The sequence below is a fragment of the Coenobita brevimanus genome, chromosome 78 (assembly GCF_032717465.1).
Source record: "Coenobita brevimanus isolate Jiangsu-jjx chromosome 78, ASM3271746v2, whole genome shotgun sequence".
In the NCBI taxonomy this organism is placed as follows: Eukaryota; Metazoa; Arthropoda; class Malacostraca; order Decapoda; family Coenobitidae; genus Coenobita; species Coenobita brevimanus.
In genome coordinates this window covers 4,581,835-4,653,923 of record NC_137031.1, presented here as the reverse complement: position 1 = coordinate 4,653,923, position 72,089 = coordinate 4,581,835, and the positions used below count along the sequence as shown (strand labels likewise).

The 72,089-nt window shown below is 43.4% G+C and overlaps 1 protein-coding gene across 1 annotated transcript; it reads right to left on the bottom strand.

Moving 5' to 3' along the window:
- Window positions 1-14,682: 14,682 nt before the first annotated feature.
- LOC145408642 (organic cation transporter protein-like) lies at window positions 14,683-52,041 on the bottom strand. Its single transcript, XM_080279327.1, has 11 exons — window positions 51,908-52,041; window positions 37,054-37,165; window positions 28,702-28,805; window positions 24,644-24,798; window positions 23,608-23,776; window positions 21,830-21,977; window positions 21,583-21,677; window positions 20,824-21,083; window positions 16,514-16,698; window positions 14,883-15,031; window positions 14,683-14,773 (listed from the first exon to the last, which is right to left on the bottom strand). Exons 1-11 carry the CDS (start codon window positions 52,039-52,041, stop codon window positions 14,683-14,685), a joined length of 1,602 nt encoding a protein of 533 aa, XP_080135453.1.
- Window positions 52,042-72,089: the final 20,048 nt, after the last annotated feature.

Genomic DNA, 72,089 nt, shown 5'->3' with positions numbered 1-72,089 from the left:
AGAGAGGAGGATAGGAAATTTACAAAATTCCTCTGGCCTCATGATCCTCAAAATGAGGATAGTCCATTGAAAACTTATTGTTTCCGATCGGTGCTCTTTGGCTCTTGTGCTAGTCCTTTCCTACTTTGCAACACTTTAAAGCATCATTTTGAAAATGCCAAATGTCCAGAAATAGGGCAGGCTTTTTACATGGATAATTTGCAAGGTGTTGCTGAAACAGAGTCGGAAGCTTTGAAGGCTTATGAAGTAGCCAATTCCGAATGTGGAAAGGCAAATTTGCCTTTACAGACCTGGAATACAAATTCACCGCTTTTGAGGAATAAAATACAAGAGGACTATCCAGATTCTGACATTCCCAAAATTCAAAATGTGTTAGGTCTTAACTGGGATACAACAGCTGATGTAATAAGTCTAAAACCAATTAAGTTCTCTGATGTCACTCTCACCAAGAGGTCCTTGTTAAGTCAGGTTTCCAAGCTATTTGACCCATTAGGATTGGTCAGTCCTCTAGTTATTAGGGGCAAATGGTTAGTGCAGGAGGCTTGGCGAGAAAAGTTAGACTGGGACACTGAATTAGGTGAGACATATGTGGAACAATGGAAACATATTAGAAAGGAGTTTGAGACTACATCAAGCATATGTATTCCCAGGGAAATAAACAGTAATGAGAAGTCGCCCTTACACATATTTTGTGATGCTTCTCAAAGGGCCTATGGAGCAGTAGCTTATTGAGCAACAGGAGAGGATAGTAACATTATAATGTCCAAAGCCAGAGTTGCGCCAATTAAAGGAAGAACCCTACCTCAAATAGAATTGGCTTCCATAGAAGTAGGAACTAAATTGGCCAGGTATATAACCACTACTCTTGATACTCAGTTTGAGGATATTTACATATGAACTGACAGTGAGATTTGTCTTTACTGGATAGGAAAGGAACACAGTAAAATTCCTTTTGTCCGTAACAGAGTGAAGACTATTAAGGAGCTGTCTTCCAAATTTAATTTCATGCATGTGTCCTCCAAACAAAATCCAGCTGATCTGCTCTCGAGAGATTCGACTGTAAGGAGACTGATCAAAGATAATTTGTGGTTTAAGGGTCCTAAATGGTTACTCAATAAGGATTGGCCTGAACAGAAACAGTACAGTATTGCTGAAATTAGTGTAGTGAACTTGGATCCTATAGTACCTGAGCCAGAAGTAATTGACATCAGACGATTCTCGTCAATAAGACAACTTCTAAATACTACTGAATTGTTTTTTGAATTTTTGGATAAGGTGGGATTTCAGAAATTAGATCGCCTAGAATACTGGCTGAAAAGAGTACAAAGAAATTCTTACGGGGAAATATACAAACTTTTAGGCCAAGACACTGGGAAAGGGAATAAGCTGATGAAGAATTTAGGCTTGTTCTTAGACGGAAAAGGTCTGATAAGATGTCGAGGCCGATTGGTAAAGGCTGACTTGCCCATCCAAACCAAACATCCCATTTTATTACCCAAGAGTGGATGCTTTGTACAACTTATTATGAAAGAAGCCCATGATTCCATTCTCCATGGAGGTGTACCGCAGACCTTAGCCCAAATTCGGGAAAGGTACTGGACTCCTAAGGGTAGACAGGTTATTAAAAAAATCATCTCAAAGACTGCATCATTTGTTGGAGATATGAGCAGCGACCTTATATCTACCCAGGACCACCAGCCCTACCGAAGGATAGGATGAACTTAAGTCGGCCCTTCCATATAACAGGAGTGGACTACACAGGGGCTATAACTGTTACGGGTGAGGAAACTCCCCATAAGGCTTACATTTGTTTATTTACTTGAGCCTACACAAGGGCAGTCCATCTAGAATTAGCGGACCACCTAAGCTCAGAGACATTCCTCAATGTCTTTCGCAGATTTGCCGATAGAAGGTCTTGTCCCGGCAAGTTAATAAGCGACAACGGAACTAATTTCGTTGGAGCAGCACCTTTACTGTTGAACCTAATGAACGACCCAATAGTTAAGTCGGCAATGGGAATCCGAAATTGTATTTGGCAGTTCACAGCCCCAAGAGCTCCATGGCAAAATGGATTTGCCGAAAGAATGATTGGTACTGTCAAGAACTGCCTAAGGAAAACATTACATAGAACTAAGATTACGAGAGAAGATTTAAGAACAGTAATAACTGAAATTGAAACCAGGATTAATAATAGACCTTTGACTTATCAAGATGACACTAGCGACTCGCTAGAGGCCTTAACACCGGCTCATATGTTATATGGCAGGAAGCTCCATCCGATGCCTTGTGTGGATATCCAGGAAGAAGTTGATGATCCTAACATAGAAAATAATGATTTAGGACAACATCATCGGGAGAGATGTCAACGTCTGAAAAGGGTGTTGGATACTTGGAATAGACATTGGAGTGAGGAGTATCTTTTGAGCCTACGTGAGAGGTTTTATGGAGCTCAAGCTGCCAGCAACAAATCAGTTGTTAACATAGATGTGGTCTTAGTGAAGACCGAATAGCAAAGATCCCAGTGGCCATTAGCTAAAGTGATCTCCACACACCCAGATTCTGAGGGGGTGCTGAGACTCGTAAAATTAAGATGTAGGGGACATACCAGTATAAAAACTATTGATAAACTGGTACCCCTTGAGTTAGCAGCCACTCCGGATCCAGAGGATGGTGAAGATCAAATGGGTCAAGAGGCGCGACCTAGAAGGGCCGCAGCACAGGGTTCTCAAGATCTATGGAGGGAACTCTTGGCTAAGGGTCATATTACATGATACCGTGTATCATTTTCCGCCGGCCCCAAAACTGTGGGAAATATTTTCCCCCAGAGCAGTTGCGCTCTCTGCTTTTATCATAGTTGCCCTTGATTAAAGGCAGAGGAAAACTAGAGACCGTTGTTAATAGTTCAAGTGGTTTTTATAACCCAGAAAGTATGTTCTCTTTAATAATTCTTGTTATTGATAAATTAAACGCTACTGCGTTTAACCCTCGTGGACAACTCTATATTATAAATACATGTAATTATATGGAATTTTCCACTGACCTAAACTGCGTCTGCGCGTTAGATGACGTGGCGAGGATGGAAAGATTTTCGTGTAAAGTCAGATGTGGAATTAAGATATTTACACAGTTAAAGGGAATATTTGGTTTAACTTTAGTTTAATTAAAACTAAGATTAATTTGTTAGATTCGCCCTGTACATATCATGATGTAATCTAACTGTATTTAGTATTGTAATTAATTAATAGTTGGCAACCCACAATTCGATGAGGAGTTGGGGTCTGCCGCATTCACTCACTCTGTTCCTAGACATAGTTAAGCTAGCACGTTGTATATAAGCACCTACAGGACGCTTGATAGCTCAAGCAACTTACACTAAGCAGCCCATAGTCATCGGTTATCGATCACTCCCTCTTCACTAGCTAAGTAACCTTTACGAATTGGCCAATTCAAGGGGGGATTAGCTATGAGATAGAAGAGAAATAGTTATTGTAGGTGAGTTAAGGTTAAGTTGCGTTTCACCTAACTCTGAGACTTGTTTGAATTTACTGAAGGACTACTTTAGGGAAGATTAACGACCTACGAGTTGTTTATTAGGAAATACCAGAAATTTCCTATATAGCGGTGCCGCGACAGGGATACCGACTTGTATACATTAAATATTTTTCACATTTTTGTGCCCAGAGAGGAGGCCCCGATTTGTTTACCATAACCTCTAAATATTTTTCACATGTAATGTTCATTCAGGTCCTTCACATGCAATTCTGTCCAGTAAGATCAATTGTGGTCTATTTAGGGCCATTCAGATAGTGAATGAAGGGGAACTGATGAGGCGAAAAGACTTCACTGTGTTTCGAAGTGCTTTAATTCATCATCTTCCCAGTATATTGAACGATATTTTACCCAGAGGAAAATACGTTTCGTGAGTGAGAAAAAAAAAGAAAAAGAAAAAAGCACTGAGTTGGTTCAGCACACCCAACCATGTGACCAACGGCAGTCATTTCAGTGCTTACGACATTCTGTAGTGCTGGACTTAGGCTAATCATACCTAACAATTATAGGTGTTACATAAATGGTGTTAAGAAGTTAAGGACTTGCGTGCATCTTCCCTCACTCAGTATTCCTAACACGTCTGTCATTCGCACATAAAAGAAGCTTCAACATACAGTAGGCATACATACAGTACTTTACAGTATAACATGCATTTACCTACAGAACTATTCTTCTAGACTACAGTATAAAGACCATATTAATCGCCGCACTTTTTACACCTCATCACATTGCCATACAACAGCGCTTACGGCAGAACATGGCACCATTTTTATACAGCACCAAACATTATACTGTCTAAACTATACTACGGGCTGTCACACCAACAGCACTACAAGAATAGCTCCCAACCACCATCATGAACATTAGGGTACACCTCCGGACAGAAATTCGTGATACAGGATAATCTGCCACCAGAGGTCATGTTAATCACACACGTCTATCCCCCTAACTCCCTCTCCATACCCCCACCAGAACACTGATTTGTTAGGCGGATGGATCGAGATATGAAGCTTCGCTCACTCACGTCTTGCCGCATGTAATGTTACTTTCATTTATCTTACTATTAGGTGCATTATCAAGCGCATAGATCCATCTTCAGTTCCATGAGAAGTGATTATATCGAAATTTTTGCAGAGTTCAACACAATGACCTTAATGTATAGAGTCTGGTTTCCAAATAGTTATCCAACGTGTTCTAAGCGATAGACTAAAATCCAAGTAACAGTTAAAAGTTATATGGCCAGATAAGTCCCTCTCTTGCCTTGTCATGTGGACAGCCACATATACGAGTACACTCACCTACTTTATCCACCTACCCTCTCAACCCATCCAACACAACACACCGACCTCATCCCTGCCACCCACCCAGCCCATCGATCCCTGCTATCCACTCTGCAAACCCACGAATGCCACACACGAAGTTCACCCAACAATGCCACTCAACTCATTTACTCATTCACTTCACCCTGAACCCATCCAGCCACCCAACTCAACCACCCACTTAGATCATCCCGACCACGCAATCGTCTCAGCCACCCTGGCGACCGACAGTGCCCACACATCCCGACAACCTGTCTTGCCCATCGACCCCTACCACCCACTCTCACCACTAACGAATTCCACCCACCCTTGACACCTACGAATTCCACCCACCCAGGTCACCCAACAATGCCATCCATCTCATCCATCCACACAACCCTCCCAACTCTCCCTGAACACTCCCCACCCACCTCACCCTGCCCATCCACCCATCCTGTCCACCCACTCCTCCCACCGACCCACCCACCCATTCACCCTTCTTACCTAACCCCATTCACTCCGCCACCCCATTCACCCATTTGAACCCGACTTATCCATCAAACTCATCGAAACCTAAATTACCGACCCCACCCCGACCACCCACACATCCAGCCAGCTACTCACCCAGCCCACCAAACGCATCCACTCACTAACCCACTTACCCGACAACCCACCCAAAACCACTCCTTATTTATCCATCAATATTAGCCAGACCTTTAAATACCATATACTTTTTTCTTATTTGTCTGTGGATACACAAATAAGAAGACGAAAAGAAACGAACCTGAGATGGCCCTGTCTGTATAATCTCTCCAATGCTTTACACTTACTTGTAGTTACGACGTGGTACCGAGTACTTCGTGAATGCCTGGTAATGAGATGATGCCTACGAAACACTACGCCTAGACCACATAACCTCCCTCTCTCTGACACAAGCCCCTCCACCGCAGCCCACTGCATTCAGGGTTACGTTGGCTTGTCGTCTTACGTAGCCTGCTAGAGATTAGCAGTTACCTTATTTGCAGTGACTTTACGTTCATCGTATTGACTTGTTTTAGTGGTTTCTGCAGTAGCTTATATTAATCTTATTAACTTATTATAGCGTTTTTTGAGTGGCTTTACATTAATCACATTCACTTATTTAATGTTTTTTTGCAGTGCCTCTCTATTTGTCTCATTATTCGATGGATTTTGAAGTGGCTTATGTCATTTACTTCCTGCAATGGTATTACACTCACCTTATTCACTGATTCTGATGGCTTTTGCAGTGACTTTATACTCCTATCGTTCTTCCAGTGGTTTCTGTGGTTGTCTGTGTTGCCGCCTTACATTATGAGACAAAAATTCCTCAGTCACTGCATTATTGGCGCTTTACTTGCAAACTTCAGATTTATGACTCATTAAAAATACTCGCTTTATTAGAGGAGTAATATCAATGCTTATGACTTACGATATTCAGAAACTTGATTAGCCTATTCTGCACATGCGATCGTGTTTTATTTTTCGTCAGGTAGCTGAGTGATACCTGGCTGATGATGATATGCTCTCTCATCTCTTGTATGGCAACAGACGCGAACACTGGTTTTCAGAAGACGCTGGATCGAGTGTGTGTGTGTGTGTGTGTAAATATCTGATTTGGCAGTTACGACACACCTGAAGGAAGAACAAGAAAGGTTATTCATTCGGTTTAATACGTCAATGCAAATGATTTTCAAAGCAGTATAATAGGCTACTACAGCACTCATAAGGATTTATTCACAGAGCAGTCGTCATTCGTCAGCTGTGAGATCAGTGGCACCTGCAGTGCCACCCAAGTAAGCTTATAGGTCATTCACTTTAACCTGGCGGAGGTTTTCGTCCTTTTGCAGTCTTTTCCTCGTGGCTCAGTGGCAGAATAAATCAATACTGCGGCTCTACATTCTTTCCACAGCACTTCTTCATGAATAGCATCATATTCTTATCCTTATCTCCTGCTACAGCTAAGCATTCGAGATGGAAAGACTGATGTTTCACGTCTAGTTATTGTGAACAGAGCATAGACACAGTGACGGATAAAGTGGGGGGGGGGGGAGGAAGGGGAGAGCTGTCCAATGAGTTCGCTTTTTTCATTTTTTCATTTTTTTTTTTTTTAAGGTTGTCATAAAAATCTTTCGTTTTGTTAAATACAGATGCTGGCATATGACCCAATTAAGTGAGCAAATGCATTAACTCAAGAATAAAAATGAAACATTTTCACTCCAGGAGCACAATTTAGCTCTTATGCTCATTATCTAGGCATTTTTCTTCGTAATTTTTTTGCGCAAGATGAGAGTTGTGTAAATTGTCACATAATGAAATATGTTTTGTGTTATAATAAATGGATCTTTCTAGAATATTATAATGTACATTATCTACATGTACTCATCTTTAGACCGAAATAATTAACATTAGTTATCTACAAAACTTTAGACCGAGAAAATTTATCATAATTATCCACACAGTTTCAGACTGAGAATATTAAACATTATCCACACATCTTTAGACTCAGATTTTTTAATGCTAATTTCGTACAAAACTTTAGACTGCGAATATTAAGCTTTCTATATTCTCAGCTTTTAAACCCTTCGTCATCCTGAGGTCTGAAGGGTAACAGGTGATTACTAAATAACAAATAAGGTATCAGGTAACTGTAATTCTTTCAGTATTACTTGGCCCAAAATTTCCTTCTTCTGTAGCTAATTTAACGTAACTCGGTGGCAGGGAAAAAAAAAAAGAAAGCAAAGACAGTGCCACGGGTCTACATCATATCCATGTTACATTTTTATGGCCAGGATCACATTCCAGGGCTCATTTATTTTTTACAAATCAACATTCACTATGGGGATGCAATAATTTTAGGCCAAGCTGGAGAAAGAGTATAACATGCTTTTTATCTTTCTTTCTGTCTACCGTTCTTTTTCTTCCTTTGTTTTTTTTTTTTTTCTTGTTTCTATCTTTCCTTCTTTCCTTATCAACAGCATGCGAATTCTTCCAATATGCTTAATTTTCGTTCTCTTTCTTTTCTTCTTTCCCTCCTCTTTTTATTATATGCAAACAAGAGTGTTTTTCTAATATACTTAAGCATACACTATTTTTTTAAAAATCAGAGGACAGTACACAATAAAACATAAAAAACAATCGATATAAAACGCTGAATATTATGTCAAAATTATCAACAGTTATCTTTTACAAATCAAGTATTTATAAATTATTGTAGGTGGCGCTGGTCTCACATTCAGGGTCATAGATGGAATAGGGGTGTTTGTAGCACCTCTTCCTAAGCGATGTCTTTTGCGTCCTACGTCTTAATATTCTCTGGCCAGGAATTTCTATGTAATATCGTTATAGTTTGGATCAGAAATATACAAGAGAAAACTGAGGTGTAATGGGATAGAATAAATCACCAAGAAAGAGGTATTCCGCAGTCTACAAAACCATTTAATACGAGTATTGTACTATCACCTCTGCGATCTAGACTTTTACATTTTTTTTTTTTTTTATGTGACCGACTCTGGGCATATGCTTCACAGCCTGATTTCAAGGCCCAGTAGTCCTCCTACGTACCGCACACCTCTACATGTCACCACTTCGGCGCTAACACCCATCGTCCATACTGAATACATGCTAGGGCTGTCTCATATAGGACTGATGTATTGGTATTAGCGGGGGTATTTTTAAGACATGTCAGCGGGTCTTCTGGTAGAATAGTCAAAAGGGGTAGAAAACAAGTCACTATTGATCACCAATGTGTGCTGGAACCGTCAGGAACTCAGACTGATGGAGACTCCCATTAGCGGCCTCTTCGGTTGCGTTTATTACATGTCAAGTGGCCAAGTTAAGAGTGGTAGCATGCCAAAATGACAGGACCAGTCTCCAACTAGGCCAACCCAAGCCCAACCTTCGCAGTTTCCCAGAATGCTTCTAAGTTGTATATTAATAAACTACTAGGTAAGCTCTACACGACCAGTTCTCAAGAGTTATACAAACAATAAAGTTCGAGTGGGAGGGAATGTTTATTAACAAGACCAAAATTAGAAATCTTCCCCAGCTACTTGCTTTACAGATTAAACATGAATCAGTTGGCACATTGTTCGAAAAATTTATATCTATATGGTCCTAATATCAAATGCACAAAACTTAGCTCCTCTGTCCCAGTCCAATGTGTTTCTTCATAATCGTCCCTCTGAGCACAAATTTCACTGGTCCAGTCCTCTGCCACTGCCGACCTTGACCTCCACACTGGGACCTTGACTCACTCACTGGTGCTTAGACCTCCACACTTGGACTTTTACTCCCTCAGGTACTTCGACCTCCACACTGGGACCCGCTAGAAGTTAATATGAATAATGGATAACTATTCTCCCCAATGCAAGTAATCCCTTCACATGATCAGGAAGGTCTCATAATAAAGAAACATGAGTTACAACATTCAGCATCTCAAGTAATAACAGAATAACATATGGCACTACAGACACATAGGACTGCTCAAAATAATACTTATTGTAGGGATAACATGGAAGAAAAAGTACTGTAACAAATACAGTAAGCATAACTCTAACTCTAACCATGAATATTATCACTGCATCAACATCATTGTGCCTCACAAAGCAACTATGTGAACATTTACTCACAACAGAGCCCTAAGAAGTACTGAATTGCAAAGTCATTTCAACTCAGTAATAAATAAGGCACAGTCCCTGGGCACCTGATACTTGCCCTACAAAAATCACACATTTATCTGAGGCTCAGACAGAACTCTGTAGCATTTCGTATTCAGTTACACAAAATAATAATATAAAGTACAGTATACAAAAATATGGGAAATACCTCACTATCCAGCTCAAAAATGTAGGGGTGGGGAGCGGGAACAGGACTCGTTTGTCCAAAGGCTAATGGCGTCACCGTTACATTTCATGAGGAAGAACAACACGATTCTACCCGAGTCTGTTTCTCTATTTCGTCACTATTATCACTCGTGAGATATCACTATTCGTGCTTCAACATATCAGACGTCATTAATATCAAATTACTTACAGAATTCCTTGGAGGGGGGGGGGAGGAGGATGACGACAGTACCGACCAACTGCCATCTATCACGGCCGGTGAGCGAGTGAGACGCCATAACTGCGTGAGTGATGCAAAGGGGAGGGGGGGATGACGGCGTACGTAATTTAAGTTTTTAATTATTACAGACTTGAGATAGACTCGGTGTGATGCCTTTCCCCTTACAATCGATTACTCAAAAAAAAAATAACATTCTCTAGTTACAATAATTACTCAGCAACCTCTCTCTCTTTATACCCTTACATCGAAAAATAATGAAAATTATCGTGCTTTACATCACTTTGCGCATGCGTACATTATGCTGGATTATGTGAACAAAGGCACATGTTCCCATCGACTCGAGATATTATATTATAAAGAGACTTAATACTAGTGAATTACAGTAGGAAAAAAAAAAAAGTGACTTGGCAACTAGGTAATTAATCTATGTTCTGGACACGTCCGCATGGTAACAGCCATGCCTCGGCCACTCTCTCTCACTTAACCGAACTTTTGGTCATATAAAATAAACTAGATACAACTCATTATCACTTCCGGGCACTACAGTATTAGGTTTGTTTTACTCTAACTTGGGTCCAAATTTGCGTCCTTTTGCAGCTTATTTCACGTAGCTGAGTGGTAGAAAAAAAAAAAAAATACGGCTCAACATCCTCTACACAGCATTCCTCGTGAGCAGCATCATAATCTAGTGTTAATCCATGGCTGTAGCTCAGCATTGAAGGTGAAGAGATGATAATTTTAGGCCGTTAGAGTAAATAATGAACAGAAAAAATAAAGCCCCCCAAAACACACACACACACACACACACACACACACACACACACACACACACACAGGGTAAATACAGTATGTCAGTAAGTACAACAAGTGTAATAACAAACTTAACACGTATAATACAAGATATAATGTACTATGAGAGGTGCAAATATATTACATATACCGGTAAATACAAACATCAGGCTGGGTCATATACAACGCTGCCTTTCCACTCCACAGGACGTTTTCTCGTGTGTTGGGGGGACGGCTCAGCTTTATCAATGTCTACCCTGCGTTCTCTATTCTTCACCTGACCCCCACTGTACATCCAATCCCTATCAATGTCTACCCTGCGACCTCTGTTCTTCACCTGCCCCCCACTGTACACCCAATCCCTATCAATGTCTACCCTGCGACCTCTATTCTTCACCTGCCCCCACTGTACACCCAATCCCTATCAATGTCTACCCTGCGTCCTCTATTCTTCACCTGTCCCAACTGTACACCCAGTCCCTATCAATGTCTACTCTGTCATCTAGTCTTCACCTGCCTCCACTGACCCACACCAGCAGACTGTGCCGTTCCCGCAACACGCCAGCTACTGTCAGGTGAGTGTCTAGTGGAGCGCTATTTATGGACCTCCCTATATATCACAACGCTTTCATTGATATGCGTGAAATGACGCTTTAAAATATATATATATTATTGCTTAATTTGGCTTGATGGAGGTGAAGGACAGTAGGGATGTTTTTATTCTCAACTCATTTCCATTCTCCAGTTGTTTTTCATGATAATACCGTAATAATAATAATAATAATCATCATCATCATCATCACAACCAATTGCTATTCCCACAAATTTTCCAACAACAATCATCATCATCATCACAACCAATTGCCATTCTCACAAACTTTCCACCACCAACAACAATGATAATAGTAATATTAATAATAATAGTTAAAACACTGTAATAATAATAATAATAATTAATAATAATAGCAACAGGTTGTGGCACTCACCACCCACTCACTCGATGTAATGCTGCTCTCGGGTTACTGCCCTTTCCTTTCTTCCTTCCTTCTTACCGTCCCTCCTCTTCTGTCTTTCTTTCCTCCTTTCTTACATCTTCCTTCTTTCTACGGGTGACTCTACACTGAGTGAGAAGCCAAATGGTTTACTGCACACCAAGAAACCATTTACCACGCTGGGTGGTAACCATATAGCCAAATTATGGCGCCTGGTATTTTAGTGCGTAATGAAGGTGCTCCACCGGATTAAGCCTGTATAGTTTTATATCCAAGGAGTGGTTGGGGTTTATTGGTTATGTAATGCCACTCAGGGATGAGTGAGGCTGGTCACTCTCACCTTATATGTCAGGACCAACATACCTAGTCGCAGGCGCCTACGCTCCTCGTGCGGCAACACAAGATTAGATAATAATAATAATAATAATAATAATAATGAAGAAGAAGAAGAAGAAACATCATCATCATCATCATCATCCGGACCTCCATTCCCACCCTAGGGCAGAGTGAAGAGTAGCAATGTCCAGACAACCCAATTTGCCCATTCCAATGGGCCACGGTTCCATTCATTCATCATCCATGTCCACGGAATCCTGGTTCTATCGAATACTCCAAAAGCATTCACCACGTTCGGTAACTTCACACAAATGTATCCGATAGAGTCAATACGGACGCTGTCACGTTAAAAAGGGGTGCCAAATCCATGATCATGCACTTCTCACAACATTCATCCAACCAGATCGATCTCTTGTCAGTTCCCATGACTCACCGACTTCCAAACTTCTCTTCCTCACACACTCATCCATTATATCTCTCCACCTTCTCCTTGCCCTACCTCGCCTCCTCCTTCCTTCAAATTCGCTGTTTTACCTAGTACAGGTGAAGAATGCTATGAAGCGGCTGAAAAATGGGAATGCAGCTGGAGTTGATGAGGTGTATGCAGAGATGATTAAGTGTAGTGGAGAGAGTGGAATGAAGTGTTGTTGGAGATATGTAAGAAGGCATGGATGACTGAAACTGTGCCAGCAGAGTGGAAAAAGGCTGTGATTGTACCCCCGTACAGAAATAAAGGTGAGCGAAGTGAGTTCAACAATTATCTTCACATTAGTTTATTGAATGTGGTAGGGAAGGTATATGGAAGAAATACTATAGACAAAGTAAGAAAGATATCAGAAATCCTAGTGAGTGATGAACAGGGTGGCTTTAGGAGTGGCAGATGTGTGGATCAAATATTTGCAGTGATACAGATAGCAGAGAAGGCTTGTGATAAGGATCATAATGTGTTTATGACATTCCTGGATCTGGAAAAAGAATATGACAAAGTGGACAGGGAAGGATTGTGGAAAGTTCTGCGCATGTACGGTGTAGATGGTAAGCTGCTAGGTGCCGTCAAGAGTTTTTATGATGATAGCGAAGTATGTGTAAGGGTTAATGGTCATCTAAGAGAATGGTTCATGATTGGTGTGGGCATGCGACAAGGTTGTGTGATGTCCCCATGGTTGTTCAATATATATACTGTATATGGATGGAGCGATGAGAGAAGTAAAAACTCTAGTAATGGTGAGGGGGATGGCATTGGTAAAGAATGGTTATGGATGGAAAATCTCATATCTGTTGTATGCTGATGATCCAGTACTGCTTGTAAATACCGGACAAGAACTTGGTAGGTTAGTGCAGAGTTTTGCTGATGTCTGTGAGCGTTATGCCTTGAGAGTAAATGTAGAAAAGAGTAAAGTGATGGTTACTGGGAGAGAAGATGACTCCCAGTGCGATGTTACAGTGAATGGAGAGAGAGACTGGAATTGGTGAGAGTTCAAATATCTGGGTACAGTGATAGAAAAGAGAGGAAAATGTGCAAAAGAGGTTGAAAGTAGAGTGACACAAGGAAGAAAAGTACTTGGTGCAATGGAGGCCTTGATAAGAAACAGGGGCTTCAGTGTTGCAGCTGCATGAGGCTTACATGAAGTGTTAGTGTTAGTTTTAACATATGGTTGTGAGACTAAAATGTGGCATGAAAATTAAAAGTCAAGAGTGAGAGCAGTGGAGATGGGACTGCTGAGGAATATATATGGAGTACAGCGGGTGGACAGGATACTGAAATAATGTGATTCGTGAAAGATGTGGAGTGAGGAAGTCAGTGGACACCAGAATCGAAGAGAGTGTACTGAGATTGTATGGTCATGTGGAGAGAATGGATAACAGTAGGGTGTTAAAAAGATATATCTGAGCGAATTTGAAGAAGGGAGGAGGCGAGGTAGGCCAAGGAGAAGGTGGAGAGAGATGGTGCATAAGTGTGTGAGGAAGAGAGGTTTGAAAGTCGGTGAGGTTAGGGAACTGACAAGAGATCGAGCTGGCTGGATGAATGTTGTGAGGAGAAGTGCATGATCAGGGATTTGGCACCCCTTTTTAACGTGACAGAGTCCGGATACTACTACTACTACCACTACTACTACTGCTGTTACTACCAATACTCCTACTACTACTGCTGCTGCTACTATTACTAATACTAATACTAATAAATGTTCAGCTACATCACTTAATCCCTTCAGTCCAATTATGCATATATATTTTTTAAGCATCCTGTCTGTCTTCAGACGAATTTCATCAGCTTAAGGAACGATTAAAAAAAAAAAAAAAAAAAAAAACTGATTTAGTCTTTATCCTACCAGTGAAAAAAAAAATACGCCACGGGACTGAAGATGTTAACGGCAGGGAGTTATGAAGAGAGAGAGAGAGAGAGAGACAGACAGAGACAGAGACAGAGACAGACAGACAGACAGACAGACAGAGAGTCAGACAGACAGACAGACAGACAGAGAGTCAGACAGACAGACAGACGGACAGAGAGAGAGAGACAGACAGACAGACAGACAGACAGAGAGTCAGACAGACAGACAGACAGAGACAGACAGACGGACAGAGAGAGAGAGAGAGAGAGAGAGAGAGAGCTGGAGACAGAAGCTCCTCCTGTCCTAAGCCCGCAACTTGGCCAATTCTGATTCCTCGTCCTCCATCGCCTCCTCCCTTTCCTCCTCCGGTTTCTCCGCTCCACAGTTCTCCAGCCTGCAAATGAATAGTAAATAATAAATAAAAATAAATAAATAAACAAGTCAATGAATCAATAAATATGTCACCGTCATCACCATCATCTTTTTTTTTTTTTTTTTTATACTTTATGAGCTCCGAGGGATTATTTTCGAGATCCGCGATGGTGTCTGGCAGTTTCCTATTTAGGGTCTCCGGGAGCGGAAGTGTGGCCAGACCAGCCACCAGGGCACCCAGACCGAAGACCAGAGAGGGGGCAGAGCGGTAGACTGGGCCCTGGGGAGAGAGGGGAGAGATCTGCTGAGCCTTTGTCACTATTCATTGTGGTATCGGAGGCTTCGTAGCACTGTTGACTAAGTAATTTGTCTTGTCTATAATTATCGGTATTTTGCCTTACTTAGCGAGTTTGAGTAGCAACACCATCTTCATAAATATTATAAACCCGGATGTTGTGTAATGTGCAAAATGAATCCCTATAATCAGAAGTGTTACAAAAGAACCTAAAGCCACTTTCAATATGAGCCTTAGGTTCGAGTACTCCGTATTGTGTAACTGGAAGTGTTGCCATACTGGCGCGGAAATCCCAATTTCTAGCACACTGAAACTTCATTTAGCGTATTTTACACATATGTGAAACTGTGGCTAGCGCGTTATCTTGCGCAACTTTTTTAACTAATACCTGCGTTTTAGTTGGCTGAATGCTTAACGAAACAAGACTGCCATACTGCACGCCTTTGGCTTGCTACTTAATTAAAGGAAAAATGCAATAAGTTCGTATCTAAAGCTGATGTTCATTCATTTCATCTCGCGGCATTTTAATAATTTTATTTCCTTCACCTTAATGGCATAATTAATAGATGACTCATCATAGTTTCCAGAACATTTCTTTGTGGCTAATACTGTACTGTTGTGGTGATTTCTTGTCATGACTTTACATTAATGGTTGAGAGATGCCCGATCTGTCCCAGGTTAATGTAGTGAAGTAGTATAATTGACAAATAAAAACTTAGCGCTACAACAGCGTGCGATGCAGGATCTTCGGTGTGAATGAGGATAAAAGACAGGCACTATAAGAAGCTTGGCTCCAGTCACAGACTTTCAATAAAAATACGATACTGTTATATAGTAGAATACGACAGAACATTAAAAGAGAAATGGCTGATAAGAGAGAATGGATTGTAAAAACTGGTAGTAAGGAGAGAACAATAAATTCCTAAAGGGGAAGGCTGCAGATGTAAGAAAGAACACGAAGCAGCTCAGAGATATAACACTGCCGTATAGTTCTTTGGAAGGGGACGTGATGAGCTTGCCATCAACCCATTCTTTAAATGCTAATGGTGGTTATCACTGTATGAAAACGTGTCAGAAAATCCCAAGGTGGTAACCTCGGATAGGATGGGTGCCAAACAGAATCATAGCACTTTGATTTCTATATTATCTAGTTCACAATGCTTTGAGACTTTCCTTTAAGCATTATGGCCATTGCCATGAAATACTTATTATACACGACATGAAACTGTGGAAGTTATACTATATATATATATATATATATATATATACATAGAGAGAGAGAGAGAGAGAGAGAGAGAGAGGGCAGTGGGGAGTCAGGTGTACCAACCCATACAGCATAGTCACAGCTTCTGTGTCAGTGATAGTTGCAAAGGGTATCGAAGCATGGCGTGTCGATAATTATTTTAGTGTGTGAACGTATGTGGGATACTTGTGAACGGGCCAAGATGTGCGTGGAAGTATACCAACCAGCAGCTCTGTGATGAATGGTGAGATCATGGAGCCGATGCGAGAGAGGAAAGTGCAGTAGCCGAGGCCCTGAATGCGCACCTCAGTGGGGTAGAGCTCCACACAGTACAGGTACAGGATCACGTAGGCCGCGCTGATGCACATACGCCCAATCTGTGCCAACACCAGCACCAGTACCTTCATATCTGCCAGGGAATAGATTGGGTGAATAGGAATGTTTTTTATATGTCTCTCTGTCTGTTTATTTATTTACCTGTATGTCTGTTTATCTATTAACCTGTCTGTTTGTCTGTAAAGGGGTACAAAGGATAGCAAACAGCAACAGACCTAATGGTTCTTTTGTAACTGTTTGTTACAGAGAAGACTATGACTAGGAGAGTTAATTCTGTGAGCTAAAGATAAGGATAATAATGCAATAAGGCTCTACCCTCATCCATCAAACCCTCCAGCCAGCCGAAGTCGGTAGAAAAAACTGAGAGGACCCTATGCATTTTTAGAAAAATTGCCACAACAGAAGCTAAAAATCTATACGTCACCAAACTAAAGGGGTTAACACATGCTTGATCCCCTCTCCCCTTGGTCACGCAGCTGGCGGTCTTCTGACAGCAATCATCATCGACATATGCTAACCTATTAATACATAACATTGATTATAATATTGTACAAATATAATATTCATGTTAATATTCCAATGATCCAGTAATATTACATTTTAAACAAGTTGTATACATAACTGAACAAATCCAGTATGGTTAAATTGGTTATTGTATGACATATTGTAAGATGTGTATGTATAACAGACATACGCATGTGATTATGCAATGATAATATTGCTAGGTCATTACATAACATTGTTACATAATATTGTAGTAACACTGTGGTAGTAATACATAATTGTAACATTGTATAAATTGTTACATAATATTGTAGTAACATTGTAGTAATACATAATTGTAACACTGTATGAATTATTACATAATATTGTAGTAACATTGTGGTAGTAATACATAATTGTAACATTGTATGAATTGTTACATAATATTGTAGTAACATTGTGGTAGTAATACATAATTGTACCATTGTATGAATTATTACATAATATTGTAGTAACATTGTGGTAGTAATACATAATTGTAACATTGTATGAATTATTACATAATATTGTAGTAACATTGTGGTAGTAATACATAATTGTAACATTGTATGAATTATTACATAATATTGTAGTAACATTGTGGTAATACATAATTGTAACATTATATGAATTGTTACATAATATTGTGGTAACATTGTGGTAATACATAACTGTAACAAAATATGAATTGTTACATAATATTGTAGTAACATTGTGGTAATGCATAACTGTATCATTGTATGAACTGTTACATATCGTTTGTAGTTACGTAATTGTAGCAAGTGTAACATAATGCAATCTTTTGTCGTTAAATAATTGTAATAACTGCAGTCCTGACATCGAATCCTGTCATGCTGCAGTCGATGATAGTGATGATGTGTCTTGCCACAGGATCGTGGAGAACAATTTTTTTTTTTTTTTTTTTTAACTTATAGGAGTTTATGTGGTATTTTGGCATTTGTAGTAACACTTACACCTATTTTCATTTGTCTGTTATGTGATCTGACTGTATTTTTTCTTTTCTTTCTTTTTTTTATATGTATTGATTTTCTATAGTTTGTTTTTCTTCGTTTGACTAAGCTTTTTCGGTGTTGTCCAAGGTTGCATAATTGCTGGTTATTTTCCTTGCGACCCTTTTTTAAGGTTTAGCTTATATTGCACAGATATTACTGAAAATGATATTATATAGCCCCATATTTTGTTATTTTATATAAAAAATACATACACACTATATACAGTATTAACTATATACACTGACTTGTTATTCACTTGTACCTATCGTGGGCAATATATGTGTCAGCACTGTGTGGAAATCTTTGTCTTCACGATCGTGTGGAAGATGTTCATTCTTACTAATGTCATTAGTGTTGGCCATTTTTTTTTTTTTTTTAACTTAATGTGTGTGTTTCCACTATGTAGCTTTAATTAATAAATGTTTAATACAGTTCTTTTAATCGCTCACTGAGTATCTGTGATAGTATATTTTCATTATTACTTTGTGGATGTATAGTTGTATGTATGAAACACGTGTTTTATGTAGGTGTAAATGGTAATACTCGTTGGTAGTAAATAAATGCTATAATAAATGAATGAATATAAACAGTGTAGAATATTTATTGTTGGTGACTATTTGGTGGTTGAATTATGCAGATAACTGAAGTAAGTATGTGTACGTAAGTTGTAACTATACAGCACGTTTTATATGTCTGTGCAGAAGGTGTCTTCCACTGTGTCTATTACTGTGTATTGTATAAATGAAGTAACTGTGTAACTCACTAATTTTTACCGCGGTGGGAAAGCTGTGAGTGGTGTTGCACGTGGTGATAGTGTTGTCCTTCAAGGGTTGATTGACGTGTTGTGGGGGTGTCAAACACACATTGATAGGCGTGGCGTCGTCTCAGCAAACACGCATAGTGACGTCGACTTCCCACACTGGTAGCTGTGGTGAGTAAATGAGTAGCGACGAGTAACTTGAGTGAAGATGAGTAAGATGAGTTGTGAATATGGGCTTGGTATCTGCTGTTGTCGTTTTGACCTTCTCGCACTCCTGCGTCAGTGGTGGAGGTTGGGCGAGGTAGTGTGTAGGTTGGAGAGAAGGGTGGGGTCAGGACGGGGATGATGTAGTTGTGGGTTGTGTAGAAACTTCGTAGGTGCTTGTTGCTTGGGTCTTGCTTTTCGTTTGCTTGTTTAGTTTTTCTTTCTCAATGTATTCTCGGTCCTTTCCACTTGTGATTTACTCGTTGTGGGATGAAGACTGCCGCTACTTGTAGGTGTGTGTAGAAGATTATAGAGATGACTCATAGACTTGTTACTTGTAGTTGATCGTAGATGGTTGTAGTTCGTTGGCTCGTCGTAGAAACTGGAAGACTGTTTGTATCAATATTTTGTTAAACTACTGGGAAGGCGTCGTGTGACCTCTTCACCTCTGCATCAGCATGATGATCGGGGAAATGGAGGCGGGTTGAAGAGAATACTGTCAGGAGCTGGTTGTGAGTTGTTGGTTGTGAGAGGTATTGTTTGTTTTCCATCTTGATAATGTAGACTCAATTGTACACTCGTAGACTCATAGGCTCATAGACTCATAGACTCTTAGGCTTGTAGACTCATAGACTCGCCGACTCGTGAACTTGTAGACTCGTAGCCTAAACTCATTCTTCTTGCTGTATACTCGCTTGTGGTTACTTGATCATAGAATAGTAGTTTCTTGATAGTGCACAATCAACTGTAGAACTGAAGCTGATATTGGTTACAGTCTTGCCTGCTTTTGTAGAAATTCACTGTAATTTGAAGACGAGGTTCGTATCCCACTGCTGCCACTATATTTTGTGGAAACTTCGTAGCTTCTTGTGGTGTGTTTTGTAGATCAGTTATAAATATATTAGACTCGTGGACGAGTGGTTGCTATACGTGAGTAGTTTTACAAGAAGGTAATCTTCGTTCCCTTTTGTCAAGTAATGACAGGAGAGGTAAAGATGAGTATGGGACTTTTAATTTTTCTTGGAAATATTAACAAAGTCTCTCACACACGAGTGAAGTATAGAGAAGAGTCCCACTAGCTACCTCCCTTTCTCGCTCTCTCTCTCTGCCACACTCTCTCCCCTGTTGCTAGCCTCCTTCTCCCTACTACCTGCCGGTTCTATGGCCAGTCCCTTTCTGAGCTCTGATTCCTACATTCTCGTTTAGCAGGGGTCGTGTCACGTGGGCTATACTGTTGTTGAAATGTTCTAGAAGCCTGTGTGTGTGTATGTGTGTGTATGGTCATGAGGCGCTGTTTGTGGGAAACATTCTGGAGGGGTGCTAATGTCATTTCCTCTTGGCCCCTAGGTTTGACAATGATCTAACCTCTAAACTATATATGTATGTTGCTAGGTATTATGTATTAAGATATTTTAGAGTCCTGACAACAGCAACAGACCTAATAGTTCTTTCGTAACTGTTTGTTACAGAGAAGACTGACTATGACAGCTAATTCGGTGAGCTAAAGTTAAGGATAATAATGCAAGAAGCTCTACCCTCACCCATCAAACCCTCCAGCCAGCCGAAGTCGGCAGGAAAAATTGTGAAGGACCCTATGAATTTTAGAAAAAATGCCACAACAGAAGCTAAAAATCTATATGTCACCAAACTAAAGGGATTAGCCTATACTTGATCCCCTCTCCCCCTTTTCCAACCATACCTGAAGGAATAAATGCCACAGCCACAATGACCACTCCACTGATGAAGTAGAGGATGATGATGGGCCATTTCCTCCCACAGCGGGCCACAATGGGCGCCAAGACCACGTAGGCAGGCACCTCAACCACACCTGAGAGAACCATGTAGAGGAAGGGGTCGGCACTGAAGTTGACTGCATTGAAGGTAATCCCATAGAAGATGAGGGAGATCAGGAAGAACTTGAGGCACAGGATGCAAGTGATGATGCGTAGTTTGTGTGTTCTGTGGAGACAAGGAAGGAGTGTCTTGAATTATAGGTCCTGGAGAAAGACATTTTCACTCTGTGGCACTGATATAACAGGCAGGCTCCACTGCCTGGTTCTACAAATGTCCCTCAAGTTCAAGCCTATTCGTCTGAACGGAAGGTGGTGGATTGCATGAGGAGGCCAGCATCAGGCTGCAGTTCACTGGGTTAACATTTCAGATGAACCTGACGTTACTACTATGATTACTACTACTGCTGCTGCTGGTATTATTATTATTACTACTACTACTACTACTACTACTGCTACTACTGCTGTTGCCACTGCCACTACTGATGCTGCTGCCGCTACTGCTGCTTGGATTATGACACATTACGCAAAATCTTTGCATTCTGAACGGTTAATAGAAGAAACTTTGTCCCTGACTGTACAGCGAGAAATATTCAGAAGTACAAATAATGCACAAGTATTTGCTCATGTTTCATTTGCTTTTCTTGCTTCTCACTCCTGAAACTTACCTGAAGAGGATGAGCAGATGCAGGAGGAAGTGCGTCACCTTCTCCCTGTAGGCTCTCCTCACCTGTTTCTCCACCCCTGATTTTCCCATGTTAGCCTGCCAGGAAAAGAAGTTTAAATTTATTTTACACAGTGTTTTCGAATGGGGATCAAAAGGGAATTTAATGACGTTTAGTTACTTTTACATGCATACATTCTGCTGTGTGTGTGTGTGTGTGTGTGTTTTATTCATATACCCCTGGCAATCACCTCTTGTCTAATAGCATGCATAAGTGAGTGTAGCTCCTCCTGGGGCGGAAGGGCGACATGGTTCCAGCGAGCCGCCTTATTCAGCGTCTTGGTCGCCGCCTCAAATCTCCCTCGCACGATAAGCCAACGGGGAGACTCATCCAGAAACCTGTGCGTGGCAAAGAAGGGTAAATGATAGACCTTTTTTCCCTTTAATTACGTGGAGGAAGGGGGAGACTGAGGCTGTGATGGAGGGATGGAGTGGGGAGATGCATGAGAGAGGAGTGGTGTGAGTTGGAGGGAAGTCACCCAAACGTTGAAAGGCAAGGTGACATGCAGGAGAATTGTTTATTGCAAAAAAGATCAAGTGACACTTTTTTTCTTTTCCCTACGAGAGGAGGAAGGGAGTAGGGGAGACCAAAAATGAGATGGAGGGATTGGATGGAGAGATTAACTATATGAGAGAGATGGAGTGCGTGAGTCGCAGGAAGGGGAACCTAATGTCAGAGGACAGAGTGGATGGGATGGAGAAATATATGATATATGGTTCAGTCAGAGATATAGGATATAACCAGGGGGTTCAAATACCTAGTTATACAAACGTCTCTCAGTTACTTCACTATCCCCCGAAATGATAATGGTGGACTGCAGAAGACAACCTTAAGACCGCAGCCCACCGGTTCACATTCAGCTTAGTACAGGGTTGAAACTACTACTACTACTGCTGCTGCTGCTGCTGCTGCTGCTGCTGCTGTTGCTACTACTACTACTTCTACTACTACTACTACTACTACTGAAGAAAAAAATTACAAAATCAGTGCATGGCAAGTCAAATTTATCAAGGAATGTAGAGTACTGAACTTGGCAGAAAATTCAAGGGAGGAAGAACCTACTCAGCTACAATGATATTTTCTGGCTAACTGGCACTGCTGTGGTAAACCACAGGAACTCAGTGTTGGTCAAAAGCTAAACCACAATTGAATCTAAAATAAACCTATGTCAAGGCTAAATAAATGCCAAAGCTCAACCATAACTGATTATGCAATAAAACTATACCTCCCTCTATTCTTACCAAAACGAAAGCATAACTGACCTAAATTTAGCTATACATTTTTCAAAATAACAGAATAGAAGAAGGAAAAACAAATGAATAAAAAGAAATAATGTATACGCCAGATTACTGGCGTCCTCCATTCATAAAATATTGTAACAGATGGACTTGAACAGCTGTAGGTTGACGTTTGGGGGGAAACAACTCCGGGAAAGCTAGTTCCAGAGAGATGCAGTTCAGGGAACAAAAGAATTCTGATAGGCAGAAGTTCTGCTACATGGCTGGGTGACATACCAAAACAAAATAAATGACAAAGCTAAACCGGAATTGAGCCTTAAAAAATACTGAAATAGAAACTAAATTCGTGTCAAAAGCTAAAATGTAACTAAATCTGAAACATATCTATGCCCAGTTAGACAATATACGAGTATTCCAAGAGCTAAACCCTAACTAATTCTGAAATATGTATGCTCAGTTAAAACTAAATACGTGCCAAACGTTAAACCAAGGTCGAATCTAAAGCTTATTTAAACCCAGCTAGAGACTAAATACGTTGCCAAAAACTTAAATGAATCAAGAAGAAAAGGTAAAAACTAAAAGCGTGTCAAAAGCTAATTTCTAACTAAATCTTGAACTAAATCGAGTATGGGACGATGAGAAGGCGAGGAACTAAATACAAGGCAAAGCCTAAACCCTAACCAGGTCTAGAGGAAAACTTGACCCAATAATAAAGAAAAGAAAAAATTACACGAAAATGGGGAGGATGAGTAGGCCAGGTATGTTTACTGCCAGTTGGAGCCATCGCCAGTCCCTGATGAGGTAGGCCACTCCGCCCCAAATCATAGTGCCTATCGCCCACGGCAAACACGCCAGCACGCCCAGGATAGATCGGTACTTGGGTTCGCATACCTCCAGTGCTGTATAGAAGTACGAGAGGTTAAGATGCAGCCAGGAGCAAATATTCTCCTTCACTCATCTGGCAGCATTGTCTCCTGCCTTCCATATTTCACATTCCTCCCCAAACAATAGAGAGCATCCTTCCTTCTTCCAGTCTTTCTCTGTTTCATTTTGCTCTCACATCAAAATAATTCATGTAACACCTTCCCTTGACTCACACGTCACAGGAGTGTCAACAAACTTTTGTTCATGGCTGTATATATTGCTAAAACTGCGTGCGTGGAGGTGTAGATAACCCCTCTTATTATTATTATTATTATTATTATTATTATTATTATTAATTTTATCTATTTTTTCGATAATTTGTAAAGCACATAATGAAGATGAAATATGTCTCACCTTTCTGGATCTGCAATCTGGGGTATGTACTTGGACTTATACATACCTTTAGTGCTATACAGAGCACTAGTGATCAAGAAATACATTACTAAAATTTTAATAGTTGTAAAGAATATAATGATCTGAGCAAGGGTGTTAACTCAGTGTAAGCAACTTAGAAGTGTGATCTGTTTGCCACTTCACTCCGATGACTTAATTTTTTATTAGACTGTTCAGCTTCAGAATGACCCCTCGTTGTGTAAACGATATTGGATTCTAATTGTGTGTGTGTGTGTGTGTGTGTGTGTGTGTGTGTGTGTGTGTGTGTGTGTGTGTGTGTGTGTGTGTTACCATTTCAGTTTCAAAAGTCTCCTCCAAGTCTAGTAAATTTGTCTGGAGATAGGAAGAAAAATTATGAAATACGTAAAAGCAGTGAAAGAGTTATGATGGCAATAAACTGGTTCTAGGATTTCTAACAGATAAATAACGTACTGGAGATACGAACTAACCGAGGATATAGCCAGTCTGAAGGATGGCAGGATGGATGAAACCCAGGATGAAACGGAAGGTGAGAATGGCCGGGAGGGAGGTGAGCCAAGAGCTGGATATGGCGATCAAGAAATACGTCAGTACCCCCAGGCTTAGCGTTGTTTTCCGCCCGAACCTGTGTGTAAAGAAGACGACGAATAGGATTTTTTGTTTTCCTCCATACCCACAAGGAGGAGAAAAAGAGAAAGAAATGAAGATGATATACATTCTTCCCTGTCCGAAACAACGTGTGCATGGGCATACTGGATCACTACATTTTCTTTTGTAATACTCATGTCTGCTAATGAAAACACAGAAACGCTGCTGGACGTATGTACAGTTGTGGACATATCAAACACAAACACCCCTTCCACCAGCGAGGTGGTGTAATGCTCTCCGCATATGGTAACACTGAAAGGTATGGAACTTCACCAGGTTTCGTTTGGTCGCTTGGACGAACCGAACCCGGTGATCATTGCCGCTGTGCGCAGTTACTGGTGGTATATGTAAGATATGTTCCGCCAGAAAATTACTGATAATAGCATGGCATGATTGTTTTTTTTTTTTTTTTTTAATTATTATATCACACAAGTTAATGGCAGTTATTATGAATGAAACGGATTTCTTGAGTGGTTTAGTTTCAAGTCATGAACCATGCATCAGTTAACAGTTCATCATATAAGTCATAGTTAATAGCTGTCCCACAACTTTCACTGAACAGTGAATTATCGTGACGCCCATCCTCCATACCATGAACTTGACACTGGTAGACCCCTGAAATCGAAGCAAGTTCACTACATACAGGAGGTGGCGCCACAGGAGATGACAGGGTGGGGATGGGGGACCTGGGAGACAGGAGGGGGGATGTGTGTGAGGAGGGGGGCAATAGTAGTTGTACTGGAGGCTAAAAGAGAGGGGTGATGGGGTAGGGGACGGTGGACTTTGATAGACGACAGGAGCTACAGTGGGAGAGATAGACTGCAAGGTGATGACTGGACTAGGTAATTATTTTATGGAGAATATGGAATTTCAGTCAGACCATGAAACATTATGTTGACGTTGCCACGTGTTGTAACTGACCGTCATGGTTTGTAACAATTTGCGACACACTTTCCACTGGGTGGTTCAGTACTCCTGGATTTTGAGTATGGTGACTATTTGTTAGTATGGTGATTGTTGGTAGGTTGGGGAGCTCACCATCCACTCATTCGATGTAGTGCTGCTCTCGGGTGTCTACCCTTTCCTCTCTTCCATCCTTCCTTCCTTCCATCCTCTTGTCTTTCCTTCATTCTTTCCTCGTCTTTCTGCCTATGGGTGACTTTACACTCCCTCTTGTCTTTCATTCCTTCATTCTTTCCTCTTCCTTCTGCCTGTGGGTGACTTTACACTGAGTGACAAGCCAAATGGTTTCCTGTACACCAGGAAACCATTTACTACGCTGTGTGGTAACCGTATAACCAAATTTTGGCTTCTAGTGGTTTAGTGGGTAATTACGGAGCTCCAATCGGATTGAGCCGGTGAAGGTTTATATCCAATGGATGGTTGGGGTTTATTGCTTACGTAATGCCACTCAGGGATGAGTGGGGCTGGTCACTCTCATCTTAAATGTCAGGACCAACTTCCCTAACCCCGGGCTTCTACGCACCTCATGGGGCAACGTAAGACTGGATGCTGGATGGAAGGATGACTATTTGTTAATGTGCAAATATATGATACGTCCCTACAGTCTGTCAGATATTGCAGCTGTTGTCATAGTGATCGGGAATTACTCTCGTAGCCTATTAAATAGTATCATCATGGATGACGACTGATATCGCAAACAGAGTAAGGATATTCCTGTGTAGATTTTTCCTTTATCACCAATAAATATGAACAGTCTGACAATATTGATGATCCCTATGGTTCTCATTAATATGTGTATGGCACCAGTGTAAAATAAAGGTGGATTTACTTAACCCAGGTTTATCTTATCGTTTCTGTATGCCGTGTTTGGCTGTTGATTTTACACATTACCAGTGGTTATTTGTTATATTTAGGTTCATTTTGAGCAACTGTCGTATGCCCCAAGAACTCCTTCACAAATCCTCGAGCCAATAATGGTGGAACAAGGTTGTAATGTTTGTAGTTATCGAGTCTGAGCACGTGCATATTACATCAACTATGCCATTAGTTACAGAAATCGTTTGTATTAAATGCAAACACACGCTTTATCTGCAATGTGTTTTGTTATGCTAAACAAGCGAGTAGCGTTCACACTGTATGCAATTGACAGGATAAAGACGAATACGAGGACCATTGCTCTGTTCACGGAAAGCAACTATTAAGCCACACATCTCAGAAGTCTCCGAACATGGAGCTGTTGCCCTGGCTGAGTAACGGTGTATATTGCAATCCATGAAGGAGGACTTGTGGACCAGTGTCGTTAATGTATAACCATGTGATCCCCTGTTCATGGTATAGTAGTCATTAAGGCCATCTCCCCTCCCCGTCAGTACTCATGTCTGAGTTCACGCAGTGTCGGGAAGAGGGATGGGCGAACAGGTAACTGGATACTGAGGTTGTGAATCAGATTGCTTAAGTTACACGTCCGTCATACCACGATTTACTCTATTAGTATGGGGTCTGCAGTGATCCGACATAAAGATCATGTAATACAGCTGATAAGGCATCTCTCTACCCACTTATTAGCCCACCCTATGTTCTGGAACATAGTCCATCCCCCCCCCCATGGTAAATCACGTTTTCGTTTACATTGGTGCCATGCTGGTATTACCGAGAACCATAGGCACGAGTCATTACTGTTAACTATTATCTTTTGTGGCAAGAGAAAATTCCTTTTCCCCCCTCCTCTGTTTTCGATATTACAGTCGTCATCCATGGTGTTGCTACGTAAACGTAACAAGAATAGCTCCCAGTCACAGTGACAACAGGTGTGACGTTTGCTTCCTGCCCAGCTAGCTGCCTCGCTGGGAGAGGTAGCTCTCTCCTGTCACCTAGCAGGGCTATATGATCTATCAAGATCTAGCTCGGGGGAATAATCCCTTAAGACAACCCAACAGGTGTGACATCATGCAAACATTCTAGGGGCATTTCATATATCACCATGTGATGATATAGTCGTCACCATACACTAATAATGCAGGGTGTGAGTGATGTGCCACCCCGTGGGGAGTTGGTCGTCCTATAGACGATATACAAAGAATGCGGCTCGTGGCCTTTGGTTCCTTCTTCCTAGCATAAAAAAAAAAAAAAAATGCTGACAGACTACGTAACGTGCCAAAGCCTACATAACGTTTAACGGTCTGACTATCAAATTCCATAATCAACGTTAAACTATAGCAGATTGGGCACCATGTCACCAGCGTATCATTTATCCACCACATCCTAGTTTCTTGCCACAGTCCACTCTCCATTACCCCCATAACTCATCTCTTGTAGAGTCCCACTCCCACCAGTCCCCTCCCACTCACCCACCTCCCTCCTTCTGTCTCCCAGGCACCCACCATGCCTCCTCCTGTGGCGCCCCGTCTTATGAAATTGCATATATTAAAGAGGTCTACCAGTTTCAGATTCACAGCCAGGGAGGAGGGGGGTCACGGTAATTTTGTAATTATTATGATAGGTGCGGGAATGCAGATAATGTTATAATGGCTTATATGCTGGCAGTCAGAAAATGTTTTTTGATCCATGAAATTTGTTGAAAGTCACACTTACCAAACCTGAGTGTTTAATGTGATTAAAACATGAATATGTATGGTGTAATATTATTTTATTACCATATTCACAAAACGTTGTTATTATCAGTATATTGTCAGGTGGGACATTGTTTATATACCACCAAAAACTGCGCACGGCGACAATGATCACCGTGTTCGGTTCGTCCAAGTGACCAAACGAAACCTGGTGAAGTTCCATAGCTTTCAGTGTTACCAGATGCGGAGAGCATTACACCACCTCGCTGGTGAAGGGGTGTTTCTGTTTGATATGTCCGCAACTGTACAATAAATAAGTAAAGCTTGACGTGGAACCATGAGCCAACCTGTCTGACATGAGGCCGTTGATGGGCGCCCCGAAAAAGGTGCCAAACATGTAGAGGCTCTGGTAGGTGGCTCGGATGTACTCTCTGGAGCACACCAGATCGAACTGACGGAAGAGGGGGACACAAATCACCTATAGTATTAGTAGCTGCAACCTGCAACCTCAGGCTCATGTGGATGTAAAGCCAGTGGACTGCAGGCTAAGGCTGCCCTTTTGTAGTCCGCAATCCCCCTTTCAGTGGGTAGGGAGGAAGCTGGGGTACGTTTGTAGAAGCAGCTATATCGGTGCTGACACCTGAAGGCGTTCCTCTCCAGTACCACAAATCCACCGTACTGTACGTTATTAATACGTTATATATACAGTGAGGTCCATATATAATGCTCCTTTTACCACTCTACCGGGCGATTTCTCGTGTGTTGCGGGTACGGTCAAGTCAGCATTATTGCTCTCTACCCTGCATCATTTATTCACATCCTTCTTCCACTGTCACAACCGTGCTCACTCTGGCATACCAAGCCGTCCCCAAAACACATACGATACCGCCATTTGAGTCTCTAGTGGAATGCCAATTATGGACCACTCTGTATATACATTTTTACCCTCCATCTGATGAAGTCAGAGGAGGCTTTTACTATCACTGAGATGAACAACAATAGGTGGCATAGAGATTTCCTTTCCGGGTCAGAACTCAGAAAGAATTCACCATAGAGTCATGAAATTTCACATAGTTATGTGTCTTATAGTGAACGGTGCCTTTTGATAGGTAGAATGCTGAGTCTTAAGTATTTTATATATATATATATATATATATATATATATATATATATATATATATATATATATATATATATAATAATGAAAAAGTAAAAGAAAAATCATAGAGATTTCAATGCAACCTGTGCAAGGAATCTGAAAGGCCCAATGAATTTTTACCCTTCACCTGACGAAGTCAGAGGAGGGTACTGTTATCACTGGGACCAACAACAATAGGTGGAGTAGAGATTTGATTCTGGGCCAGAACTCAGAAAGTATTCGCTATAGAGTCATGAAATTTCACATAGCTATTTGTCTTATAGTGAACTTGTGCCTTTTACTGTAATAGATAGAATGCTGCTTCTTAAGTACTTATATATATTATATAAAGAAAATGAAAAAGAAAACATATGTAATACTCAGAGATTTCAATGCAACCTGCACAAGAAATCTGAAGGGCCCATGCATTTCTCTTATAACATTGCAATTATTACACCTACGAGGCAGAAATTGTAATGACAAGTCCTTATATGAAAATCCATTTTTGTATGAAGTTTCATGACTGTAGCTATGATGTAATCATAAAAAGTGGCTGCCGAAACGAAAAAAAAAAGCACAAGTCATAATTTCTTCAGATTTGCTCATAACTTCATTATGATCATGGACAAATTACTGAAATTTTTAAGTTATAATGCCTATTTGTTAACCCTAGGCCGGGGGAGGTAAGGGCAGTTATGTGCTTAGTTAGGTGTGCAGGGAGATGGGGGGGGGTATGTGTTTCGTCAGGTGGAAGGTTGCAAGAGCATAGCTTTGCCCATACATACATACATATATATATATATATATATATATATATATATATATATATATATATATATATATATATATATATATATATATATATATATAAAATGAACATGCGGCACTGTTCGTACATAAGTTCAGAGGCATTTCCAAGACAAGTATCACAAAGCCAATTAGCTAATAATGAAAAATTATATGTTATCCTTTACAGCAGTAAGAATCTGTCATATTTATCCTCTCGCGCACGCATAAGTTTCAGTAAGTTTCACAGCGCATGATTTTACTCGACTGGGCACCTGGCCAGCTCGCCCACGCGCCGCTGAAAACACGTATTCTCGCCTTATTGTCGCTACCCAAACCTCAGTATACTGCCATGAAACCTATATCATCTTATTCGTCGATGTTTGTTCTAGCTGGTAAGCACAAAAAAAATAAATAAAACTACATTAGGCGGCAGTGAATAAACATTTTGCAACGCCATTCTCACTTCCCAACATCACCATTCGAATGCTTTCCATCATACAGAAAAATATTATTTGAGATTTTGATAGGGAATTTCATCAGCTTTCAACTGAAAAATATCCGGTTGTGATACGATTTGTAGTTTTCGAGAAAATAGCCAAAAACTGAAAGCCATAAAATAAATGATTTTTGTACAGGCAGCTCTACCACAAAACTTTTCTTATACACCTTATTTTTTTATTTCCTAATGTTGTGTAGAAATTCATGAACTTTCTCATGGTAACCACCGTTTTTTGATAGGCCTCATAGTTTCTGAGAAATTCACAAAAAACGACTGGGTACTCACGCCCATGCGGCACTTTTGTCATGCGCACACAGCAAACGCTGTATTCCCGTCTAGGTAACAACGACTTTTTATCATACATATTACATTGTTATGTACTGTACATATGTAGAATTTACTGCTCTTTATCATTGTTCTTACAGGAAATCGATACGTCCAACAATTTTCGAGTAATTGGCCGACAAAGTGAGATTACTCCTCCAAGCCCTTGCTACTTTTACCGCAAGCGAGAAAAAAAAAAAACACTCTCTTCCCCTACCTCTTCCTACAAATTATGCTCCCAAAGGCTTATATTTTGGTAATGAACATACATATAATTCACTGATCTTTATCATGGTTCTTACAGGAAGTTGATACGTACAATAGTTTTCAAGTAATAGGACGTCAAAGCTAGATTACTCTTCAGATCGCTACCTAGTTTTACTTAAGCGGGAAAATAAAAACACTGTCTTCCCCCCCCCTTTTGCCTGAAGACTATGCTCCCAAAGCCTTTCTTCTTTTTTTTTTTTTTTTATGTACAGACTGTAAAATCTTCAAAGGTTGTTTTATAACCTACTAGACATGAACACTACTTTTTTCTAGTTACTGCTAATGAAGCTGTACTTTCTGTCATATGTGTAATATATAGAAGAAAATGGTTATGTGTGTGCAATATGTAGGAGTATTGATCACAGGTCAATATAGAAATCAACAAAATTTGGAAAACTCACTTCTTTTAGGAGTGTTGAGCTGCAGACCTTGTGGGATTTGAAGGTGAGGAGTTATGTAGTGTGTGTGTGTGTGTGTGTGTGTGTGTGTGTGTGCTCCACTAGGGAATACTTTGCTTGGTATGGTGCCGTTCGAAGCATTTACCCACGCAAAGCAGAACATAATAAACAGGGCACATGTGACATGTGACTCTCTTTACCTTCGCCAGGGCACACAGGGAGCACTGGAGCCTCCTCCGGTTGGGGATCCTCTCCCAGTGTGTGATCCAGCTGCACTCTGTTGTTGATGACTCTCCCATGCTTAGTTGGATGTCCTCCTGGTCTTCCCCAGTCCTGTCGTCCTGAAGGTGCAGTTGCAGGGCCGGGCATGGCAGTGGCAGCAGGTTCTCCCGACGGACCAGAAACTACTGCAGATGGTCGTCTCGACACCCGTTCTGGTCCTGCAGGCGATGGTGGGATTGGCTCCTGTGCTGATCCTTCTCTTTGAGATGGTGGTGTTGGCACCTGTTCTGGTGCTGGTCCAGAAGATGGTGTTGGCCCAGCAGACGGTGGTGCTGGCACCTGTGCTTGTACTGCTGCAGGTCCTGCTGCCCGTTGGGTTGGAAGGTCAGGGGCATGGTGGATGATGTGCCCTGATGTGGGCCACTCTGCTTCATCAAAGTGGAGGAGCTTGTCAACTATCTCCTCGACAAATTCCAGCAGACTGACTGACCCGCGTCAGCCTTCTTGTACAGGGTGAACACGTTGAAAACGGCCATCTAGATGAAATAAAAGGCGATCTTCTTGGTCCATTTCACGGTTCGCTGCTGGATGGGGTAATACTGGACTATCTTGTCGAAGTGGTCCACCCCACCCATGTTTCAATTGTAGTCCTCCACCACAATGGGCTTGCCCATGGTCTTCTAGACATAGGTTGTCCTCGCATCAGGACCCCTGGTCTTCCCTCAAACCTGCTTCTGGACAGTGCTTGTGCTGTGGAAGGTGGAGACCATGTTGACGATGTGCTTGTCCTTCCACAGCAACACCATCATGTTGACCTTGTGCATTGCTGCCATGCCCCCCTCTGGCAGGTTCTTGGTCCTGGCAATGTCCTGCAGCCGCTTTGGTGCTCCTCTTGCCAGGTGTAGGGTCCCACACACATCGGTTCCTGCACTGAAGAGGTGTTCACACAGGGATACAGAATTATAATAGTTGTCCATGTAAGCTTTGTATCCCTGATCTTTTAGCCGTTCTACGAGGCTCCAAATGGTGGTCTCCAGCACCTCCTTCTGCCCCACATACACCTCAAAGTTCCAGATGAACCCCGAGGAAGCCTCAGCCAGGATATAAAACTTCATGGAGTACTTTGAGGGCTTCATGGGGTTGCAGACGCGGAAGCTGAGGCACCCCTTCCACACCAGCGAGCCCTTGTCCGGGCTGAGGTCCTACTCGGGTAGGTATGTGTCCTGGAACTGTTGAAGGAGGTACTCCATCACCATGCAAACCCTGATGAGCCGATCGTGATTGTCCTGGGGTATAGCAAGTGAGTTGAAGGTGTGGAAGTGGTTCAGGATGGCCCTGAAATGCCTCTCACTCATCACTCTCTGGAAAAAGGGGTAGTTATGGATACAGGATCTCCTCCAGTAGTGCCTGATGGTCAGCAAATTGACCACCCCCCTGAAGAAGTAGAGCCCCAGGAACCTTTTTTTTTTTTTTTTAAGCGAGGAAGAAGGAACCAAAGGCCATGAGCCCGCAGTGGTGGCAGTGAGTCGGCCTACTGACATCCTCCTGCCTCCTCAGCCTCCCCTTGGCCACCCCCTATAGCTGGGCCATGGACCACGCCAGCCTTGTCGAGGTGGTGAAGGCTCCGACAATGACAGTGACAAGGCTGCCTCCTGCTACTGCAAAACGTGGGGGGGTATGAATGCTGTTGGAGACAGCACCCTTGTCGACAGGGCAGGGGACAACGACACAGTCGCATCCTTCACCAGTTGCACTGCAGACACTGCACCGCATGCAGGTACCAGTGTCATGTAACTAGGCCCTGCTACCGGTGACATGGGCTCGGCCAAGGGGGAACTCGAGGCTAGAAGAGAGAGACCGTGATGGCTGCTGAAGCGAGAGGTCTGAGCAAATGCGATGCCTATCGTCCAAGTGAAGAGGATGGCTGGGCTGATGGTCCCGAGACTGGTGGTGGATTCTGCTCCCTTGGTGGTAGGGGTCGGGGCAAAGCCTCCCAATGGGAATGGCGCGGGACATCATCGCAGACCTCCCCATTTGAAGCATCGCTCAGCTGCTCCTCCTTCTCGCTCTCGGTCTCCTCCTCGAAGAGAACCTTCTGCCACCTCTCAGAAGACAAACCCTTCTCCATTGTGGCAAGCACTGACACACAGAAAGTCCAATATGAGCTTTAGGTTCGCAGCTGAAAAACAAGAGATATTTTTTACTGTCATGCAACACCTTCCATTGAGAGTAGCACTACACAAGTGATGTTATATCTTTTCATACGGCCAATCGTTGCACCATTTATGAACAGTTCACATAAACGAAAACTTTTCAGTGTCTTTGCACAGTGTAATACCTGTCCACTGTCGTCCGTGGGTGTGTGCCACACACACACACACACACACACACACACACACACACACACACACACACACACACATACACACACACACACATACTATATATACATTATATATATATATATATATATATTTTCCTTCTTTTCCCAAGGTTCCCCCGACACATGATACTATCTCTTTACGAGCACTTATGACATATTATATCACAAAAATTATCATAAATAATCAACAATTGTCCTAGCAAGGTACAGTACCTGTCCACTGACGTCCATCATTGCCCGGCGTCCTTACGTCACCTGCACACCAGCCGCTAAGGTATCGCTGACGTATGCTACACACCCACAATATCCCACAACGAAAACTCATGACACATATCACAAACATTTTATATAAATCATAAATAATCAACAGATGTCTTAGCAAATTACAGTACCTGTTCAATTATGCACAAGGGTGCTAAGCGTCCTTATGTCCCCACACACCTGCCGCTAAGGTATCGCTTACCTACACTACGCATCCACAGAGTTCCTTCAGGGACATTTGCTGCACATTGCACGTTCATTGTACATAAAGTATAAGTTTTCACTAAATGTCTTGCAAGTTCAATACCTATTCAATGACGTACATGGTTCCTAGGCCTCCTTACATCTCCGCATACCGGCTGCTAAGGTATCGCTAACCTACTGTATGCTACTCACCCACAATTCCCACAATCATCACTCGCTGCACATTTCACGTTCATTGTACATAAAGTATAAGTTCTCACTAAATGTCTTAGCAAGTTACAGCACCTGTTCAATGATGTCTGTGGTTCCTAGGCGTCCTTACGTCCCTGCACACCCGCCGCTAAGGTATTGCTAACCTATGCTATGCACCCAAAGTATTCCTTCACGGACACTCGCTGCACATTTCATGTTCATTGTACATAAAGTATAAGTTTTCACTATATGTCTTAGCAAATTACAGTACTTGTTCAGTGACGTCCATGGTTCCTACAGTAGGCGTCCTTACGTCCCCGCACACTGCCACTAAGGTATCGCCAACCTACGCTATGCACCCACAGAATTCCTTCATGGACACTCGCTGCACATTTCACGTTCATTGTACAGAAAGTATAAGTTCTCACTAAATGTCTTAGCAAGTTACAGTACCTGTTCAATGACGTCTGTCATTGCACGACGTCCTTACATCCCTGCACACCTGCTGCTAAAGTATCGCTAACCTATGCTATGCACCTACAATATCCCACAACGAATACACGCTGCACATTTCACGTCCATTGTACATAAAGTGTAAGTTCTCACTAAATGTCTTAGCAAGTTACAGTACCTGTTCAATGACGTCTGTGGTTTCTAAGTCTCCTTACGTCCCCACACACCTGGCACTAAGGTATCACTAACATACGCTACACACCCTAAAATTATCCCTTGACAAACACTTTCAGCTCAATTTACATATACTTTACGTCAATTCATACGGAAATACATGACTACCACGATGATTCCAACCTTACCTCGGCAATTATTTATGTTCCTTACAACGGTACAACGTGACCGTGATGCAGCAGCTTCGCCTCGATATTTTTAACATACTGCTATATTGGCACACACCACACTCCTTCACGAACACTTGCAGCATGTTGGCCTTATAGTTCAGACAAATTCATATGCATATACAATATCACTATCAAATTCCATCCCTAAATGCCTTTAATAATCCCTTCCTGACTACTGCCTACAGGCAACACCTGCCTCATTCCACACTATGGCTTTGGCTTACGTAACACATGCCAGTTCCAATATATCACAAAGCAAGCCACTATGGCTTTCACACACTATACAGTTTAGGCACTGGCTTCACTATATGTGTAAATGTGGTCACAACATAGGGCCCAGGGGAGGCAGAGTGGTGAAACCCCACTACAGTGAACACACATCTTGCCCCTAGGCTTAATGACTGATAACGGGCACCATTTCTTCTCAAGATATATATCTATGTTCCATTGATAAAATCACTTCAAAATATGCTCAGAAATAATATATTATCACACTCAGTCCATAGGGGCTTACAGCCTGACTCCTTCTGAGGTACTGAGGTTTCTCGCTATGGTCAGGCTCCGAGGAGGCTCTACAGTGTTCCCAAGTGTTTACCTCAGAAGAGGGACGCGCTGACTAGAAAGCTTCCAAATTTGGTGCAAATCGGCTGAAAACATTTCTTTTGATGGCGTTTTGTTCTGCTTTTTCATGTGATTAGCGTCATTGTGCATTTATGCCAAACCACAAAGATCGTGATTTGCGTCAACGTGCCTGAGAGGGTTTATTATGTAAATCAGGTACAAAAGATCACCAAAGATTTCACCTCTGCTGTTGCTAACTTACCTCTGTTGGCTAATATTTCTTAAACTGAGGAAGGATCGATATGTTTTTCTCCCCATAGGTGATTCTCTAGTACGATGCATTAAGGAGAAAGAAATGGACATGCCTTATGTACAAAGTAGACATAGTAGAACCATAGAACAATAAATGAACTCTGTCTTTGACTGTACTACAGTAAAAAGTTGCAAATGAAATAAATGTTTACAAGTTCTGTCATATATATACATATATGCCTGCATTAGTACAAGGAAGAAAACTCTCGGTAACTGAATCACAAAAACTATATCCAGTATACACGGAGATTATCATGGACATGTTTATTGCGTAATGAAGAGTGTGAAGTACCTGAGAGGTGAGTGTGAGGGTGTATATGGAGTTGTCATATATCCAGTCACTGCAGGCCTTCTCCTCAAATACGCCTCCTTCAGTGTCATTCTTGTAGTAGCGGCAGTTGTTTCTGAAATGGCAGAGTTGCATTTAGGCTATCTCTACTGCCATAAGCCCAAGCAGTATTTATCAAGGTGAACCAAGGGGCTATACAACCTTCAGTCTCTGTGGAAGAAGAGTTAGATAGTCCTTCATTAAACCAACTATATATAAAATAACCTTTGGCATTTAGGCAGCGACAGGATATAGGCAAGGAGTTCACAGAGGACTATCATATATTTGATCATTTAAATACGGTGATTATTTTTTCTTTTTCTTTTTGGTAGCTCTTCATTCTCTGAGATATATCATCAGCACTCAAACTGTTATTGCAAAATTCTGAGTGTTGTGAAGTACTCTGTCTTGTATACTTTGCGAGAAATAGCCATATATCCCCTTCTTGTCCAAATCCCTTAATAATGGGAGAAACAGACAAAAGGGGGGGACTAGAAAAATAAATATCGCAATTACTACAGTGACGCTTCTTAAAGATAATTCTAAGCTTCTTCATGTCAGTTTTATTCAGCTGTGGAGTGGCTTGTCAAAAGATACATCCATCCTCAATCCTACCAAGACTAATGTGTTCTCTGAAGCGATACAGAATTTCCTAGTAGCTGCAGATATTAAAAATAAGTCATCGGCATGAAGGAATCAAAAAATGAAAACAAAGGAAACGTTACTCGATTTTAAGAGAAAGAAGAAAGTGGAATGTTAGAGACAGAGAAAAGAAATGGGGAGGGGGGGGGAGGCAGGGGAATGTTTGGAACAGAATGTCAGGGGAAATATATACAAAGAAATTACGTTGATGGCAGAGAATGATAAAATGACATAAGCGGAAGTGAAAGAAAAGGCTGTATAAAGGAAGGGAGAAAAGATGCAGGAAAAATGGACAGAAGTATCGTACACCGTACATGTACGATAAGCTTCAAGGGAAACTGAGAAAGAGAGACAGAGAGAAAGAAAGAGGAAGGAAAGGTATAAAAATAAATCTAAAAATAAAAAGATAGGGAAGTGAGAGGACAGCCTTAAGAGATAAAGGGGTGTCTGAAGGAACAAGAAGGTAGAATTTTTAAAGCCTTAAACAACGCGATCTACATTAATAATTCTCACGTCTGCACTCGCCTTCACAAAACAGAAAACCACACAAGAAATTTTTATTGTTGGCAGGTCAGCGATGAATGATTTACTGTACAGTACATATATCGGAGATGAAATGATGTAAGTGATGTATGTATGTGATATGAGAGGTGTTTTTAGGGCTGCTTCCCGTCCTAGAAACGCCTGGCTTATAGTTAGGTTCTTTTCTAGACCGGGGCTAGAACACAAACATAAGTGGAACAGGGCATAAAAACTCTGGGCAAGAACCTACTCGTATATTCACAAATTCTTAATTACAGGAACGGGCAGACAGTCTCACAATATTTATGTTACATCAATCCCTAGGCTGCTGATCTGGTTGAGAGTATCTCACAGGATATGGGATAGACACAATAGGTATTATATCAGGGTGAGTACATGTAGTAACAATTCACTGGCTCTGTTCCAGTGCCATAAAGTTAAGGGTGGGAGTTTAGATCTGGATATTCCACTGTACACAGTTTCTCACTTTAGTGGCCCCTGGTTCTATAGGCATTCATTGATTCACTCTTATGCACGCGTTCTAGGAGTCTTACCGAGTGTGGATCTGATCACTGTGGGGGAGGGGGGGAGAAATAACGTTCGCAACAGCTTGGCACAATCACAAGTGGGGGGGAGGTTAGGTATGTCTTGCCACTGTTACACTGGATGTGAGTTTTCACGTTTTCTGCTGGCACTGTACGTCACTATAAGTCACTTACAAACACACTGGGGCACTCTTTCTTGGGGAAGGGTGGGTGTCATCTGCTTCTGCGGACTGTAGCTGGGCATGGTGAGGGGCCCCTCGTGCTAGGGACGGTGAACAGGGGTCTGACCCACATGGCACGGGTCCTGTGGGAGAGCGGCCTGGTGGGAGAGCGATGTCGTTTGGGCTGGGAGCTGGGGAGGCCCTGTCGGGATCCCGGAGGCTGTGGTTCCCTTCCTGGTGCTCCACCGTCAGGGCAGGGCTGCAGCATTGTCCCAGGGAGGGGTCTATCAATGTCAGGTCTTCCTCGGGCACTGGTTGCAGAGAGAATAGCCCTGGGGATAACACAGGGCCTTGCCAACAGTCCACTAACGGGGAACTCTCCATTTGGGGACTGCCACACTCATCTCTGCTACAGCTGGAGGGGGAAGGGCATTGCGAAGTCACAGGGGGGGAAGGGGCTTTGGTAGCTTCCTTCCCTGGCGCTGCTCGAGGCCATCATTGAGGTCCCTTGGGCAACAGGAGAGTGGCTGAAGGCCATCTTTACCCTGTCGGTGTGGCAGGAGGCCATCACCAGGGTCCGACTTCATGATGGGACCACAGATGAGGTGCAGCTGGAGGCCGTCACCTGAGTACCGTATGAAGGGCAACATGCAGGCGTGGAGCAGCTGGAGGCCATCTCCCGTCTGCGGGCGCAGATGGAGGCCATCGCCAGTGTTGTGCCCTCCGTGGCTGGAGGCCATCACAGGCTCTGCAGGTGGAGTGGGTGGTCCAGGTGGAGTGGCTGGAGGCCATCTCCAGGGAGGAGTGGCTGGAAGCTGTCTCTAAGGGGAAGTGGCTGGAGGCCGTCTCCTGTTATGAGCAGCTGGAAGCCTTCTCTGGTGTGCTGTATGAGTGTAAGGTTCAACTCCACCCCAGTCCTGATGCAGGCCAGGCTGGTGAGAGGGTAACGCGCCTGGCCTGAGGTGTTCAGGTCAGGCTGGTTCCGGGGAGTGGAGGCACGTGGCTATTTGGGACTTGCGCCCATACAGCACAGACGTCCTGCGCTCCGATTAACCCTCCGTTGTCGCCTCCTGGGTGTGTCGTGCTGCTGCTGGATGTTATTATTTCACCACTGTCGAGGTGGGAAGAGTCACGTTCCTGTGCTTGGATGTAGTAAGTCTTAGTGGTGTTGGTGTCTTGAGCTGGCATCAGGTGTCTTAGTAGGGTGGTCCAGTGTTTGGTCATTCTGTCTTAGTTTCTGTGTGAGGCACAGGTGAGGAAGAGGGTGGATGGTTGTTCAGCCATTTGGAGGAGCTTGAGTAGGTGATGTGGCCTGAGGATGCAGTGCTTCTCCCCGAAGGCTGGTGCCCAGGTGGCGTGCCTTACTTTCATGGCTGGAGGTTGTTGTCTTGTTAGGAGCCTCGGCTGAATGCTGGCAAGTGGGGATGTGGTGGTGGTTTTTTGACGGGGCATTGCACATAGGTTCTCCCTGGGGATAGAGGTAGGAGAAGGTTGAGCCTGGTGTATCATGAGGGTGATAGGAGTTGTGTTAGGAGTGGGAGGGCTCGGGGTAGTTGGATGTTGGGGTGGGAGTGAGGGTTGAGGGATGGGATGGCGGTGTATCTGGTGGGAGGGTGTGAAATGCAGCCCAAGTGGGTGACTGTGGTTCTGAGGGTTGGTGTGGGCGGTGATGCAGGCGAATAGTTTCACGTTGCTATGGTCATGCATGATGTGGTGTGGGGGATGGTGGGGATGGATGGAGGAGTTTGGGGTGATGGTGCGGGGGCAGCAGTGGTAGGGGACAGTGTGTGTGCAGGTGAGGGCTTCGTGATCTTGGGTGATGTGGGTGTTGCTGGGGTGGGGGTTGGTGGGCAGGGGGTGGGTGAGGCAGCAGGGGAGGGAGGCGGTGGAGAGGTGGGGGGGGTTTGGGGCGTTGGTGAGGGTGGCAGTGAGGTGTGATGTGGTGTGATCAGGGGAGGCATCAGCAATGATGGGGAGAGGGGAGGAGGGGAGGGAGGAGGAGGGAGTGACATAGCAATTGTAGGAATTGGGAAGGGAGCCTGGGGTGGCGAGGGATGGTGGGGAGGTGTTGGGGTGGGTGGGGTAAATGGGGGAAGAGGCGGGGGTACGGGAGGGGTGGACATGATAATTTCTGTAGGTGTGGGGAGTGTTATTGTAGTCTATAGTCACTTGGTAGGGGTTGGGAATGTGGGTGATGGTGTAGGGGTACCTGAAGCACATGGCAAGCTTGTGGGGAATTGGTAGCTTCGCCACCATCACAGTGTCACCTGGCTTGTAGGGGTTGGAGGCAGCAGCATCAGGTTGGAGGTCTAGGCCGTGTTGGAGGTGGTGAGTGTCGCCTCTTGAGGTGGTGAAAGGGATCGGACGTGGGAGGAGTAAAGGGCTGCTGCAGGTGTCATTGTAGGGGAAGGAGGAGAGGAGCTTTCCCAAACGTGTGCTCGTGTGGGGAGATGCTGTCTTCCCTGGGGCAGAAGTTCATACCCCATTGGTCAATTTTAACGTGGGATGGCCAGTGTTCATTTTTCGTTTCCTCGATTCGGGCCTGTACTTGATTCACAAGGGTACGGTGGCTCCTTTCACCAATTCCGTTTCCTTGTGGCCAATATGGGGAGGAGTGGGAGATGTAAGTCGGCTAGCTCCTAACAGATGGTGCTTGTGAATTTGGGGGCGTTGTCCGGGTGCAGGGCCTGAGGGATTCCAAAGTAGGGGAAGACATGGTGGACTAGGGTATCGGCTATGGCCAAGGTGTGGTGTTCTTTGATTGGGCACACATTGAGGAATTTGGAGTAGGTATTGACAAAGGTGATGATATACCGGTAGCATGCCTTAGGTGGCAAGGGCACTACCACGTCCACAGACAGCAGCTGCCAGGGTTTGTGGGCAGTAATGCTCCCTGAAGGGCCAGAGGTGCAGGTGATGTCCTTGCCCAGTGCTTCATGCTGAACAGGATTGGGTGATCTGCTTAGCTAGTTGGGAGGGGTTGGGGGTCCAATAAATATCATTGAAAATTTGGAGGAGCCTTTTTGTCCCGAAGTGGATCTCGTTGTTGGAGTGGAGGAGTTTCATGGCATCTAGGGCGGTGTTGGGGGTGAGGACGATGTGCCCCAACGGGGTGAACAAATGGTTGCCCTGCTGTTGGAGCTTGGTGAACAAGTGGGGTGGGATCCAGGGTGGCCAGTCTTTGTTGCACCACTGGGTAAGGAGTTCCAATCCAGTCTGGAGTGTGTGGATGCGGAGATGGGAGAGTGCGTTGGCATTAGTGTGGAGTTTGCCAGGGTGATAGGAGATCTCATAGTCGAATTCTTCTAAGGTCTCCCTCCATCTGATAAGCTGGATGTTGTGAGTGTCAGACTAGTGGAGCCATTGGAGCAACTGGTGGTCAGTGTTAATCGTGACGTGGGTCCCGAAAAGATAGGCTCGGAAAAGCTCCATGGCCCAGATGATGCCCAGGCACTCCCGCTTGGTGGCGGCATAGTTCCGATCCGTCTGATTTAGGGTGTGGCTGATGCAGGCGATGATGTGCTCTCATCCTCCTTGCACTTGTGCGAGGACAGCATTGACGGCTATCAGGAAAACATCCGTACATAGTCAGAAGGATAGGGTGTAGTTGGGGAAGGCGATGATTGGGGCAGTAGTGAGCTTGTGCTTCAGTTCCTGAGATGCTTCCTGTCATTCATTGGTCCAGGTAAAGGGTTCCCCCTTCCGGGTCAGGTCATAGAGAGGTTTGGCAGTATCAGCGAACCCCTTAACGAATCGTTGGCGATACGAAGTAAGGCCCAGGAAGGCCCGAACTTTGTCGACATCTTGGGGTAGGGGAATGTCAGCGATTGCATGAGAAGTAGATTGTAGCACCAGTCGAGCAGGGCAGTACTCCCAAGGTGGATGGAAAGCTGATGACAGGGAGAGCTGAAGCTCCCGTTTCATCAGCCCTCGGGACTAGATTCCGACCATCCTCCTTTGCTCAACTTTTTCAGTGTCTCGGTAACACAGAGAGTAGGCCAGCATGCTCCCCAATACAAGTTTCTCTAACTATCAACACCAAACTACCTGCACAGTACACACTACACTTCCTTTTCCAAAATTTAAAAAAAAAGTCATGGCAGCACTACACGTAGTCCCCAGGGGGGGGACCATAAATGCCCCCACCTTCCGCCCCTCTCCCGGTGACGACTTGAGCTGCCTGGAACCACTGTCTGACTCTCTTCTTCTTTGTTTCTGCAACATTCGCGGCCTTTCCTCTAACTTTCACTCTGTTGAGCACCACCTGTCCTTCTGTAAACCTCACCTTCTTTTTCTAACTGAGACTCAGCTGTCTGAGGAAACTGACAGCAAACCCTTTTCTGTATCCTCCTACTTTCTCTATACTCATTTCAAAGCCAAAGGTGGTTGTTGCGTATATGTATGCAACGACCTATCTTGTTCTCGTGTTCCTGAACTCGATTCTTCTGAATTCTCTACACTCTGGCTTCGGCTTTCCTGTCATTCTCTGACTAAATATATCTGCTGTTTACTTATCTCCTAATTCTACTGACTATCAAAAATTCTTTCATTATCTTACATCTACGATGGAACACATTCTGTCCATTTCTCCTTTCTCTGAAACCTCCATTCTGGGAGATTTCAACGTTCACCACCACCTTTGGCTCTCCTTTCCTTTCACTGATCTACCTGGTGAACTAGCTTACACCTTTTCTATCCTTAATGACCTAGAGCAGCTTGTACAGCACCCTACCCGTATTCCTGACCATCTTGGAGAGAGCTCCAACCTACTTGACCTCTTCCTTACTACTAATCCTTCTGCTTACACTGTTAATCTTTTCTCTCCGTTGGGCTCCTCCGATCACAACCTTATCACTTTAACCTGTCTTATCGCTCCGGTATGGCCTGTGGACCCTCCAAAGAAACGACATCTGTGGCATTTTGGAGCTGCGGATTGGGAGGCCCTCATGCAGTACTTCTTTGATTTTCCATGGAATGATTATTGCTTCCATGGCCGGGAGCCATCTGGGTGTGCCTTGCACATTACGGAGGTTATTCTCTCGGGCATGGAAGCATACATTCCTTTCTCATATCCTCTGACTAATGCAAGAAAGCCTTGGTTTAATCACGCTTGTTCTAATGCTGTCAGCAACAAGGAGAGGGCCTATAAAAGGTACCAGAGCGAACCCACCCCTGAATCACATCATTTATACGTTTCTGCCCGGAATCGTGCTAAGTCTGTTCTTCGCTCTACTAAAAATAATTTCATCCATATTAAATGCTCTCAACTCTCCAACTCGAATTCTTTCTGCTCCTTTTGGCACCTTGCCAAAAACCTTTCTAACAACTTTACCTCATCATCCTTCCCTCCTCTTTTCTACTCTGATGGCTATGTAGCTATTTCTTTTACTGATAAAGCAGATCTCTTCACGCAGACTTTCTCCTCCAATTCCACCTTAGACAATTCCAGTGCTGTTCCTCCATCACTTCCCCCCTCTGACTTCCTCATGGCTGACATTAAAATTTCTTCAGCTGATGTATTTTCTGTCATCACTGGCCTCAATATTAACAAGGCATATGGGCATGATGGAGTCCCTCCTGTTGTTCTCAAGAACTGTGCTTCTGTGCTTGCACCCTGCCTAGGCAAACTCTTTCGCCTTTGTCCATCAACTCATACCTTTCCTTCTTCCTGGAAGTTTGATGTCATTCAGCCAGTCCTAAAGAAGGGTGACCAATCCCAACCCTCTAACTACCGTCCAATCGCTTTAACATCCTGTATCTCAAAAATTTTCTAGTCAATTTTTAATAGAAAAATTTTAAAGCACCTTTCCTATCACAACCTTCTTTCTGATCGTCAGTATGGGTTCCGTCAGGGACGCTCCACTGGCGATCTTCTCACCTACCTTTCAGACTCCTGGTCATCCTCCTTTCGGGACTTTGGCGAAAGCTTTGCCATTGTACGTGACATCTCAAAGGCTTATCTTTAATTTCCAAACTGCCCTCTTACGGTTTCTATCCTTCTATCTGTGCCTTCATCTCTAGCTTCCTTTCTGGTCGTTATATAGCCGCTGTTGTAGACAGCCATCGTTCTCCTTCTAGATCTATCGACAGTGGTGTTCCTCAGGGCTCTGTCCTATCACCAAGTCTCTTCCTTTTTTTCATCAATGACCTTCTAAGCTGTACATCTAACCCTATCCACTCATATGCTGATGACTCCATCCTTCACCTATCCATTTGGTTCCCGTAACATCCATCTCAGCAGTTACTTCAACAAACAAGGGACGAGGCTATGGCACACCTAATGTCTGACTTGGTTCGTATCTCTGACTGGGGTAAAAATAATCTGGTTGTTTTTAATGCTTCAAAGACTCAGTTTTTACACCTATCAACCTGACAAAATATTCCGCTGGTATACCCACTAATGTTTAATAATATTCAGCTTAATCCTGCATCATCCTTGATCATGCTTGGGGTTTCATTTACTCGGGACTTATCTTGGAAAGATCATATTACATCTCTTGTAAAATCTGCTTCCAAGGTATTAGGTGTGCTAAGCCGACTCCGTTCCTTCTTTACCCCTGCACAAGTGTTGACTCTATACAGGTGTTTTATCTGCACCTGTGTGGAGTACAACTCTCATGTGTGGGAAGGCTATCCACATACAGCTCTTCTCAATAGGGTGGAGTCAAAGGCTTTTTGTCTCATTAACTCTCTTCCTCTTTCTGACTCCCTTCAACCTCTGTCTCTTCATCACACTGTTGCATCTTTATCTCTTTTCTATCGCTACTTCAATGGTCACTGCTCCTCTGAACTGTCTGCATGCATTCCTTCTCCTCTACGACAGGCGTGTAGCACCAGTCTATCAGCAAACTCTCACCCCTTTTCTGTCCAACTCTCTAATGCAAGAGTTAACCATTACTCCCAGTCCTTCATTTATGCAACAGGTCAACTCTGGAACTGTCTCCCTCTGTCTGTATTTCCTGCTTCCTATGATCTCCAGTCTTTCAAACGCAGTGTGTCCAGGCATCTCGAAATGATCGGATCTTGAATTTGGTTCTCTCTTGTATTTTGTTTTTCTCTTGGAAGGAACAATAATTTTGGGCACGTGGCCTTTGGTTCCTTCTTCCTCGCATAAAAAAAAAAAAGTTTGTCCAGGTCAGGTGCTATTCCGTCTCTCGAGATTACGTGCCCCAGGAAGGAGACGGTCTGGGTGGCCAGGACGCACTTGAAGGGGCGTAGCTTCAGGCTGGCCTGATGGATACTTTGGAAGACCCTCCTGAGGCATTGGAGGTGATCGGCCCATGTGTTGCTGATAATAGTGATGTCGTCCAAGTATGCCAGACAAATTTCCCAGGTAAGGTCGTTGAGGATGGACTCCATCAACCAGGAGAAGGTGGCGGGGACGTTGCAGAGGCCAAAGGACAGGATATTGAGTTCATTGTGTTTTCCATTGCTTGTAGAAAACGCAGTCTTCTGACTGTCCTCTGGGTGCACCAGGACTTGCCAATACCCCAATTGGAGGTCCAGTGTGACGAACCAGGAGACGCCGTACAGGGAGTCAAGGGACTTGTCAATCCTGGGAAATGAGGTGGCATCTTTGATGGTCACGTCATTGAGGCAGCTGTAATCCACGCAGAATCACATGGTGCTGTCCTTTTCTTGACGAGGATAATGGGAGAGGACCAAGGGCTGGTGGAGGGTGAGATCACACCGGCATTGAGCATTTCCTGGACCTGCCGGTCTTTGCCTGCCCGTTGTTTCAGGTTTTTCAGTCAGGATGTTTGGCAGATTGCTGATCCTGTGGTGCGTATCTGATGCATCAGGTAGATGGTGTGGCCGATGTCAGAGGGGCCTGACGCAAAGGGGTCCTGAAAGTACAGGAGGAGGTGGTGGAGGGTGTCAGTCTGGTGGGGTGAGAGATGCTCGGGCACAGGGGGCAGAGGGATGGGGGCGGAGGGGGCAGTGGTGGGGCATGGGTCCGTTTCTTCCATCTCTCCCTCTATGAGCCCCTTTGGTAGCGTGAATGGGGTCGTGGTGATACTGGCAATCTTGACTGCTGCAATGTGCAGAGGAAGGAAGATGGGGGACAGGAGATAGGCCAAAAGCATTCCGGGTGGCAGGTCAGGAGAGAAGAGGACTGATGTTCCGGTGGGCCCATTCAATGGGGGCCAAGTTTCGTGATGCGGGGGCATTGTCATGGTGGAGGTGATAACGGTGGGGAAGGTGGGGGAGGGGGTCGGGAGGGGTGGGGGAGAGTGGAGGGGAGGGGAAGGGGGAGGAGGGGGGAGGGGTGGGGTGCAGGTGCATACTGATTTTGGAGGATGGGGGGCAGGAGCTGGCGATCTCCTGAACTGAAGTTGCTGCTTGTGGCAATCTATGTTGGCTCATAGTTTTTGTAGAAGGTCCAGCCCGAGGTATCTGTCGTAGTTACAACTGGTGGAATCAGAGATAATAAACTTACGTTGAGTGGAGGTGCGCTGGTGGGTGTCGGTGCGTAGGGCCCGGGTTTCCCCATGGTTGGGCAGGGGCCATCCCCACCTTCTACAAGATGAGTCAACGTAGGGAAAAGTGGGCCAAAAGCCAACTTATGATGGGAGTAGAAGTGGCTGTATAGGCAGGATCTTGCAGCTCCAGTGTTGACCAGCAGCCTCGCCTTTAACCCATTCAGTCTCATCTTATGTAGATTGGGGGGTGGCATTTGTGAGAAGTGGTCCCCGCCACCGTGGGGAGGTGCGGGGGCGGCCTAAAAATCCAGCTGCTGGGGAATTTCCTCTTCCTCTGGCTCTGGTTTCCCCAGGTCGGTGTTCTTTTGAAGATGAGGTGTTGTTTTCAGGGCCCTCATCCTCCAGGGATGACACTTGGCATCGGCCTGGGGTTTTTAGTTTCTGCCTGGCAGCCTTGAGTTGCTCCCGCATGTTGTGGAGTGGACATCGGTGGCTACATGCGGAGAACTCCCAGGAGTTGATTGGGATGAGGTTTTGGCTCTCCTTCTGGCTGGGGCATTTGCTCAGGGGGTAAGCCCTAGGTAAGCGGGATGCTGGTGTGGGGCTGATGCAGGCTGGTGATGGTTATGGCTTGCCCTGTGGTGCTGGTTTGTTAGTCGGGAACATGCTAGCTGCGTTGCTTTGTTGGGGGGTGGAGCAGGAGGTTAGGAGTTGTCATATCAGCTGGATGTCCCTGTCTAGATCCCCCATTGGGTCATGTATGATGAAGTGCTCCTTGACCATGCGGGGGAGGACTCTGAGCAAGGTATTGAATGTATGCTGTTCCCGGGTCTCTGTGTCTGCTTCCAGGTACGCAGCAGTGACAAGCTGCCTTGCCTGGATCAGTGTGTCGTCCAGATTACTGTCGTATGTTAAACCGTCCAATTGCAACAGTGCCACTACTTTTCACAGGGAAAGTGTGATGACTTGTGTTACTATTTTCGTGAAATTCGCCCGTGTTAGTTCGGGGATGACTTTGTGTGCAATGCTGGCTGCTGCCTTGGCCAGCAGGGGTAGGGTTACAGCTATTTTCTGTCTATCTCCTCAAACCCGATATCAAGTAGTGGTTTGATGATGGATAAATATGTATGGATGTCGTACTGTTCCTGGTCGAATTTGGGTAACTGCAAGTGTGGTTTTGTCGCCATTTTGATATTTTCCCTGTTTTGTTCCTCTCTTAATATTAATTCTGCCCGGGTCAAGAACCACTGCTCTCCACCAGTGTTATGCTAGGTGTTTTTAGGACAGCTTCCCATCCTAGAAATGCCTGGCTTATAGTTGGGTCCTTTTCTAGACCAGGGCTAGAACACAAACATAAGAGGAACAGGGTATAAAAACTCTGGGCAACAACCTACACGTTTATTCACAAATTCTTAATTACAGGAACAGGTAGACAATCTCACACTATTTATGTTACATTAATCCTTGGGCTGCTGATCTGTTTGAGCGTATCTCGCAAGATATTAGGGTGAGTGCATGCAGTAACAATTCACTAGCTCTATGCCAGTGCCATATGGTTAAGGGTGGGAGTTTAGATCCGAATGTTCCACTGTACACAGTTTCTCACTTTAGTGGCCCCAGGTTCTATGGGAGTTCATTGATTAACTGTTATGCACGCATTGTAGGAGTCTTATCGAGTGTGGATCTGATCACTGAGAGGGTGGTGGTGGGAGAACTAACGTTAACGACAGGTTGGCACAATAACAAGATAGGGGAGAGGTTAGGTATGTTTTGACACTGTTACACTAGATGGGAGTTTTCACGTTTTTTGCTGGCACTGTACTTCACTATAAGTCACTTACACACAAACTGGGGCGCTTATTCTTGGGCACGGTTGGGTTTCATCTGCTTCCGCAGACTGCGGCTGGGGTTTGGTGAGGGGTCTCTCATGCTGGGGGCGGTGAACAGGGATCTGGCCCACAGGGCATGGGCCAAACAGCCTTTTCAGGCATTCCCTTATGGGCCTGGTGGGAGAGCGACTCCGTTTGGGCTGGGAGCTGGGGAGGCCTCACCCCAGGGTGCTGGCAGTGCTGGCGGGATCCCGGAGGCTCCGGTCCCCTTCCTGGTGCTCCACCGTCAAGGCAGGGCTATGGCATTGTCCTGGGGAGGGGTCCGTCAGGGGCACGTCTTCCTCAGGCACCGGTTGCAGACATAATAGCCCCGGGGATAACACAGGGCCTTGCCACCAGTCCACTAGCAGGAAACTCTCCATCTGGGGACTGCCACACTCGACTCTGCTGCAGCTGGAGGGGGAAGGGCGTTGTGAAGTCACAGGGGGTGATGGCTTTGGTAGCTTCCCTCCCTGGTGTGGCTGGAGGCCGTCACTGTGGTCCCTTGGGCAACAGGAGGAGGGCAGCTGGAGGCCATCGCTGGAGCCTGACTTCCTGATGGGACCACAGATGAGGTGCAGCTGTAGCCGTCGCCTGAGTCCCGTATGAAGGGCGACGTGCGGGTGTGGAGCGGCTGGAGGCCATCGCCGGTGTCATGCTCTCCGTGACTACTCCAGATGGAGAGGGGACTTACCCTTCTTACCCCATGTGCAGCTGGAGGCCGTCACAGGCTCTGCAAGTGGAGTGGGCGGTCCAGGTGGAGCGGCTGGAGGACGTCTCTAACGGGGAGTGGCTGGAGGCCATCTCCTGGTATGAGCTGCTGGAGGCCGTTTCTGGGGTGCTGTATGGAGCATAAGGTTCAACTCCACCCTGATCCTGAAGCAGGCCGGGCTGGTGAGAGGGTAATGCGCCTGGGCTGAGGTGTTTGGGTCGGGTCAGTTCCAGGAAGTAGGGGCACACGGCTGCTAGGGTCCTGCACCCATACAGCACAGACGTCCTACTTGCTCCGATTAACCCTCCACTGTCGCCTCCTGGGGGTGTCGTGCTGCTGCTTCATGTCATTATTTCAGTATGTATGTGTATAACCTAGGGATCTCATAGCTGAATGGTTACAGGGAATCATGAAGTGGGTAAACAGATTTTTCAGAAAGTACTTAATCCAGATACAGCTTTATAATGTGTGTCTTTAGGATAGTCTTTGGGATTTTCATATTATAGTCAAGTGACACAAAGATGACTGCCAATACACACTCTCAAAGTATGAATATTTTTTATAGCCAACTTACTAGATCATCATTTTTTTCTGATGGTGTGAATATATTTTCATGGTAATTTCGCTTACAATATTTATTAAAGCATCCCTCACTACCTAAAGACTTCATTAACTCTTCCTATTTGCTTATATAACTATCCTCCATTTTAGATCCTATGACCGGAGAGGAGTGGAGGTGTGGATGGGGTGAAATGAGGGTCATGGTTGGGTACAGCTGGAGTAGGGTGGAAAGGGATTCGGGAAAGGTGGAATGGGGATGGGGGTGGGGATGGATTTGGGGTGGGTGTAGGGTGAAGTGGGGATCGCGTGGAGTAGAGTGGGGTTTGGCGTGGTGTGGAGTGGGGGATGGGGATGCAGTGGGAGTGGGTGATGGGATGGCAGTGGCGGTGGGAAAGGGGGTGCAGTGGGAGTGGGGATGGGGTTGAATATAGTCGAGGCAGAGGTCAAATAAGGTAACGTTAGGACCCCGTTACCCATATCGGGGAGGAGTTAACCCTTTGAATCCAGGAACATCTTGCTTAGTTCTTCTTACTATTTCCACCCGACCTTACGGGAGACTTTTCGACCTGGAAGCCTTCATTAGACCCTTCACTGCTGGATGTCTCCCCTTCATTAAAGATTATATCTGGTGGAAGGAAGAATAATTTAAATGATTCAACCTCGTAGTGAAAGGGTTAATCTAAGTATCTCTGTCTTATCTCTCATATCTCTAAGTTATAATATGCATTTCTCTGTCTGTCCCTACCTCTATTATCCTATCGTCATATCTGTATGTTAAAATTCTCATTCCTTTGTCCATCCATCCTTTTATTAACCTATCTGTGTCTTTTCTGTCTGGTATCTAAGGAGAAATACCCTTCCTCTGTCTGTCCATCCCTTTTTGCCCTATCTGTGTCTCGTCTGTCACATGTAGATTATAATACCTATTCCGTTTCTGTAGCTCGGTGTTTGTAGTTGGCTGTAGTTGACGTGTGTATCTTGTATCTACCTACCTATCTGTCTACATCTATTGACCTCTCTATCTATCTATCTTCCTCTTTATCGGTCTGTCTATCCGTCTATCTGTTTATTCTTCTCTCTTCCATGAACGTAGGTATATGGTGGTAATATTGGTGTCGGCGGATTGAATGTGGTTCTGGTGATCGTGTATCCTCATTCTTATCTCTTATCTGTCTGTCTACCTGTCGACCTATCTACTGCTTAACTTTCTACTTACCTATTTACTCATGCCCGGAAAATACATACACGCTGGTGGTAATGTCGGTGCCGGAAAGGTTGACGGTGGAAAAGATGAGCTCTGTTTTCCTTATCTATCATTCAATCTGTCCATAGTGTCTATCGATCTACCTATCTATCTTATCTACTCATGCCTGGAAGTACATACACTGTGGTGGTATTGGTGCCGGAGGGGTTAAAGGTGGTAGATGTGAGCGTGTATCCATTATTGGGCGGTACACAGGTGTGGTTGAGGGCAGGGGCTACGAAGACAATGGACAGGGCGTTGGAGGCGAGGTGCATATTCCCTGGGAGTAAAGACGAAGGGAAATACGTAAATAATGACGGAATGCTAATGGATATATAAGATAAAAAATAAGTAATTAAAAATATGATAAGTAGGTGTAGTTAAGAACAGGTGATACACACACACACACACACACACACACACACACACATATATATATATATATATATATATATATATATATATATATATATATATATATATCCATGGGCAGGATCCCACTGCTACCTGGCACGTCCCCGGGTGGCAGATAGGGGAAGGCCTTGTAGATATACATGGTACCGTCTTAGACGGCTCGGATCATGGGACCCCCTATAGATATATAGGGCTCCACCGAATATAACGAATAAGGTGGCAGAAAGAATTACATCTCACCAGAAACTATGTGGCAGGGAGGTGAGATTATTTGCCACAATCCTCCCAACCAAACGTGAGTTATATTGCAAAGTGTTTGATGGGCGTTCATGTTGGATCATCGTCTATTAAAGGTCCAACCGCACTGCCTCCTGTGCTTATGGGCAGTGTGCCACCGAAAGTGAGTAAGCACTGTGTTGACAAGATAGAGACTGGGATATTAAACACTCTTAAATCCACGAAGATCGATGCACACAATGTAAGAAGCCTTGCTGAAGATTACAAACTTGATAACTTAATAGCTGAACTGGAAAACATTAGTTGGGATATTGTAGGTTTGAGTGAGACCCAGAGAAAAGAAGAAAAAGTAATTCAGCTAAATGACAGTGGCCACCTATTTTACCACAGAGGAAGGGAAAATGAAAGAGTTAGTGGTGCAGGATTTCTAATTAACAGAAATCTTGCAGACAACATTGTTAAATTTAGCAGTGCATTTGACAGAGGAGCAGTGGTTGTAATTAGACTGTGGAAAAAATATACCCTGAAAGTGATACAAGTACAGTGGGGCACCAATTTTCGCGCCTAATTGGGTCCAAAAATAATGCGCGAAAGTGGAATTAGCGAAAGTTGGGGCATTGTCTTTATGGCAAAAAGGCTATTTGGTTCCCGGTTATCCTAAAGTAACATCAGATTTTCATTTTCACTTGCAATACAGTACATCAAATCACTATTGTACATTGCATTGTGAGATACAAACAATAAAAACTGTATAGTACACATTATATGAGGAGAAATATACCACAGACACCAGGTTGAGGTGTTTAATGGATGTTGGGGGTAAGTATCCGAGGCGCGTGGCGCGCTTATTTAGCCACGCCAGACGTATTGGCGCCACCTCTTGCTGCCTCGCTACCACTCTCTCTCTCTGCCTCTTTTTATCACCACCACTCCCTCCCGGCCCTCCCCCCACACCACCAGGCTCTCCCCCCACACCACCAGGCTCTCCCCCCCACACCACCAGGCCCTTTCCCCACACTACCAGGTATAGTAGAGGCCATTGAACCGTGAGAATCCAACACAATGGAGCTAGCACGCTCGTACACAATGGCGGGAATGGGTGGACAGAGTGTTGACATGACGTCATTCAAGATGGCGGTGGGTTGCGGGCGGGCGATGCAGGAAATTCAAAGTTCAAAATATTGTCCCAAACCCAAAATTTCTGCGTGAAAATCGATTTTTTTCAAGCGAAAGTGGAAGTTAGGGAATATTTGGTGCATGCCGCGAGAGTGGATTCCGCGAATCCTGCTGTAGCGAAAGTTGGTGCACTACTGTATATGCACCAACTTCTCAGAGCTCAGATGAAGAAATTGAAACAATCAATGATGACATCTCTCAGATTATGGAAGAAGAAAAGACCACCTATACTATACTCATGGGAGACTTCAAGGCAAAAGTTGGAAAATAAAAAAATGGAGAAGCATGTATGGGAAAATTTGGAGTGGGAGAAAGGAACGAAAGAGGAGAAATATGGTAAACTTTGCAGAAATGTTTAACATGAGAATAATGAACACATTCTTTCACAAAAGAACAGGGAGAAAGTGAACCTGGAGAAGCCCAAATGGAGAAACAAAGAATGAAATCGACTTCATTATAGCAAATAAGAATAACACAATCACAAATGTCACAGTTGTCAACAAAGTAAAATTGGAAGTGACCATAGAATGGTGGGTTGCACAGCAAGATTCAATTTCAAAAGTGAAAGAAAGTAGATGATTAAAGACAAAAAGATATGCCCAATAAAAGCCAGAAAAAAAAGAAAAAGAAAAAAAGCAGCTTTTCAGTTGGAAATAAGGAACAGATTTCAGGCTCTCAGTAATGCTGAATGTGACATTGATGACCTGAATGACAAACTAACAAAAGTGCTAAAAGAATCAGCAGAGGTAGTAGGAAAACCTAATACAACCAAAGCCGGGAAGTATTCAGAGAAGACACTTGAGCTTATGAAAAAAAGAAAGGTAATGAAAGTAAAAACAAAGAAAGATGAAATAGAATGAGCGGAATTAAACAAGCTTATCATCAAAAGACAAAGAGAAGAAAAAAAAAAGAGAAACATGGATCAAATCAAAGAAACCATCGAAAAAGGAAAAAGTCTGAAACAGGTCCGAAATAAAATGGCACTTGGAAAGCAACAAATTACATCACTAAAAGACAAAAACGGTGAAACCATTAATTGCAGAGATATGATGCTGAAGAGAATTGAAGAATTTTACAAAGAACTGTATGCATCAAAGACAGTAGTACCAATAGCTAACTTTTCTGTTGACACAAGTGAAATACTTGAGGTAACACCAGACGAAGTAAATATTTCTCTTAAAAATATGAGAAGAGGGAAGGCTCCGGGAGAATATGGAATAGTAGCAGATTTACTGTTGGATGCAGGAGCAGAAGTACAAAATAGGCTTGCTCACTTATTTACCCGATGTATAAAACAGAAGAAAATTCCCAAAACATGGTGTAATGCAATTGTTATTCTACTTTATAAAAAATGCGACTCAAAAGACCTTAGTAACTAGCTTGCTATCAGTCATTTACAAACTTTTCACTAAAGTCCTTACAAACAGAATAGCTACAAATTTGGAGGAAAACTAACCTCGTGAACAGGCAGGATTCCGAAGCGGGTACTCGACTACTGATCATCTGCACACAATGAATCAGCTAATTGAGAAAACTACAGAATATAATAAACCACTGTGCTTAGGTTTTGTTGATTACGAAAAGGGTTTCGACTCAGTGTAGCACATAGCAATTATAAATTCATAGCGAGAACAAGGAGTGAATGAGAACATTGTAAAACTGCTCGAAAACATATATAAAGAGGGAACTGCTACAGATAAATTACATAAGGACTCAGAGAAAATTAAGATTGAGAAGGGCGTGCGTCAGGGAGATACAATTTCACCAAAGTTATTTACAGCATGCCTAGAAAGTATTTTCAGAAAGCTAGACTGGGAAAACAAAGGAGTAAACATAGATGGAGAAAAGCTAAACCATTTAAGATTTGCAGATGACATTGTCCTAATCTCAGAAAAAGCAGAGACATTGCAAGAAATGTTAAATTACCTGAACAGAGAAGTCTCAAAGTAGGGCTAAAGATGAACCGGAGTAATACTAAAGTAATGTTTAATCCTCAAACACCAAAGAGCGTCATAAGAATAAGTGGAGAAATTCTTGAAGAAGTTGAGGAGTACAATTACCTGGGACAAATACTAAAATTAACGAAAGATAAAGATAGAAAAATAAAAAGACGCATTACAACTGGATGGAAAGCTTTCGGTAAACATAGAGACATTATGAAAAATAACTTGCCAGTTTGTATGAAACGAAAAGTATACAACGAATGTATAATTCCAGCTATGACGTATGGTTGTGAGACTTGGAAACTGACAAAATCAATGGAAAATAAATTAATTCGTTCTCAGAGAGCAATGGAAAGGTTAATGTTGGGAATATCTTTAAGAGACAGGAAAAGATCAACTTGGGTCAGACAGCAGACTAAAGTCAAAGATATTATAGAAGTTATAAAAGAACAGAAATGGAGGTGGGCAGGCCATGTAGCAAGAACAAGGGATAATCGATGGAGTAAGAGGCTGACTGACTGGACACCAAGAGATGGTAAGCGTAGCAGAAACAGGCCAGACAGGAGGAGGAGAGATGAGATAGAGAAATTTGCAGGGAAAAAGTGGCAAAGATTGGCTCAGTCAAGGAATTCGCGGAGATGGTTGGGGGAGGCCTTTGTTCAGCAGTGGACTTGTAATGGCTGATGATGATGATGATGATTGTCACGAATCAATTCGCGACATTTCCTTTTTGTGAGAAGCCACGAACTATTAGTGGAAAACTCACTGTGTATCGCTCAGTTAACCGTTTCTCTCTCCATTTCGGGGTATACTTTCCAAATCATTCGTCACTTTCAAAAGTGACCGATTTAATGCACGCCACTAAGTGCGCTACTGAGCGATACAATTGTTTCTTTATCGTTCGCCTCTGCTTGCATAAACCGTTAGCCACGCCTTCTTTTGGTGGCTTGTCGTCCTGCCTATGCATTATTTGAATTCAGTTTAGTGTTTGCTGTGACGGAGACAGGACCTGTGCAGCAGTGCGAGAGGTCAGCTAGTACCCAAACTCCACTTACAGTTTCTCCAAGCTCCCACCTTTAGTTCTCCAGCTTTGGGTGATACACCGCATTCATTGACTAGTATTTCCTTTGTGTATTTTGTAGTCTTAAGAGTTTAGTTGAGGTGTTTTTCCTAGGCGTAAGTATTTAGCTTCTGTGTGAGTGAGCGAGTGCGTCTCATTTAATTTGATTTGAAATGTAATGTTAAATTTGTTTTTGTAATTAATAAATTTAACAGTTCTATTTCTTGAGCTTAATGTAGAGTAAAAATCTTGTTTCATTTCTCCATAATTAAGCTTATTTTCCATATAGCTCCTAGCTTGCATAAACGTTTGCTTTCATAACTGGTACTTAGACCAGTCTTGTTGTATTAACTTAAAATCCGTTGTGCCAGGAGTTAATGCATCAGCAAGAACCTGATGTTATTATTATTAGTATTAGTTATTTATTGTCAGGGGTGATGTAACTTTCTCCAGAGGCTAACAGTACAGTAATTCAGCAATTGTGAGTAATTAGTCTCTGCTGTGTACTGTTGAGAAAGTTTATAAATTCTCGTTCTTAGAGAATCGTGCACAAGCCAGCGTAAAGTAATCGTTGCTTGATGTAGCAAGACAATCATTGTCTCTGCGCTTCAATATTATTGAATATAAATATCAATTTAAATAATATTTAACCATTATTTATATCAAAATTACCGTGATATTATAAAAACCCCGTGACAATTGGCGACCTCATTCCAGGATATTAACTCCTAGCTCTAAAGCTATTCACGAGATAGTGCTCACTCATTCATATTTAGGTATTTATCATTAAAGTTTATAGGCACAAGCTTACTGGTGTTTACCCCTAATTTAGCAAGTGAATTTTGCTTTATCAATCCATAGGGTACTTAACTCTAGTTTATTCTTGGTAACGCCAGACGATTTTATTCGCTCCTGGGAAGTCGCCGTACCATTCTGTTTATTATTGAGTCTTCCCAGTCATTTACATTTTTGATTTATTCTTTGCCAGTTAACTAGATAAGACTGGTCACCACTAGCTTGTGTCTGTACTCTTTACTTTTGTTTATTAGTATTCGTCGCTAAGCAGTCAGTACTCAATTTCGGTTTGCTTAATAAATTAGCGCCATGGCTACTACTGTATTTTTACAGGAAGCCAAAGATATGGGTCTTTCGGACCCAACCGAAATTAAAGAGTATATACTCTCACGGCATAATCAGGAACAGCAGCGCGAGAATGATGCCCGTGAAGAGCGTAAGATTCAGCGCGAATACGAGCGAGAACAGCGTGAGGAACGCGAAAAGGAGCGCGAGTACGAGCGAGAACAGCGTGAACACGAGCAAAAACAGCGCGAGCTCGAGTTAGTACAAGAGCGAGAACAGCGCGAATACGAGCGTGAACAACGAGACAAAGAACGAGAACATGAACTTGAAGTGCTGAAGCTCAAGCGAGATTCCTTGGCTTCAGACACATCTGGTGCAGTTGGTTCAAGCTCCACGAGCGCTCTCCCTGCACATGTCCTGGCGACCCCACGCATCAAGCTTCCTTCATACAAGGAAAGCGAGCGAATCGAGCCGTACATAGCTCGTTTTGAGGACATGGCAGACATGTATCAACTGGATGAGGCAGCTAAGCGGATCCAATTTCTTAGTTTATTTGAGGGCCCAGCCCTCGATATTCTCCACAGAATTCGTGGAGACAATCTCACATATGAGAAGATGAAAGCTGCTCTCATTAAGGCGTATGGTCTCACAGTAGACGACGCCAAAGTTCAGTTCATGCGAGCTCGTCTCCAAGACAAGGAGACAGCTGTTCAGTTCCTTGATCGTCTCACAGCTTACTTAAATGAGTGGATGGAGAAAGATGAAACTCCTTCCACGCGTGAGGGGATAATTGACCTTATGCTGCGTACACAGCTAGAGAGGTCGTGGCCTGCTGAGCTCATAGCACAGCTTAAGATCTGCCAGGTGAAAGATGCCAGCCAAATGGCAGAGAAGGCTGACGCATTCTTTACTGCATACGGGTATCAAGCTCGTAAGCAAAACACCTGGAGCAGAAAAGATACTGCCAAGTCTGGGAAGCCGTCTCAGACTGAATCCCAGCACCAAGGCCATTCTCAGAGTAATGGCCAAGGTCCAAAACCGCAGTGGAAGGACCAGGGGCAAAACACTCAGAAACCTGAGTGGAAGAGGTACAACAAGTACCCTAACCAGCAGCAGTATCAGCCACGCAACCGACCGTCGGGACAAAGTTTTTCACCACCAGCTCAAAAGAGGCAGGAAGCGAATGCAGCCTTCATTCCTCTGCAGCAGCATGGTGGTCACGTCCCTACCAGAGTGGGTACTTCCCCACAGTTCACTAGTCCCACAGTGACAGTGAACCCCCCTCCACAGATGGCCAATGTTCCATCTTTTCCTCAAGGCACAATGTTTGCCACATCAATTCAGCAGCCTCATGAGTGGCTAGCTGCTTCCTCCACAGGCCCTCCCACAGGTGACAGTACCTTCCTTGTTCAGCCAGGGTTTGTGGGAGGCATTCCTGTGAAGGTCCTGAGAGACAATGGTTCCTCAGGTTGCTCTGTTAAGCAGAGTTTAGTTCGGCCTGAGCAGTATACAGGTCGACAGATCCATGCAAAGCTTATTGATGGATCAGTGAGATTGTTCCCTGAGGCATGTATCCAGGTGGCATCTCCATTTTATACTGGTACGACACTTGCAGTTGTCATGCCAGAGCCTCTATTTGACTTAATAGTAGGCAATATTCAAGGAGTCAAGGATAGTTGCTCCGATGATGACGCTACTCAGACTTCGGCTGCTGCGGTAACACGAGCCATGGCTGAGGCTCCAGACTGTGTCACCCCAGTGATCATTGAATCGCCACAAGATCTGATGTGCAGTCAACTTGTTGTACAAGAACAACATTCTGACCCGACACTTGCTGCCGTGCGGAATAAACAAAAGGGTCGAGTGATAAAGTATTCACGGGGAGGTCGAGCCAAGTTCCTTCGTAAACAAGGACGGCTCTACTGTGAGTCACGAACACCCGAGGGCGAGGTTCGACTGCAGTTTGTCGTTCCCGCCAAGTACCGCCTAGCAGTGTTACAATGGGGTCATTGTTCAGCCTCAGGAGGTCACTTGGGCAAAAGGAAGACCCAGGGCCGTATCCGAGCTGACTTTTTCTGGCCAGGGATGGGACGGGACATAGATAGTTTTGTCCGTTCCTGTAGTGTGTGCCAAAGTATCACCACTAATCAGGGACATGCCCTTCCTGTGCCATTCATAACCACACCTGTAATCTCTGAGTCAGTTGAGAGACAGGGTAGTGGTGAAGTGGGTGCAGACCTGACGTCTCGCCCATTGGCCCCACAGGACACATTATGTCCGGGGCCTGTACATACATGTTATGTACCGTAAGTTAAGGGGGAAGTTGAGAGGCGACTTGAGGCTATGGAAGACCCAAGTTTGCATAAGGATTCTCAGCTTCCCGGTACTAATATATGTACCGTAGGTTAAGGGGGAAGTTCGAGAGAGAACTCCGCAGAGGCGACTTGAGGCTATGGAAGACCCAAGTTTGCATAAGGATTCTCAGCTTCCCGGTACTAATAGAAGTACTGTAGGTTAAGGGGGAAGTTCGAGAGAGAACTCCGCAGTGGCGACTTGAGGCTATGGAAGACCCAAGTTTGCACAAGGATTCTCAGCTTTCCGGTACTAATATAAGTATTGTATTGTAGGTTAAGGGGGAGAGAGAACTCCGCAGAGGCGACTTGAGGCTATGGAAGACCCAAGTTTGCACAAGGATTCTCAGCTTTCCGGTACTAATATAAGTATTATATTGTAGGTTAAGGGGGAAGTGAGAACTCCGCAGAGGCGACTTGAGGCTATGGAAGACCCAAGTTTGCACAAGGATTCTCAGCTTTCGGTACTAATATAAGTATTGTATTGTAGGTTAAGGGGGAGAGAGAACTCCGCAGAGGCGACTTGAGGCTATGGAAGACCCAAGTTTGCATAAGGATTCTCAGCTTCCCGGTACTAATAAAAGTATTGTAGGTTAAGGGGGAAGTTCGAGAGAGAACTCCGCAGAGGCGACTTGAGGCTATGGAAGACCCAAGTTTGCACAAGGATTCTCAGCTCTCCGATATTAATATAAATACTGTAGGTTAAGGCACAGGTTGAGGACCCGTGTGCGGTTCGAGGCTATGGAAGACCCGAGTTTGCACAGGGATTCTCAACTGGCCGACCATAATCGTGTGCTAAAATTAATGGCGACCTCGAGTGTACTTTTCATAGCATGTACTGACTGCTAGCCAGAGAGAGTAATTGTAACATAATAAGAATTTTGTCCCATTGACACTTTTGATGCTCCACCTCAATTGGTTTTGCAGGTTCAGCAATGGGTGTAGCAGTTTTGCTGTGCGGGCCAGCCGATCGTCTGCCGCACGCTGCCACCTCTTCTCCTCTGCCTTCGTCATCGCCATATATTATTTACTGTGTCATTTTACACGTAGGTACAGTTACACTGCAACTGTCACACCTACACTGTGTATTACATACATCACACTACACAACAATTAGTTGTCAGTGTAAATGTAGCGACTTTTCGCTCAGTTTGACCTGAGTACAGGATTTTCACCGTCGTCACGGAGTTTTTCCCTCAAGCTTGCTTCTATTAACGTAAATACGAGGTTTTTTCGCTCACTGACGACTGCGACTTTCTCCTGTAGCAGGATAGCACACACACCACAGTGTGAATCTTGTGTGACTGAGTTAGGATTTATATATATGTATATTGAAATCTTTCTTCTGAAGGAAGAAAGATTTAATTTTCATGGGGCGTAATGTCACGAATCAATTCGCGACATTTCCTTTTTGTGAGAAGCCACGAACTATTAGTGGAAAACTCACTGTGTATCGCTCAGTTAACCGTTTCTCTCTCCATTTCGGGGTATACTTTCCAAATCATTCGTCACTTTCAAAAGTGACCGATTTAATGCACGCCACTAAGTGCGCTACTGAGCGATACAATTGTTTCTTTATCGTTCGCCTCTGCTTGCATAAACCGTTAGCCACGCCTTCTTTTGGTGGCTTGTCGTCCTGCCTATGCATTATTTGAATTCAGTTTAGTGTTTGCTGTGACGGAGACAGGACCTGTGCAGCAGTGCGAGAGGTCAGCTAGTACCCAAACTCCACTTACAGTTTCTCCAAGCTCCCACCTTTAGTTCTCCAGCTTTGGGTGATACACCGCATTCATTGACTAGTATTTCCTTTGTGTATTTTGTAGTCTTAAGAGTTTAGTTGAGGTGTTTTTCCTAGGCGTAAGTATTTAGCTTCTGTGTGAGTGAGCGAGTGCGTCTCATTTAATTTGATTTGAAATGTAATGTTAAATTTGTTTTTGTAATTAATAAATTTAACAGTTCTATTTCTTGAGCTTAATGTAGAGTAAAAATCTTGTTTCATTTCTCCATAATTAAGCTTATTTTCCATATAGCTCCTAGCTTGCATAAACGTTTGCTTTCATAACTGGTACTTAGACCAGTCTTGTTGTATTAACTTAAAATCCGTTGTGCCAGGAGTTAATGCATCAGCAAGAACCTGATGTTATTATTATTAGTATTAGTTATTTATTGTCAGGGGTGATGTAACTTTCTCCAGAGGCTAACAGTACAGTAATTCAGCAATTGTGAGTAATTAGTCTCTGCTGTGTACTGTTGAGAAAGTTTATAAATTCTCGTTCTTAGAGAATCGTGCACAAGCCAGCGTAAAGTAATCGTTGCTTGATGTAGCAAGACAATCATTGTCTCTGCGCTTCAATATTATTGAATATAAATATCAATTTAAATAATATTTAACCATTATTTATATCAAAATTACCGTGATATTATAAAAACCCCGTGACAATGATGATGATGATTATATATATATATATATATATATATATATATATATATATATATATATATACAGTATATATATATATATATCATCATCAGCTGCTTGAGTATCCACTGCAGGACCGGCCTATCCCGATCGAAGTAGGGACGATACAGCTTATGTTTCTCTACCAAGTGGCTTAGGTTGTCTGGTAGAGATTGTATGTAGGGAGAGAAGTGCTTGTAAGTGTGTTTGTAGTGTTTTAGTGGCTTTGGATGTGTGTGTAATCTGTGAACCAAGTGTAATCGGCCCGCGCAAGCCGACTGGGTGCAAACGTACTTTACAGTATGCGATACTGGTCCAACCACAGCACCCATGGTGTCCGCCAAAGCAGTACATGGCCGGGAGAACGCGTCCAAAGTTTATTAACCTGGCGGGGCGCGAACCCTCTCTCTCCATTGTACGAATACGCACACTTTACCACAGAGGCTCCATACATATATATATATATATATATATATATATATATATATATATATATATATATATAATGCATGGATTAATAAGGAAGAAATATTATGTTAAGGGTCTAATGTGTGACTGGATAGGTAGATAGAATGAAAGATAGTTAGATATATAGATAGACAGATACTGTTGAATGATTTATTGATTGTTTATTTGATTAACTGACTGATCAACAAACTTGGCTGCTTGACATGTAGAAAGACAGGGAGAAAGACAGAAAGATAGACAGATATATATGTCTGAACAGACAGATAAACAGATTAACAGAAAGACAGACAGATGAACAGACAAACATACCTATAATACTCACAATATCCAGTAGCGAAGATGAACATAACATTCCACCATCCCGTGCCCAGTTTGGTGAGGAGATCATCAAATTTGTCGGTGGTCATCATCCTGCCCACTTCTGCGTCGCCCTCTACGTCACGGGGTCACCACCTGAGGTCATGAGAAGTTACTAGCATGATCGCCGAAGCAACAAGAATGATCACCAAATGACAAGAAAAATGTAAACAAGAACAATGATTTAAAAAAAGGAATCACAAGGACCAAAACAACAATAATAGCCATCAAAACAAGAACAGCCACCACAACAACAAAAAAGCAACACCAGAACAACAAAAACAATCACCAAAAGAACAAAAACAATCACCAAAGCAACAATAGCCACCATAAAAACACGAACAACTACCAAAACAACAATAACAATCACCAAAACAACAATATGTCACCGAAACAACAATAACAACTGCCATAACAACAGCAACAACCCCCAAGACAAAAAAAAACAAAACAAAACAATAACAGTCATTGAAACAACAAAAACAACCACTAAAAACAATAACCACCATAACAAAAACAATCAAAACAGCAGTAATCACGATAACAATAACAGCAGCCAGAACAATATAACAACCACTAATACATACATTTTTTTTAATGCAAGGAAGAAGGAACCAAAGGCCACGAGCCCGCAATAACTGTTCCTTAGAAGAGAAAAACAAAATACAAGAGAGAGCCAAATTCAAGATCCGATCATTTCGAAATGCCTGGACACGCTGCGTTTGAAAGACTGGAGATCATAAAAAGCAGGAAATATAGACAGAAGGAGACAGTTCCTGAGCTGACCTGTTGCATAAATGATGGACTGGGAGTAACGGTTAACTTTTGCATTAGAGAGTTGGACAGAAATGGGATGAGAGTTTGGTGCTACGAACCCGTCGCAGAGGTGGAGGAATGCAAGCAGACAGTTTAGAGGAGCAGTGACCATTGAAGTAGCAATAGCAAAGAGATAACGATGCAGCAGTGCGGCGAAGAGACAGATGTTGAGGGGAGTCAGTAAGAGGAGGAGAGTTAATGAGACGAAAAGCCTTTAACTCCACCCTATTGAGAAGAGTTGTATGTGGGGAACCTCCCCAAACATGAGAGTTGTAGTCCACACAGGGGCGGATAAGCATACATACATCATCTAATCCTCTGTTGCCCCATGAGGAGCGTAGAAGTCCGGGGCTAGGCAAGTTGGTTCTGACACTTAAGATTAGACTGACGAACCTCACACATCCCTGAGTTGCATTACGTGAGCAATAAACTCCAACCACCCCTTAGACATAAACCTACACAGGATCAATCCGGTTGGTGCGCCTTAATTACCCACCAAACCACCAGGCGTCACAGTTTGGTTCAATCGATACTGCTCAGCGTAGTAAATAGTTTCCTGGTGTACAGAAAACCATTTGGCTTGTCACTCAGAGTAGAGTCACCCATGGACAGAAGGAAGAGGCAAGAGAGAAGGAAAGAAAGACAGAAGAGCAAGGAAGGAATGAAGGAGGAGAGGAAAGGGCAGTCACCCGAGAACAGTACAACATTGAGTGAGTGGATGGTGAGCACCCCCGCATACCAATACCATCAGTACAACAATAACATAAACCAAAACAAAAAGAAAAACACCAAAACAACAATAATATCCACCAAAACGACAAAAACCACCACCAAAACAACACTAACAACCATCAAAACTACAAGAATATCAACCAAGACAATAACAACCACCAAGAAAAACAATGATAACCACCAAAACAAGAATAACTACCACCATAACAAAAAGAATATTCACGAAGACAATAACAACCACCAAAACAACAAAAACAACCACCAAAACAAGAATAACCTGCAATACAATAATAACCACCAAAACAACAAAAACAACGACCAAAACAATAACAAGTAGTGCCAGGCACAACAAACCTTGCCCGACAGCATTTTATTTTCTTACTATTAAATACTTTATCGTTACTGCCAGTTGGCGTCAGTATACAATTAAAGTCTAAGGTAATAGGGCAAATATTTTCAAGTTAGACCAACTGAAAATCCCTGATCTTGCATTTGACCTTTCAAGATCACTCAAGGTCAAAGGTCATGCTGCCAAATGAAAGTCCATATGAAACTACCTGTATCTTGATAATAGTAAATATCTCTATTTTCAAGGAGTTTCGAGTTACAGCCCCCTGAATACCCATGACCTTGAGTTTGACCTTTCAGGGTCACTTATGGTCAAAGGTCATGGTACCAATTAAAAACCTATATGGGACTTCCTATAAATATATATATATTTTTAATGCAAGGAAAAAGGAGCCAAAGGCCAGGAGCCCGCAAACTTTTCCTTAAAAAAAAAAAAAAAATACAAGAGCCAAATTCAAGGTCCGTTCATTTCGAGATGCCTGGACACATTGCATTTGAAAGACTGGAGATCATAGGAAGTAGGAAATACACACAGAGGCGGACGGTTCCAGAGCTGACCTGTTGCAAAAATGAAGGACTGGAGTTAACCTTTAACTACAGCATTACAGAGTTGTACAGAAAAGGGTCGAGAGTTTGTTGCAAGACGGGTGTTATGCACCTGTAGTAGGAGTGGAAGGATGCAAGCAGACAGTTCAGAGGAGCAGTGACCATTGAGGCAGCGAAAGAAAAGAGATAAAGATGCAACACTGCGGCAAAGAGACAGAGGTAAAGGGAGCCAGTAGGAGGAGGAGAGTTAATGAGACGAAAAGCTTTTGATTCCGCCCTATTAAGAATAGCTGTATGTGGGGAGCCTCCCCACACATGAGAGTTGTACTCAACACAGGGACGAACAAAACCCGTGTATAAAGTCAAAAACTGTGCAGGGGGTAAAAAAGGTATGGAGTCAGCTTAGCACACCTAATTTCTTGGATGCAGATTTTACAAGGGATGTAATAAATATGATCTTTCCAAAATTTATCCCGAGAGAATGAAACCCCAGGTATATTTAAGGATGATACATGATTGATCTGGATGTTATGAAACATTAGTGGGTACTGCTGTGAAAGATTATGTTGGGTTAATAGGTATAAGAACTGAGCCTTTGATGCATTAAAAACAACGACATTACTTTTACCCTAGTCGGAGATACTAACCAAGTCAGACATTAAGTGTGCCATAGCTTCATCCTTTGTTTGTTGATGTAACTGCTGAGATGGACGCTGCGGGAAGCAAATGGAAAGGTGAAGGGTGGAATCATCAGTGTACAAGCGGATAGGGTTAGATGTACAGCTTAGAAGATTTTTGATGAATAAAAGGATGAGAGTTGGTGATAGGACAGAGCCCTGAAGAACACCACTATAAACAGATCTAGAAGAAGAACGGTGGCCGTCTACAACAGCAGCTACAGAACGACCAGAAAGGAAGTTATAGATGAACTCACAGATAGAAGGATGGCAACCGTAAGAGGGCAGTTTGGAAATTAAAGATTTATGCTAGACTCAATGGAAAGCCTTTGAGATGTCAGATGTAATGGCAAAGCTGTCGCCAGTGTCCCGAAAGGAGGATGACCATGAGTCTGAAAGGTAGGTGAGAAGACTGCCAGTGAAGCGTCCCTCATAGAACCCATACTGACGATCAGAGAGAAGATTGTGATATGAAAGATGCTTTAAAATTTTTCTGTAAAAAATAGACTCGAAAACCTTTGAGACACAGGATGTTAAAGCAATTGGGTGATAGTTAGTGGGTTGGGAATGGTTGCCCTTCTTTGGGACTGCCTGAACGAGAGCAAACTTCCAGCAAGAAGGAAAGATACAAGTTGATAGACAAAGGCAAAAGAGTTTACCTATGCAGGGTGTAAGCACAGAAGCACAGTTCTTGAAGACAAAAAAGGGAACCCATCAGGCGCATATGCCTTGGTAGTATTAAGGCCAGTGATGGCCGAAAATTCATCAGGTGAAAAAAAAAAAAATAATAATTTCAGCCATGAGGAAGTCAGAGGGGGGAAGTGATGGAGGAACAGCACCGGAATCGTCTAAGGTGGAATTGGAGAAGTCTGAGCGAAGAGATCTGCTTTATCACTAGAAGGAATAGCTACAGAGCCATCAGAGTAGAAAAGAGGAGGGAAGGATGATGAGGTAAACTTGTTAGAAAGGTTTTTGGCAAGGTGCCAGAAGGAACGGGAAGAATTCGAGTTGGAGAGTTGAGAGCATTTAATACGGATGAAATAATATTTTTAGCAAAGAACAGACTTAGCACAGTTCAGGGCAGAAACATAAAGATGAGATTCAGTGGTGGGTTGGCTCCAGTACCTTTTATAGGCCTTATCCTTGTTGTGGACAGCATTAGAACAAGCGTGATTAAACCACGGCTTTTTTTATTTAGTCAAAGGATATGAGAAAGGAATGTATGCTTCCAAACCCGAGAGAATAACCTCCGTAATGCGCATGGCACACTCAGATGGCTCCCGGCCATCTGTTGATAATAGCAAATATCTATCTTCAGCGAGTTTCAAGTTATGGCCCCCTGAATATCCGTGATCTTGAGTTTGACCTTCCAAGGTCACTCAAGGCTGAAGGTCTTGGTTCCAAATGAAAGCCGATATTACGAGTTCCTGTATGTTCTTAATAAAAAATATATCTATCTTCAACCGGTTCCAAGTTGCAGCCCTTTGAAAACCCGTGACCTTGATTTTGACCTTCCAGGGTCAATTGATTACCTCCAAAAGTTTATCATTTTCTTTTGGAACCAGGGCCCACATATCCTGAAAGTTTTATGTAATTCAATTCAATCGTTTCTCCGTAATGTTGCTAACAAACAATGAAACAAAAAAACAAACTCAACCAAAAACAGTACCTCGGCGGACTCCATCCGGGCGAGGTAATAACAACCACCAACCCCTAAAGGTGCTAGCTTGGCCATGGCAATTGTGTTCTGCCTGGTGACTGTGAACGAGACACCAGAGCACCTCTTCTTTGGTGACTTATTCTTGGATATGGGTGGTTAATATCCTTTTGCACATCGTTTATGCATTGTACGGCGATGTTGGATGGATTTATATACAGTAATACAGAATAGGAATATATGGTGTAATAATCAAAATAAATTGCTTAGGAAAAAGTGTTAGGGAGCTTCCTTAACCGACGAGGAAATTGGCCTTGGTGTATTGCTCTTCTCATAGATCAGTGGTTCCGGGCCTTTTTCGTCCTGTCGGTTCCCAACACAAGTGAGACAAGATAAGCCCCGTGGTCTCCCGTGTTCACCTTCCTTTGTGGGACCCGGTGGAATATGGGCTTAAGCTAACCTTCTCCTGCAGTCCACCATCTTTCACTCCACTGCACCAGCATCTCTCTCTCTCTCTCTCTCTCTCTCTCTCTCTCTCTCTCTCTCTGTCATATGCTACAGTGCTCTACCTGGCCAACCAAAAAGATTCTCTCTGCATTACCCAGCCTCTCATTGGCTCCCCTTCAACACAGACCATAGCTTTGCAACATTTATTTAATGTTTATCTTATACGATTATCGGTGACTCTCTGAAAGTCACAGTTGTAGAGTCGGTAACACTTGTGGAGTCAAGCACCTACAATTATAAAAAGAAAAAAAAAGATTAATGATGACCCCTAAGCAGAGGGAATGTTTGGTTGTGGAGAGAAGTGAGAATGGAACAGAAATGAAGTGAAAAGGGTAAAAAGAACTGAAGAGGGATAAGCAGATAAAAGAAGTGAAAAGGAATAATAAGTATATCAGAGGAGCGCAAAATGAACGGAAAGTATGAGAATAAGTTAAATAATACTTTTTGAAAAAGCCTAGGAGAGGAACTAAGCAAGCTATATATATATATATATATATATATATATATATATATATATATATATATATATATATATATATATATGGGTATATTTATTTATTTATCTGTCCGACTTTAGGCATAGGCTTCACAGCCTGCTATCGAGGCCCAGCAGTCCTTCTACATGCCATACACCTCTACATGTCACCACTTCGGCGCTAACACCCACCATCCATATTGAATACATGCTAGGGCTGTCTCATACAGGACTGGTGTATAGTTTATAAGGGTCACGTGTGGTCTCAACTGGAATATTGCTAACCCTTGTGGAATGGATGTGGCGAGGTTGCACCAAAACGACTAGACAAAATTCAGAAGAAAGCTGTTAAAACTATTAATAACTTTGCTGTTTCAAATAAACTACCTTCCCTATAGGTAAGAAGGAATGTTGACTCCCTCGCAATATTTTAGAGATACTTTAGTGGGAAATGCTCAGACGAAGTTGCATCTATTGTGCCACCTCTCCACGCCTTCCCCCGTGCTACACGGACATCTAGTACTGCTCATGACTGGACTGCCACACAGCCATATTGCAGAACTTCCGGCTATCAGAAGTCCTTTTTTCCTCGAACTGCATCTCATTGGAACTTGCTTCCCCAGATCGTTGTTTCCCCCCAAACTTCAACCTACTGCTGTTCATGTCAAACTGTTACAGATTTTTTATGAATGGAGGACACCAGTAATGTGGTGTATAAATTATTTTATTTTATTTGTTTGTTTTCCCTTCCTCTGTTCTGTTAATATAAAAAAAAAGTCGGAGTATCAACGCAGCAATGAGGAGGAAGTGGGTAATGAATAGAACACTTGTGACGCTTAGAGCCAGGTATTGGGCAGGGACGTGCAGTGAGTGGGAGGACAGCTGGGAAGAAGTATAGAAGGGGCAGGAAGAGGCGTTTGGATACGGGTAGGTATGATAAACAGAGAAGGGGATGGGAACAGTACTAGGGATGGAGCAGTGGAAACGACTGATAAACAACACAAAGGATACCTCTGATATCCACATCCACCCAAACGGAGTCATCCACCCCAGCACATCCCAAAAGGTGTCCTGTCTTTGGACTCTCCCCTCAAACATACCCCAAACAAACTCCAGACATTTCCCAAACAAACCCCAGACACATCCCAAACAAACCCCGGACACACCAAACAAACCCCACACACATACCAAACAAACCCCACACACCCCAAACAAACCCCACCCACCCCCAAACAAACCCCACACACACCCCAAACAAAATCCAGACACACGCCAAACAAACCCCAGACACACCCCAAACAAACCCCAGACACACCCCAAACAAACCCCACACACATCCCAAACAAACCCCAGACACACCCCAAACAAACCCCAGACACACCCCAAACAAACTCCAGACACATCACAAACGAACTCCAGACACACCCCGAACAAACCCCAGGCACACCCCAAACAAACCCCAGGCACACCCCAAACAAACCCCAGGCACACCCCAAACAAACCCCAGGCACACCCCAAACAAACCCCAGACACATCTCAAACTCACGACACATCCCAAACAAAACCCAGACACACCTCAAACCCCAGCCAAATCCCAAATAAACTCCAGACACATCCCACACATCCCAAAACACACTCCAAATACACCCAAGACACACCGCAGATGCACAGCAAACGCAGCTCTAGCACACACCAACCACAACCAAGACACACCCGAAAAAGCATTCCAAACACAACCCAGGTGCACACCACACTCACATCCCAAAACATATCCAAAGGACACTCCCAACACACCCCAGACACACCCCAAAGCACACCTCAGACACACCACACTCACCATAAAACATATCCAAAGCACACCCAAGACAAACCCCAGACACATCCCAAAGCACACCCCAGACACGCCCCAGATACACCCCAGATATACACCACACCCAGGATACACCCCAGATATACACCACACCCAGGATACACCCCAGATATACACCACACCCAGGATACACCCCAGATATACACCACACCCAGGATACACCCCAGATATACACCACACCCAGGATACACCCCAGATATACACCACACCCAGGATACACCCCAGATATACACCACACCCAGGATACACCCCAGATATACACCACACCCAGGATACACCCCAGATATACACCACACCCAGGACACATCCCAAAACATAACCCAGACACACCCGAAACACACATCAAACACACCCCAGAAACACCCCAGACACACCTCAGACACACCCCAGACACACCCCAAACACACCCCAGAATCGCCTCATACACACCCCAAACTCATCCCAGACACACCTCAAACACATCCCAGACACACCCCACACACACTTCTAACACATCCCAGAAACACACCAGACACATCCCAAACACTCTCCAAACACACCCCAGAAACACACCAGACACACCCTAAGCACACCCCAAACGCACCCCAGACACACCCCAAACGCACCCCAGACACATCCCAAAGACACCTCAGACATATCCCAGACACCTCTGTGAGTGTAGCAAAAATCGATGGAGGTGAAAGATCATTCTGAAGTTACAAGTCACAGTGGCCCAAATTCTCTGTAGCCTAGGAGTTTCCGCGTTACATCTCTTTTCAAGAAATTAGTTTTGCCTGTTACATCTCAATAGCCCTTAATATCCTCTTGTATGTTATGGATGCAGACTAATGTCGATATTTAATAGATATCAACAAACATACAAAATAATATTAACAGGAGAAATAAATCACTTGGGCAGAGATGCTACGAAGTCGTATATGCCAACATAAACGTAAAGAACAATGGAATGGAATAGGGAAATCTAGGCTAGGGATAATTGAAGAACGGAAGATGAGAGATAAAGCGATAAGAGGGGTGCTAGGAAGAATATTGGTGGAAATTTGTGTGTGTGTGTGTGTGTGTGTGTGTGTGTGTGTGTGTGTGTGTGTGTGTGTGTGTGTGTGTGATTCTGGGCAGAGGGTTCACAGCCTGTTCCCAAGGCCCAATAGTCA

What these genes read in the sequence shown, in the direction of transcription:
- LOC145408642 (XM_080279327.1), bottom strand. Translation starts at nt 52,041, where the DNA reads ATGCACCTCGCCTCCAACGCCCTGTCCATTGTCTTCGTAGCCCCTGCC. An exon ending in AACGGCCTCATGTCAGACAG is followed by an intron (nt 24,799 to 28,701) that starts GTTGGCTCATGG and finishes CTTTACACACAG; the next exon opens with GTTCGGGCGGAAAACAACGC. An exon ending in TGTGGCATTTATTCCTTCAG is followed by an intron (nt 16,699 to 20,823) that starts GTATGGTTGGAA and finishes ATTCCCTGGCAG; the next exon opens with ATATGAAGGTACTGGTGCTG.